Source organism: Pyrgilauda ruficollis, unplaced genomic scaffold (assembly GCF_017590135.1).
Source record: "Pyrgilauda ruficollis isolate IOZ18807 unplaced genomic scaffold, ASM1759013v1 scaffold64, whole genome shotgun sequence".
In the NCBI taxonomy this organism is placed as follows: Eukaryota; Metazoa; Chordata; class Aves; order Passeriformes; family Passeridae; genus Pyrgilauda; species Pyrgilauda ruficollis.
The window spans coordinates 3,648,060-3,720,148 of NW_024528155.1; the positions used below are offsets into that span (position 1 = coordinate 3,648,060).

General features: G+C 41.6%; 1 protein-coding gene across 1 annotated transcript; it reads right to left on the bottom strand.

Annotated features, from left to right (window-relative positions):
• Positions 1–2,100: 2,100 nt before the first annotated feature.
• YTHDC2 (YTH domain containing 2) lies at positions 2,101–31,744 on the bottom strand. Its single transcript, XM_041484147.1, has 30 exons — positions 31,448–31,744; positions 31,111–31,201; positions 29,372–29,568; positions 27,456–27,652; positions 26,635–26,801; positions 23,765–23,867; positions 22,452–22,608; positions 20,529–20,636; positions 19,284–19,429; positions 18,765–18,900; positions 18,248–18,374; positions 17,926–17,991; positions 16,811–16,989; positions 16,540–16,636; positions 16,372–16,459; positions 16,207–16,287; positions 15,214–15,296; positions 14,072–14,177; positions 13,818–13,937; positions 13,190–13,462; positions 12,620–12,746; positions 11,476–11,681; positions 10,854–11,049; positions 9,687–9,787; positions 8,105–8,394; positions 7,523–7,694; positions 6,405–6,608; positions 4,337–4,519; positions 3,045–3,148; positions 2,101–2,883 (listed from the first exon to the last, which is right to left on the bottom strand). The coding sequence occupies exons 1-29, from the start codon at positions 31,626–31,628 to the stop codon at positions 3,086–3,088; spliced, it is 4,245 nt and encodes a 1,414-aa protein (XP_041340081.1). The 5' UTR covers positions 31,629–31,744; the 3' UTR covers positions 2,101–2,883; positions 3,045–3,085.
• Positions 31,745–72,089: the final 40,345 nt, after the last annotated feature.

Below are 72,089 nucleotides of genomic sequence, written 5' to 3' on the forward strand. Positions count from 1 at the left end.
AGCCAGCAGTCAGCCACCACACAGGACCAGGCACACAGCATGCCTGCGGCAGCTCCCCTGGGCAAGCAGGACCCAGAAATGCCTTTGCCCAACATGGAGAACAGCAGCAGGACACCTCTGCCAGGCCCTGAGAAGAATGAGAGGGATTTGAGTGTCATCTCGCAGACAGAGCCTTCTCACGTGCGGAAGAGCAGCAGCCAGGTAAGGCCATTGTACATCCCAAGAGACCTACATCAAATATTGGAGCCCTACATCAAATATTGGAGCTCTATCACAGAAAATACCCCTCACAAGAAACTGCCAGGATCTAATTATTCTGACTACCTCCCAGACATTACTCCCCACTTGGAACTGGCACCCTTTTCTACACCTGACACAATCCTGATGAACTTTTAGCAGGCATTTTTTAAGCTTTCACCACACCTCTCTAAGGTCCGTTTGTTTTGCCTGACACAGTAGGCCATTTCACACATTACATTTCATTTAGGTCTTGGATCACCGCCAAATGGTAGACAGCTGATTTTTTCCTCTAATTTAAGACCTCCAGAAGCCGTGTATCAGCCAGATTCACCCCTTCTGTATTTGCTACTAATTACCTGTAATCCAGCCAAACAAAGTACAAAAGCCCAGCTGCAGCAGGATTCAGACTGCAAGCAAGTAAAGGAAAAGCAGAGACACCTATTGTAATGAACACAACAAGCAGGAACCATTGTGAAACTCAGCTTCTCTCCAGCTTGGATCTGGATCTTACCTCCATGCTGTACTTATCCTCACTTGAAATTAAAGCAAGGAGGTCCTTCTGATCTTCCAAATCCAGAGATACTATTTTGTTTTACCTCTGTTACTCAGCCAGCAGATGTGAATCAAACCCATACTTTAATGGTTCCCTTAAACAGTAAATAGATATATCCCAGTTGCCCCACAGGCCACTGGGAATAGTGCAAGAGACTGCAGAACAACTGCAGAGCCACTTCAGGCAAGATCAATACAAAAGCTTTTATCTATAGTTTCATTACACAATTCTTCATAGAGTTATTTGACAGCATGAAGACAACGAAAAAAAAAAAAGACAAAAAGCTGAAGGATAGAGAAAGGCACCAAGTCTACAAAATCCAGTTAATGCTGAGTACCTTGTTCAATGGGAACACCGAAAAGCCAAACATTTTAGTACAGATTTTCTCCCCGCCTCCCTTCCATCAGTTTCAGATCTAGCAAAAAAAAAGGCACATTCCAGCTTCTACTCTTACAAAGAAATAAGTTTACCTCTTAGGGTTCTTTTAACCAGAATTCCTCCAAATGCCATGTCAATGAACAGCAATGACCACTTTGATCATGTGGAGAGAAAGGGTAGCAGTCAGGGAGGACATGACAAGCATGTCCTACGCCTTTCTATGAGATTATTGCATCTTGATTGGCAGAGACAAGTAGCAACAGGCCAAAAACTTGACTAAGAGCAGTGTTCCTGTAGGTTATCTTCACTATTTTTATATATATTATATAGAGTGCTAAACAAGTAATAAATGTCTCTCAAGGAAAAAAAAAATGAGAGAGATGGATTTTAAAGGGCACTACTTGGTGCAAATGAGTCTTCAGTTCTGGATTCAAGATGAAAACATATTATACATATATTCTTTAAAATATTTGTTTGGTTTTTTTAATGCCTAAAGATCCATTTTCTTTTAAATCTTTGGATACGTTTTTAATCTCCTTCTCTTTCACAGCCATTCATATCCTTGGCAGCTTTTTTATTGACTGCACCAGGTCCTGCAGTAGCCTGTTTCAGGTCTAACTTAAATTTCTAATGATGCTGTGCCAGAGTTAATGAATACATGGGATAGTCTGAACTATGAGAACATCCTAAGAGGACATGAGAAACTCAGTAGAAGCTCAGAAGCAGAAAAAGCTCTCGGTTTAACCTAAGAATGAGCAACACTGCTGACAGTGAGCAGACTGAATTTGCAACAGCCTTATATTATAGTATGTTAATGACTAAGGAAAAGCCCAATAAACCAAAACAGTTGCACAGAAAAAAGAAATTAACTTGATAGACAAGGTATAAAAAGAAAAATTGAAGACTATATTGAAAGATGAAGCAAGTCGCACTGGTAATTATTTTTTATTTTTTATAAAAGAAGTAGAAATCTGATAACAATGCTCAAGTTAGTGAACTATTAGAATACCATTTGGACACAGGCCTCTGAAAGACTGTTTCAAAGTGTGAGTATTTTTACAGTCAAAAAACCTGAAACTAGAAATACCACTGGACCAATCCACATTCAAAAAAGTCTCATGCCTCTTTCCCTTTTGTATGCAATCTAGAATTCAAAAACTAGTGCTCTCCAGCTGTCTAGCTGTTTGTAATTGACGATATCCTTCTCTCTTGTACTGTGCATACAGAAGTTCACCAAACAATTATGCAATCTCCCAACAATCTATTCTCAATTTATTTACTTTAATCAAACTGCAAGAATGATTAATTAACATTAAACTGATTTCTTTCATACATTTACTGGATTGAGAATGCTTTAAATGTAAACTGTCTGCTGTACTATTTTAAACCCACAAACAACTTACATGTGGTGCACTGCTTTAAACTTAGTTTTGAACTTTACCACATTTTCAAATACCTGCACGCTACTGTAGGAAAAAAGTAATTCAGCCAAAAAAAGACTGGTGGATAACCTTATTGACATTTTTTACAACAAGGAAACACTGAAACAAATATAATTCCCTCTTTTTTTTTTTTTTTTTTTACTGCTAGCTAAGAGCTAGCGTGACTAAGAGCTTCAGGAGTTTATTTGTTGTGCCGCCTTCTTCCTTATCTTGGTATTGTAGGCATGCTGCTGGTTCTAGTGGTTAGAGCTGATGTTTCAACAATCTCAGCTAGAAAAAATCAAAGGAAGAAAACATTTAGTTCTCTGCATATCTGTTCTTCCACAACCTACAAATGACAGGACTGTAATGATATCGTGTAAGATATAGTGTATGTTGATACCTTTTCCTCTATCATAAAACCAGAATGCAATACATGAAATAATAACTACCTCTATTTCATTATCTGACATGCTTAATCAGTTGAGTTTTTTCATTCCAAAGGAATATGGTCCCAAAGCTGCACCAACTGCTCTCCAGCTTGTGGTTCCAGCTCCTAGAAGTGACCAAGAAATTAGAGAAGTTATTAGCACTGCTGCCATTGTGCATACAAAAACTATTTATTGCAAAAATAACCACCAGAGGTTGCTGGTGGTCTTTCTGAAAGAATTGTTACTTTTGCTATTGTAACTTACATTAGAACTATCCCTGCAACAAGGGGTCAACAGGAGATTAGAAACTGTCATAAGCAATCCTCGCCTACCAGTTGTTTGGGGTTTTTTGTTTCAGGCAAAATGTCACTTCTCAAAAAAAGAATTCATAATGAAGATACCATCACTAGAACAGATGCACCATACAATTTGTGCCTTCCACAGGTCACTTCCTTATTAACTAAAGATCATTATTCGCCACATTTTTAGGTTTAATTCCATTAAATGCAGTGGAGAATGTGGAAAGGCAGGTCACAAACAATGCAGTGGCTCTTGGTGGAATCACAGATATTAATATATATCATTTATTTTTGTTATCGTTCAGATTCTTTATGTCTTAAGAGCCACTTAAGAGGAGAAGCACTGTCAACTTCAACATATTCTATGTTCCTTTCCTTGTTCTTAGAGTATGTTCCTTTCCTTATTCTTACAACTGAAGAGGTTTTGGGGAAGCAGTGAGAAGACAATACAAAAAGTTTAGCTCCAGAATCTTGTATCAAGGAGATATTTTGGGAGGGGACTGAGGAGAATGCAAAAACTGCCATAGAGAATTCTTGTGCAAATTATTTTCTGGCTTTTTGTAGTTGCATTTCGCTTTAATAAATTGGAGAACAGTACTAAGCTTTATTTGGCTTCAAATATCAAGATTCTCTTGAGACTTTATGGAAAACGCAAACCTCTAATTATGAACAGTTATTTGGGTATGACAACTATTTTATCTCGGGGAACACATCTGACTCAAACAGGAAACAAACCTCCAGAAATTAAAATAAAACCACCAACAACACCTCATTCACTTTGGAAAAATCCAGCTTTAAATATTTTTTTTAACAACATTAAGCAAGAAACTGGGTGGATTTTAACAAATCCACTACTGCAACAGTAATCCTGCATTAGCAGAAGCTACAATGCACACCAAGGAACTGTGATTCAGATTAATATATACATGAGCACATTTGAGTTCAAGGCTGAACAAACTAATGAAGAAAACACAGATCCACCAAATTAAGAAGACTTTAGATGAGAATAACTACCTGGCCATCTCTGCTTATTTGTACTTTCTTATTGTCATTCCAAGGGTTGAGCAAATGATGTGCAAACTGAAAAGGAACGCTTTCTTTTCGGATCCACTCCACCTTAAATACACCTCCAAATCCAGCAGATCCCCAGTCCTGACTTTTCTCACACCCTATTGATGAACACATTCTACCAAAACCCTGGAAGAAAAATTTAAATGTGAAAGAACGGACATAATGAGAGCATGTCTATTTATGCTAGAATTAAATAAATGAGTGGACTTCATATGAAACTTTCAAATTAGTTTCAGTGATTGATTCAAACACTCACACACATGAAGCTAGATTTTCCAAAATGTTTACACCTAGAAGTATCATTTGTTTTTTCCACTTCAAATACACCTTCTAGAATTTTACCATAAAGGATGTCTTTCAACTCATCTCTCACAATAACCGTTCAAGGGGCTTTTTTAAGCTTTGTAACAGAGGCTGAAAAGCTGTTGTAAAAAGGTATCAGTGCAAGGTATCAGGATGAATGTTCTATCCCCATTAGCTATTCCTCACTAGTAAATTGTGAGGAATAGTTTGTACTAAATTCTTTCAAAAATTCCTTCCTTCCTTCCATCCTTCTTTCCCTTATTACCTCTTTGTTAACAAACATTCATATACAATTAAAAATGTGGAGACCTGTTCTCCAAATAAATAAGTCAAAGCTGCTTAAAGTTCCTTTTTCAATTAACCTGAAAGAAATTCCAACAAGATAAATATTCAGAAATTAAATGAAAGAAACCACAAATCCAAGACGGCATCTAACTTAGTGAAGCATACCCTTTAAACACATACACCAAACACACTAAAAATAAACCCGGGCCACGCATAATGTAAAACTGTTCAGGCAAATTTACTCCAGTTATGGCTTAGGAGTCCAAGAGAGGCAGTGCACTGCCTAAAGTTACCAGCACACACTGCTGCTGTAAGTCAGGCAGTCCTAGACAGCTCAAGCCTTAAATTAAAATCAATGAAAATTAATAAAAGGAACAGAGGAAAAATACAGGTGGAAAGCAGAGACACCTGAGGCAAGAAAATATTAGCAATGGTAATCTCACATTCCCATCAACATCCAGTGCATTGTCAAAACTGGAAGGGCAAGGCAACATAATCCACCTACATCCTCACCTCAGCGTGTCCTCCCATCCCAGCTTTCCTGTCAAAGAGCATCAATACAACAGCCCGTTTTCAGATTCAACTGGCATGCTGAAAATTACTTTCCAATATGGCATTTGGATTTACCAAATCACTGTACACATATGTACATTTCACCACAATTATTCAGTGGTATCATCAAGATCTCTATGTTTGGACTGATTAATCAGATTTCAAGTTTAGCTGACTACTATTAATAGTTTATAATACATAAAGAGGTAAATTGAACTTTCTTTACTTGGAGCAATTGAGTTTAGCAGGCTCTACAAAACAGTTAACACGCACCTTTGCACTAGCAGGTCAAGTCTTTACCTTTAAACTGGCCACAAATTTGTCAACAAATTGTTGACAAATACCTCACTAAATGTGAATTCAAGACAACTCTGGAAGAAACATGGCCAGCTTCCTAACTTTGGGAAACCACAGTTCCAGCAGAACAGTTTTTATTGAAGTTTGTATTAAAGACATATGAGTTTCCTGGCTTTAGAAAGCTGTGACATGATTGTATCTTCTTGTTCACTTACAACATTTATTTTGGCATGCAGAGAAAAAGGCAGCAATCCCCTGCTTTGTATGGATTTCTTTGTTTGTTCCCCTGCTGCTGTTTTAAAGCATTTATGTAGGGTAGAAACATTATTCTGACTCATTATGTTTGGAGGCAACTTAGTTTTATCCTTTGAGGGAAAAACTGAGTTCATTAAAAGGGACTATTTTGGAGAAGAATGAAGCACTCTTCATCAGCAACCAGAGACATTGGCACAATACTCTACTTACTATAAAGTCAGAAGTCAAAAGCAAAGCCCTCCATACTGTACACAGCCATTTGCTGCACTCTCCTAAACCACCAACCAGCACCAACAGCTGGTATCAGCTAAGGACTCACCTGGAAGTGTCCAGACCCCTGAACAGAAAATATTAAGTAAACCATGCTGCTTTCCCGAAAGGCTCCATTCAGTTTTCGTTCATTACTTGGCGTAGTGGACCATATACCCTTCTGCTGAGAAATCTCAATGTTCTGCAAGTTGCTACTTTTCATTATAAAGTACCGAATTGGCATATTTTGTCTTGGTGAAGGTGATTTGGAAGCCTGAAGAATGAAATTAAATTAATAAATACAGTAACATAAACCAAGCTTTAGCTCTGAAGTTCTACACACATGCAGATAGACCCTTCAAGGAGTTTTTCCTCTCCTCTCCAAGCTTATACAAGAAAAATACTACCTATCAGCTGTTCCTGTCAGAATTGACTTGAAAGCATACTTACACCTGTTTCACATTTTTAAGAATTTTTCAAAACTATAATTTACTCATGAGGGGCAGCAAACAATTATGGCAGAACAGGCCTACAGAATCTAGTGATTAATTACAATTTTTTGCAGTCTGAGACAACTTCAGATGACACGAAATTAATCACTCTACACTGTAGCCTGCAGCACACTTGCATTTCCAATTCCAGGAAACAAATTTTCTTCCTGTAACACTGGCTGAATTTAAAAAATACAGGGAGATTTATGAAAATAACCTCACTAAAAATGTATGCTTTATTAAATAATCATCAAACAAACTGCCAAGCAGTCATAATGACGCAGATAACACAAAACTTAAAGAGAATCAGTACCAATGTATGCTATGACAGAAATAGAGGAAGACAGAATCCACAGAGGTCAGAAATGCATGTACTGTACACACCGTCTCTGTTTATTATACCAAGTTTCAGGAAAAAAAAACACCTCAAAATTGGATTTTCTTTCTACTTTGAATAGCTTTACTTCAGAAGTCCGCAAAGAACAACATTTTTACTGTATTAAATTAGTATAACAAGGATATTTATTCTTGATTTTTGATTCCAAAAGAAATATTATGTGGCTGTTAACAATGAAAATATGAAAATCTAAGTTAGGTTCTTAATTTATCAATACAATACCTGATAGTTGCTGAAAGATATCAGCAAGAGATTCTACTAATTTTGAAGAGCAGGGTAATATGTTTATGAGAACTGTACCTTTCCAGACATTGGAGAAGATGGACTAGCACAGGGGCTAGGGAAGCTGTCTGCAGACTTCACTGATGATCGATCTGACCTGTCATCTGAAGCTCGTTTGGAGTGAAAAATATTTTTTCGTTTGTAATTCTTTGGCTGATGAAGTACGGGGCGTGTAGACCTCACAGGAACTCTAAAAAGTAAAGGTAGATACACAACAGACCATGAGTTTTGTAAGAGGTCACAGAACAATTTACATCTACGTATCAGCCTCCTGGATGACCATATATATTACAGTCATTCCAAAACATTTAAACACTAAATAAAAGAGGATGCATTCATTCTGAGTGTTATGGTTAAACCTCTTCTGCTACTTCCCAAGGAGCACAACTCAACTATTTCTGACTGCTCTCCCAAACAGCCAGCACATATATTAAATAGTTCTCAATGAAATCACAACCACAGCACAGCACAGGACAGTATCAAAGCTTTCTGCTGTATTTATATTGTTTCTTTCTTCTTACAACTAGCAGAAATTCAAGTGATGTTTTTACAGGTAAATAAATTACAAGCTACAGTCTCTGGAAGATCTCAACATCTTACTTTTCAGCATTAGAGGAGTCAGAGAACTCAGTTTCTGCTGTACTTCTCCTGGTGTCAGTTGACCTCCATGTAGATGATACAAGACAATCTTCGGAAACCACAGGTCTTGGTCTCTGACCAATTCCTGAAGGCTGCTGCAAACCTGCAGACTGTTCTTCAGCAGTTAAAACAGCTACAACTGCTCTTACAGTTGCTTCATCAACTTGAGACCACGATTTAGAAGGAGTTCGCATGCGACGCAGAAATAAGCTATGCCACTTCTGCCTGAGTTGCAACAGCAAACCAGCAGCCTGTAATGAATTTCAGTTCTGTTAAAGACTAATAAAAATATATCAGTTAGGCAAAGGGTATCTTATGTCTTTGCTATCATGCAGCAGCTGGCATTCTGGCAAACTGAAAGGCAAGACTAAGGTCTCAGGGAGGGAAAGAAAATCTCACATTTAAATTATGCTGTTATCTTTTCTTTCCTCAGGTCCAAGATAATTTCTAAACCATTTCTTGCTGCACTGCACAAAACTTAAAATTCTATTGTAAACACACAGGATTTTTCATTTTTCACTTTTAAAAATTTATCTTCTCTTTAAAAGCAGTCTTTTCATGTCTAATGTCCTTCCTGCCAGTTCAGTTTGTATTTATGGGCTCTTTACACATACTTGATGGAAAAGATCTCTGGTTACTCTAGGTTCTAACACAATCAGAGCTTTGCAATAACCAAAACTTTGTATCTTCAAAGGCTGGGGTTTTTTCTTCTTTTTATAAAATGTGACAGCAATTTTCTTTCAGCAGTTCCAGTTTCAGGTGCTTCATTTTAGTCAAGCAACTTTACTCATCCTCTCAGAAAAGGAAATACACAATATGCCATTTTTACTCTCAACTCCTGCTGAAACTTTGTCTAACCCAGCTAAAGAGAAGGTCTTGTGTGCTGGGAGCACCACACAGGCAATACAGGTGACCACAAACAGCAGAAGGGCCATTGTGCAGCCACTACTCCCTGCAGCCATTTTCTTTTGTCTGGCAGTTTGTTTAGAATCTCCTAACTTACGGAAATGGATCAAACTGCCAAGTTGGAAATCATAAAACATCAGCTTACCCAAACTGCTTTGCTGCAGACTGCTTCAAAGCAGATCCAACAGCAGCTGACTGCTGAGGCTTTTCTGCTTCTATGTGGGACAGCTGCACCATGACAGAGGAAGAAGAATGAACACTCTTGCAGTCAGCTAGGTAAGTAATTCTTTCTTCCTTTTTGCTCACAGGTGCAAGATTTAAGAGTTATGCATTGTTACAATCCATAGGAAGCCCTACAACTTGGATGTTGAATGTGTGAATTCACACGAATGACTAGCCTGGGCAAAAGACGATTGAGTCTGTGTTTGTATGTTTTTCATATTTTTTACAGAACTCATAAAATAAAGGTTAACTCATTTAGTATGTTTTCCTGTAAATTTGAGAGACCTGAAGGGATCACAACAGCCATTCTTACAGTAAATTTTTGGTTATCCAACTGTTTTAAGAATCTTTTTAGGATGGTATGGCATAAATATTCTCCTACACAAAACAAGCACGGAAGTGATAGATTACGTACTTCAGAGTCCAGTTTGAGGTGAAGCCATTCATCTACCTTCAGTAGTGATACATTAGAAGTTGTTCTGTCCTCCATCTCACTGTCACTGCTCTCACTGTCTCCTGAATTAAGTATAAAAGGTGCATTAACATTTCTGTATTATTTACATTTACATACAAAAGCTTGAACATTACTATATTACCAGCAATAAGCTAATTTTCCTTCAAAATTTTCACTTAAAATGTACAAATTTGTACACACACCTTTTCACTTCTGCATATACACCTCAGGGAAGGTCTTTGCTTCAGTTAGGAGAACACATTCCCAGACCTCTTAAGGGCCCTACTACATAAAAAGCTATACTGATGTGATCTGACTCCTTCATGTACTTTCATCAATAACAAGCCATTATGAAACTTTTGCCTGAAGTTGTTTGTAAAACCACACATTGCTCTATGCTTTATATCTTAGTATAACAATTAAGAAAAAAAAATTGTAAGTGCACATGGCTATTTAGGATTCCTTTTTCAAAGTGCAATTCAATCAGTATTAACATTATTTTAAGGGTAACATTTCGGAGCAATCAGGAAAGACTCTTACTTCAAACTAGTATTTCTACAGAACTGACAACAGTTTATTTTTGCTTCTATTCTTACAGCACGCCATTTAAATATGAAAAAAAAAAATTTAAAAATTCTCTACTACTTCTAGGTAATAATTGGGTTAATTGACATTAAATATTATAAGTAGAAAATAATCTTTAAGATGCATGTGTCAGCTGAAAGCAATATGATTATCTGCCATGTTAACTATAACTATATTATTCAGTTTGAATCATCTGGTTCAAAGTATCAAATAAACTAGGCAGTAGAAAAAATATACATACTACACTTCTCAGCATTAGTACTGTCTTTAAACATTTTGGTTGCATTTTTTATTTTTATAAAACTACTGAAATTTCTGAGACCCCAGAACCATAAACTTTATGAACTTACAAGGATTCACAAAACTCAAGACATTTGTTGCACAGCCTCTAAATTATTCCTCAACAGCTACAGAACTGTATATAGCTCTGCTATTTCAAGAATTAGCCAAATTATGTAGAAAATAGACTTGAAAAATAAGTTTTCCAAATCACGTACTAGTACAGTACCAATGCAAACGTTCCAAATCCAGACTCTGGCATACCTTGACGGGATGAAGATGCCTGTAAAGCATTACTTGGTAACCTAGCTGGTCCACAGAAGAGAGCCACAGTGATGGGTGTTACAACAGAACAGCACCTGATGTTTGCTATCCTGTGAGCTCTCGTCATTTCATCGTATATCAGCCAGTCTGTAGGGAGTGCCTGAACAGCTGCAGTTTGGCCATTCACTGGGGGAATCTGTGCAGGAGCAAATAAGACTAGGTTATTTTATCGTCTATGTGTCATTAAAATACATTTTAAACTTACTTCCTACTTTACATATGTAGAAATAAATACCTAAATATTTAAATACACAAGAATAAGAAAAGCACAAGTATATTCAACCTGACTTAAAAGTTATCCTATCACCTTGAAGGAAAATATTTTGCTTTAAAAGAGGATCTAAAGAAACACCAGTTTCAGAGAAGAACTTTTTCCTCATAACAATCAGCAGAGATTGTAACCTCATCCAAATACTGCTACAACTAGCTTTTTCTTTTTACTATTTTGCCTTGTTCCACTTAGCAGAACTAACTGAAATACTGGAAAAATACATCAACTCAAATTTTTCATTCTACCACCTGCCAGAAAAAGTATTTTCTAAAAAGTTTGAAGTGTCTTTACCTTTTTATACTGAGGTTGACTAAGAACAGAGGTTGGATGAAATCGCACTTTCTTCTCCTTTGGTGCAGTTAAAACCAGGCTCTCTCGGTCTACATGCACAAGATTGGGATACATCCCGGCCACTAAGGCAGCTTTAACTACAGCCCAGTTTTCAGAGTTAGCATTAACATCTCTAATATCAGCTCCTCCTCTGGCTCTAACAAAACCTGAAGAAAGAAGGAGGTCAAAAGTGTGTTATATTTGTTTGTATTTAAGATCTGCTTTTTTGCTTCTCAAAACGAATTTGAAAAAAAAAAAAAAAAAAGTTAAATAAACTACAAATTAGTTGCATTTTTCACAACTGCCAACATTAAGAGCACCAAGAAGAAACCCTTACACTGAAATCCTTCCTGGTAAGGGGTTTCATACTAATGTAGAATAGAATTACTTTCTACAATACTTCTTAACAGAATATTAGAAATTGTGTAGTTTAATTGCAACTTGCTTACAACTTAGCATGAGTGGACCCTGCTCAAAACCTTGAGTAGGTGAACTCTAAATATAGTGTAGGTGAACTGTTTGTTAGCATAAACAGCTAAACAGGGGAAGTAAAAGATATCTTTGGATAAAGGATGAGACCTTGGAGGGCACCAAGGCTGGCTCAAGCTGTCATATAAGAGCAGGTAATGGGCTGCCCACACTGCGTCAGTGGAAGACCCCATAAACTGCCACTGGATCAAGAGAAGCATGCAAGGAACAAGCAGGGCACATGAAGATCAGGCACACTGACAGTAAGGGATAAAGGGATTTCATTATTCAGGACACTCTCCAGGGACAACAAGCTTGAGCTGAAATTAACTGACTCTACCTCAGAACCTAGGGTTTGAACTATGGCAGTCTTAACAACTGCCTCAGCAAAAACTACAAGATAAAAACCCAAGGAAACATGTCTCACACTGCAGGATAGCAGGATGTTGAACAATCAGGGTGCTTTCAGCTGCTCTCCAGCCACATTTTCTCGCCCTAACACCTCCCCATGCCCAGCATTAATATGTACTGGTCTTTTTCAACTTACGAAGGAAAATGACAAGAGAATACTATCTTCCTTACAATTTGTAAACACCTAACTCCAAAATTATGTTAGAACTTTTTCTAACCTATTTACCTGAGGCTCTAAGCTGGCCAAGCAACTGTGTTCTCATTCCTACGATGATTTGCATTGTGGCTTGAGACAGGAAGTTCTTTTCACAGAAGGTTCTCTCCCAGCCATCACTGCGTGCCTTCTGCCACGCCTGTGAAGAATAATTTTTTAATGTTTGCCTACTAATTTAAATATCTAAAATTTAAAAATGCAGAGTTCTAAAAGCTACATTTATGTCAATAAAATTAACCAAAGCAAATGTATGAAAACCTGATTTATTTAACTACTAGATTTTTTATCTCCCATTCCCTAACCGAAACACAATGATAATTATGTTATTTTAAGTTCATTATGTTATCATAGAGATCACTATGTCAAGGTCACTATTTCAAGTTATCCATGTAACAGGATATAAAGTGGCATCTTGCTGGAACTTACAGAATGTAACCAGGTTTGAAAAGGTCAGACAAAATGTGTCCCTCAGAAATCTGTGAGTCCAAAATACAGAAAGGCCACAGTCTACCATTCTACACCCAGCTTGGCTGGTAGGTCAGTTACTCTGATGAGCGAACAGTCCTCATTCTGAAAGGATACCTGAAAAGCCCTGAGAAGCACCATGTGGTCGCTGAAGGTTCCTGCAGTAAAACGCTTCCTGCACAGCATGGCTGCCCGCTTTTGAGAGGCCAGCGTGGGCAGCACGAAGGGGTCTCGGTAGGCCAGAGCACAGGCAATGGTGAGAACAGGATCCAGGCACTTCAAAACAACGGCGCACAACACCATTTTACCGAGGTGGGGCTCCACTGGCAATTCAGTGAGATGATAACCAAGCTCAGTCAGATCTTCCCAAGGGTCCATGGCATCTATAGTCTGTTTGAAAAAAGAAAAAAGGTGGGGATGTAGGGAAAAGAAGAAGAAGAAGGGGTAAGGGGGCAGAATTAATTTACAATGAAACCAGAAAGGATATGAATATTGGACATTATCTACATTTTCTCCCAAACACTAAAGAAGCAAGTAAAACTAGTTTCAATTCAAGATTTTACAGCAGTCCCTCCCCTTAACATGGAAAAATACATACACACACAAAATGAAAACCAACAAAAATTCAAAGTATCCTTAAATAAGTGAACAAGACTTTCAGTACAATTAAAAGTCAGTAAGATATGTTACCACACCATAAATACTAATAAATACAACTCCCATCTACATGTATTCCTCTGCTGACCTTGAGCATTTGCAGAGCATTTTTCACAATTAAAGCTGGTGGAGGATCAGGAGCTTTCATAAGAAAGTCTACAACTGGACAATTAATTGGAGCCAGAAGTTTTGTGTGCAAACAAAGCTCCTGCAAATTAAAAAGAAGAAAAGTACTATTAAGGTTTGGGAAAGAGAAAATACTTACACACCTTTTTGGAGTTGTTAGTATGGTCTGGTGAAAATACATTTTGTAGAAGTTGTAACTTCTAAGTGAACACCCACCTGAAGTGGCATTCTTAGAAGTTCTGGAGTCTGAAATTCCAACATATTCTCAAATCGGAGCCTGCTGAAGAGGCGAAAACAGACTCCAGGCTGACAGCGTCCAGCCCTGGAAAATAAAATGGGACAAGCTGTGAAAATTAGAGTTTCTTTTTTATAAAAATACAACCCACACAAACTTAGAATGCAAATGCAGAAGGCCTAAGAGAATGGTAATTTTGGTGTTAAGAGAAAGTGCCTCATATGAATCAAAAGACTTTTCAAGTACATTAATTATTTTTGACAGTATGAAAATTTATATAATTTTATTATAAGAAAATACTTTCAATAGTTATTATAATTTTAAACCTACACTGAAAAATCTGGACAAAAAAGAAGTAAGACCTATCTAAATAAAGTGATATATTTTTTTTGCTAACTTGAGATCAAACCAAATCTCAGCCATCTTGTGCCATAGGGAACTTAAGTTGCCAACTTTGTTTCTTCTCCTCAAATACCCCAGTTAGAGGTCTAGATGTAAATGCTAGCGTGAAGACCCTAAAATGTGCGAATGAAGGAAAAGAGACAGCAAATGCTCACAATTCATGCTCAAAAACCTGGAGGATAATTACAACATTTTATCCCCAAACAGGCATTTGTTGCTATCTACACAGCAACACTCAGCCCTCACTCAGGGCGCTGGGAAGAGTATGATCCTGAGCATCCTGATGAATATGCAAAGTCATGAATACTTTGGAGATAGTCAATAAGGAATCACTTCTCAGTGTCACTTCTAAAGAAGGGATGCCAGGATACCAATTAAAAACTAGCAGTAGGCAGTCCTTTGCCCACAGACAAGTTACTGCGGCTGCTGGTGCTACATGGCAGAAAGAAGAATTAAGCTCATGGAGGAGCAACAACAACAACCTAGACCTAATGTAAGTTCTGGGACATTCCTGAGTGCTGCTTTTCTGTATCTTGGGAAATTAGTCCAAGAAAATATATGCTCTTAATTTACTGCAGAGAAGTATTAGCCATTGTTCAACATCACACTGGACTAGCCTAGAAACACTACCCAGTGTGGCTGCTATAGATTTGCACTTTACTCTTAATATATGGGATGGTGAACATCTGCAAAGTAAAAATCAGTACGAAGCATTTATTACCTGCCTTTTCTCTGGATAGCACTGGCTTTTGAAATCCACACCATCTTCAGCATTGTAACACAACTCAGTGCATCAAAAGACTTCTATAAAAGCAGAGCAAGGAACATAAAATCAGGATTAACCATGATACATGAAATGAAAAGTTATTAGTAAGCTTTTAACAGAAGTTCTTTGAAAAACAGAAAAAATAATTTGAACAAACACCAGCAGCTTCTGGCACAAAGGTATGCTCTGAAGTACCTCCTTTCGATTGAATATATAATACATGTTTTGCATTATCTTTGTGCCATAGTTTCCTAAATTGAAGTTTTATTTCTAGTCTCAGTAGGTAATTTTGAGTCAATAAAAGATATGGACTGTATTTTGAATTATCACAAATCAGGAAAGAAACATTTTGTTGTATTGATTAAAGTCTTCTCCTTTGTCTCACCGTAACTTTGATGCAAATTTACAGAAAAATTGTATTACCATAGGAACTTTAAAAATTTGGCATGTATCTCCCCCATGAAATCCAACTTCATTTTCAAAGACATAAGTCTTAAACTACCTCATCATACTATCTGTCCTTTCCTTCACATGCAATTTGGGAATGGGCATTCAACACATCATAAGCAATACTTAAAAACTTAATGGGTTTGATTTGGACTTGACACAATAGTAGGACAAAGGTAACTCCCAGTGCTCTCTTAAGTCTCAGGAAGATGGTGGTCTAAACAGATGGACTTGCTTCAAAACAACTAAGAGAAATTGTAAATTAAAAAAAAAAAAACATTAGCATTTCAATCTGCAATAGTTTTTACAAGGTTTATTAACACCTAATTATTTACAATATTTGTCATAAAACAAATGTCAAGACTTCTGTGATCTTTGTTTCTTGACATGCACTAGCTGTCAGCCTACTATAAGAAAACAGTACTCTAAAATTTACCTCTTATATATTATAGAATAACACTGGGAAGTTTACTTGTCACAGAAAGTTTTAACTAATCATACCTCTTTCACCTTGCCTGAGTCAATAACAAATACAACATCATTGACTGTTATGCTGGTTTCTGCTATATTTGTAGAAAGAATCTGCAAATAAAACAACCAAAACCATAGTTAAAAGCAAGACAACAGAGATTAATACAGTATCTGACAAAGTCCTCTAAAACTTACTATTTTGCGCACACCAGGAGGTGGACTTTTAAGCACTTTCTTCTGATCCAAAGTCTGCATATTTGAATGAAGCATGAAAACCTGGTATCTAATGCAAGACAAAGAGCACATCTAAGTATTTATAAAAGATGCAATGAAAACCTCAACCACAGGAACCAGAGGCTTTACCTGTGCACATTGTCCGCAAATCTCTTGTCATCAAAAAGAATACGATCCCTCAGGCTAACTATCTCATCATATCCAGGAAGAAATATTAAAATTGCTCCTGAAAAAGAAGCGGGTTTGCAGAGTTAAGCAGCAAATTCACTTAAAATACGCATCAGAACTGTACATAGTAGCATTTGGAAGGTTTCACCTATTTAGTGTTTCCAAAAGAAGGGCAGGATTTGTCAAAGGCTGAAAGTACAGTAATTTACCAGGAGTGTGTGTTTATACTTACCAGTCTCACAACTATGACAGATGTTATAAAGCAAGTGCATAATGAGGTCAAGATCCACTTTTTCATCATCAAAACTGTGATGATAAGCCGTCAAGAGTTCTCTGTCCTCTGCACTAAGGTCACTACCACTTGTTCGGACCAGGGAACTTTCATCCAGATTTCCAAATCCTGCTGAAGCACTGAAATAGAAAAACGCACAGACCAGAGTCAAGGCTGTTTGTTTCAGGTCTGCATTCAGCCACCAACTAAAATTAGATCAACACCAACAAGACTACTCCTTTCAAATTTTAATTTTAAAGAGTAGCAGAACAGCACCTCCAAAATACTATTACTATTCACCGATTTAAGTGTAATCCAACAAAGCATGAAATTTCAATTTTTAGCATAACTTTGATTTTCTTACTCTTTTTTAAAACACAGTCATAAGCAAAGTGTCGGAACTCAAAGTATAAAGACACTACTTGTTTACCTGTTAAATAAAAAGTATTTTAAATAAATGTTTTCCCAAATGTTTTCCTCACATGAAGAGGTACTACACAAATGGAAACTATACTAAAAAGTGTTCTAAAAATACTAATCTCTACAAAATGATAACTGAACTGTAACTGCAAGGTAATCAGAAACCAATTCTTGAATGACTTAGTGTAAATGTTACATTAAATTTCTTTGTTATAGCTACTATGTATAGACAACAAAGTATAGATAAAAACACAACACGTTTGTTTCCTAAATAAGCATCTGAAATTAAAACGGTACACGGTAGAGTCATTATTTCTATTTATCTAAGTCAGTATACTCGTATCCTGCCTAGACATATAATCACGATAGCAATGCCCAAATCAAAATGATAAAAATTAATAACATGAAAGAAGTCTACACCACTCTAACTATATTTATTCTAGGATTTGCACAAACATAATCAATGAAATACACTGAATATAAACACTTTTTTTAAAGAGCATGTTTTCGAAACATTCCTGGTCTCAAAGAAATCCTGCTATTTAGGTCAGATTTAAAGGCATAAAAAGCTAAAAATTGTTCTGATTAGAAGACGAAACGCAAATTTCCCTTCAACATTTCCCTTCAACTGTTTCTGCAAAGTAGTTATAGCTCACCCGTAGGACTCCAACAGGTCAACAACCTCTGTCTGTCCAAAGTGCTTAGCCCAGTCCACAGCCATCCTGAAAGAGTACACAGACATCTTTTTTAAACTTCTCACTTCAAAAGACACACAGCCTAAGACTCTGAATTAAGAAGTCAGTTTATAATTTCCAGAACACAATGTGATAAACAGAAGTTAGAAAATGCTTTGAATGTCAAAATTTACTATTGCTTACAGTAGTCTGTTAAGCTAGCAATTAGTTTAAATGTTAAAGAAATTTCTTTCTCATTTGTATACTGACAAATGAATTTATGTTTTGGTTTGTTTGTTTTTACCAGCCATTAGATGATTTGCAGTGGATATTTGCTCCCATACTGATCAGCTGCTCTACTTGACTCAAAAAGCCTCTCCCTGAAGCAATCATTAGTGCAGTCGCACTGGTTTCACTGTGCCTATAATCAACTGAGAATTACAAATAAATAAATAAAAAAACAAATAAAGCAGCAAACCAAATAAAAACATTCTTACTTTATCACCTAAACACAATATGAATGTGGCTTATATGACTTTTAAAATCTAGGCCAGAGAGAATTTGTTTTCTGACTTCATCCCACCACTCAGTTCATATGAATTTAACACTACTTTAGACACACTGTAATGTCTGTTAATACTTCAAAACAAGTACAAACAAAATCAACTAAACAATTCATTAATTCCGCTAATTCTATTCACTTTTCCAATAGGCACAAGAATTCAACCCAAACAACATTTGAAACTGGAGATAAAGCAGCCACAGAAATTCAAGTCATTTTGTTATTGTTTTTTAATTATGTTATAAGATGACAGACTTACCACTGACATTTTCAGTTAAAATGAGATGGAACACCTGAGCAAAGGCATCGATATCTTTATGCAACCAGATGTCAGAAAGACAAGAATCCATTTCTTTTATTAACCATAGTTCAAGGCAATTAGCATCTTTTTCAGTCTGAAGAGGAAAAACAGTATTGAAAGACAGATGTCTTCTAAGATTTATCTTTATTCTCATATATTACACATCAAAAAATTGAACAGCTTGTTTTCCAAGTAGCAATCAGAAATCCAGCATTCAGGTACCAGTTAAAGCATTTACTGCATCATGCAAATACTTTATGCAATGGCAGTTCAGCTATTTAAGCTGAAGAGACGTAGTGCACAAACCATTTTAAGTGAAAAGCATACTCTGACTATAGTAGTTCTTGATAATTTAAAAAAAAAGCATCTATAAAACATGTTAATGCCATTCAAGAAATTCTACAGGACTAGTATCTTTGGAAAACAGTTTTTAAAGTAGATTTTAAAACACATCTCCCAACAAAAGGAAAAACTTACCAGTTGATTAAATACTGTGTTACCGTCATCACCCAAAAGACTACACTCTTCAGCCCTTGGGACAAATCTTGGTCTCTCAGGTTCCAGCTTAGTATTATTTTCTCGAGCAGAACACCACTCAGTAAGAGTGCTTTGCTGTTTTTCTTCTACAATTCATAAAGAATTTCCATGAAAAGTTTTAATCATCCTAATTATCCATTAATTTAAGTTTAAAAAAACTGCAATATTTAATTACGAAGTTTAAACTGTTTGAGCTCTTATTTAATCTAGAACATTGTTACCAGTCCAATAAAAATTCCATTATTAAGGGCACCCAAAGTGCATCACTGCAAAAATCTGCTACAGAAACAAGGCAAGAAATATCACTTGGTTGCTTAACCCATTAAGCCTGCAACTTGCTGCATTAAACAAGATTCCCAAGTAACTTCTACACAATTCTCAATCCAGATCTTTCTCCAGAAGTGAAATGCCAAAGAGCAGTGATATAACTCTTGCATGTAACAACTACTTTTTGCGTACTGGTAAAAGAAACAGTAGAAGCCATCAGTGCCCCAGCTGAGCTTTTCCACCCACAGTGACCAGAGCTGAGCACCATGATAAATGTGTAGATAGCATTGTATGTTACAGCTTTGGGGTTGGCCTTTTTAAACATTTTTTTTAATACTCATGAGGAGAATTACTTTCAGCTATCAGGAAAACGTCTCAAATATTGTGATCAATATACCCAAATACTTAATGAATTGCAAAGAACCCCCTATATTTGGTTCAAGTGTGTTACTGCTCCTTGACCTAAATATGCTAAATGCACCCATGTCTGAAGAATACACTTAAAAAAATTAATAGTAGAAACCACTTCTGTGCAAGATGTACAAAATCCCGCCTCCTCTAATGGCTACATTTAAATTTGCACCTAAATGTCAGCATATTGTATCTTATGTTTCTGTAGTGTTCACGTGGGCAAAGCCACATGTGTATGTAATTCTACTTCATAACAATTAGGAAAAATATAACATTTATCAACTAAAAGAAGTAAGAATTAACCACTGAAAGTAAAAATACTTTTTTCAATCACAATTTACATCTACAATGTAAACACAGGGTTTTAAAGATACATGCTGTCATCTAATCATGTCTCATTTAACAATCTGATATCAGAATATTAACAAAGAATCATTTTACTTGTTGTTGAATCAATCAATCAATGAGACTCATTGTCAAGCCATAACAATTTACAAGTCCACCAACCTTGCTGCTTCTCTTTTTTGTACTTTACCATCTCTTTGTTTGTATACCCAGTACTTCGTAAAATGTCCTCCAAAAACATCTCTTTAACTTCAAAAGGTCTTCCTTGGACTAAAAGAAGAAATAATTCATGAAAGATTAGATATTCCCAAGCTTCGCTTTAAGAACATCAGTTCTTAAAAATAGTTTTTATAGACAGGAAAGTGAATTAAACATGATTAGGGTCTGATTTAATGAATTCTTATATTCATTGGAAAGTCTTCTAAGAGTATCTTCACTTGAGATTATCTTCTTTAAGCAACTAGGCCACAAGAAAAAATTGAAAAAGGAAATGCCAGGTGTGTACCATGTTTTTCATCAACCTCTTCAATTCTATTAAGTGCTAATAGCAAGAGATGTAAGATTGACAGTTATTTACTGCAATTTTACCAAATGAGAAGAAAATAAGTCATTTTGTTTAGGAGTACAAAAAAGAATTCACTGTGTTAGCCATCTGAATTACTAAATATAAGATCACTTAAGACAGTTTTAGCATAAGATCCCACAAGCAGACTGCCATGTCTGTATTCAACTACCTCCTTTCATGAGAAGTATATGAGGAGATGGACTTCTCCCAATGTCCTCAATTACTGCAGTCAATTTTGGCTTTCTTTGGTGACTTCTTCCCATGGTCTTTCTCTCATAAGAACTTACTCTGATTTCTCTTTTAACATCACTGGTTTCTAGACCTTATTTATGGATATTAAATTATGTTTCTACACAGGAAGAATTCGTATCTATGTTAGGTTCCTTAGCAGATACTTACCACAACTAAGTTCAGATCACCTAGGACTTATCTCTCCTACAGAAAGAATAAGCTACAGCTCACATATTTTTAGAAGCTGTCATAGAGGAAGACTTCTAACACTAATCACAAACTCTGTGTTCTAAGAAACCCACAAAGAAAAAATGTTACTGTGGTGAGGATTGTGTCAACTACACTGCTGAAGAATAAAACCTTTTTCATGATATTAATAGACAAAGTATCTAAACTCTCTTAATTCTTTAATTAGCAAAATTGGAAAAAGCATCTTTTCAATTGTGATTATCCTGTGAAGTCCAGTATGTGATAACAGTATAACCAATGCAGTAAACCGAAGAAAGGGACAGTAGCCAGAATTTCCAAAATAAATCTATTGATCTAACAGGATGAGAAGCTGCAAAAAAAGTAAACTGGAAAGCCATACAAAAATTACAATGAGGTTTTTCTGCCCCCCCAAAAAATTGCCAAATATTAAAATCATGTGTAACTTCCAGATTCATGCCTCCAACAAGCTGCAAGCCTTATTTTCCTAGGCAACAATTTAAACCCGAAAACCAGAAATGAACACTTTTACGCATAAATAAGAAAAAATAACTCTTTCTCATTAACATCCCATAAAATTAACCAATGAATTGTGTAGAAAATTCTAAACGAAGCAAAGAATCATGTGATTAAAACATATACCCCAATTTGCCTAGGACAGCATTTCTGAAATGAACAGATAAGAGTTATCTGAGTTTTTTCCTCTAACTAGAAGCAATCTCTGATGCCAGAAGTAGAATCTACTGGAATATACTAAAAGATATCACACTCTTGCAAACCCCAGTGTCTGTATCGCTATGCAGACCAGCATTTTAAGAACCTTTTCCTCCCTGAATTGAACATGGAGGGGATCAGGACATCCCTACATTTACAGAATACCCATTGATAAAAACAATTCCCTCTGAGGTAGATGCAAATAGTTAAGAAATAACAAACATAAGTAAACAAGGAACAAGCACTGCTGGTAACTCTAAGTGTATTTATCACATGCCTTTACTCAAAATGGTTTGGTACAATTCAGTTAACATCTAGGAGTCCCAGTGCAGGTATACTGAGATTTAAGAGTTTACTTAAGTACTTACTGTGTATTACTGGGCAACATCCAAAATACCTAATAAAGAGGTCTGCATCTAGAGCAGCACTAGAAACAATTAGTTTTAAATTAGCTTGGCTTTGCAACACATCTCTCAGTTTTATTAGCAAGAAGTCACTAAACCTATCCCTCTCATGTACTTCATCCTGTACGAAAGGAAACAAAAAAAAAAAAAAAAGGAACATGTAAACATCACAGATCCAAGATCATAACTTTTCACAAATATTATTTTTCTAAAACTAAAACATGTAATTTGGTGGTGCACTGCAGAGGTATTAAAATGCTTAAGTTTAACTTAAGAAGAATATTTTTAAAATCTATCCGAAAGTAAAAAACAATACTTCAAAGACTGCACTGTAATGCACAACCCATCATGGACCTTCATTTCAGAGATCAAAAAGAGCATCTGAAACTTCTCTAACTCTTGCACTTGAATCGCATTTTCAAGATAAAGCCACAAACTGCAAATCCTGAAATCTTATTTCAATAAAATTACTGTTTACAACTGCTGAGAATTAAAAAAAAAAAAACTGTATGATACCACATAACAATAAAAATCAGATAGATTTCTTAGATCAAATAAATTATGCACAAAGCTTACCATTAAGGCACATACCTGACTAATCATCTTTGCCTATCTTCTGTTTAGTTATATATTCTGAATGTACGAATCAAGAACAAGACTTGCAGGCTGAAGTCAAGAATGCACAAACCATTCTTATGCTTTTTTCCTCCTTGGTAAACAGACAGCCACCTAAACTTACCATGGTTTTTTCTTTTTCAGCAGTGGAGAACTTGCAGCAAACATTCTGGTTCCACTGACTTATCAAACTCCACAACAGGAAGTTTACATAATCATACATGAACACAAATAATTTGCTAGAAATTAGACTACATTTTATGTTGAAAACATTGGGCAAATAAAGGGACTGCACACTTGGTACTGCAAAATCAAGTACATGATAACAGAAATTCTGACACACTTGTATTGAACCTTCCTAAGGCTTTTCTACTGACAGAGGAAATTCAGAAAAATTCAAACCTCCACAATCACATCACAATTCCAAAATTAACTGCTGACAAAATCCTAATATAAGATGCTTTTAGAAGAAAAAAATAAAACCCCAGAAAAATATGCATATTACAATAAAAAAATCAGTAACTCTTTAAAGTTAATTCAGGTTCTAACTTAACAAAAACAGCTTTCATGTCCATCAAATTAATACAGAAAACTAGGGGCTCATCTTCCAATTAAGAAACAATAGATACTGCTCCATCTCACAGGAAATATGAGATCCTTACCACAATAACATGTGTCACGGTTGATAGGGTGCTGTCTCCTGCCATCAATGTGCGAAGCAGTATGCCATTAGTGCAAAAGGTTACCAGTGTCTTTGGAGAAACCCTAGTGAACAGTGAACAAAGATGCTTCTGCTTTTTTCACCATTTAAATGCTGCTAGCTTTCCACTATTTACTGAAAATTAAAGACTGAAGGGCTCCTCACCAGAAGTGGAAGCATTGTTCTGTCACCAAAGAGTTCATGCATACTTATTTGTTTATAAACTACACCTGTTCCCTAAGAGTTCCTAAGGGTTCTTAGTACTAATGCTCAAAAACTTCAGACAAGCGATTAATAAACAAGGAGAGATTAATTTTTTTCTAAATTAATAAGCAAGTGAAACAGAATCTAGAGAACCTTGGCATGTTGTATTAATTTACTGGAAAATTCAATGTGGACTGTCAGGTCACAATTCTTACAAATACCCTCAGATATAATCTTTGTCTACATGTGGCAGGTTGACCTTGGCTGAATGCCAGGCACCCACCCAGGCTGCCCTATCCCCCTCCCCTCAGCTGGACAGGGGAGAAGGAATTCAACAAAAGGCTCAAGGGTCAAAGTAAGGACCGGGAGAGATCACTGGGCATCTCTCCATCATGGGCAAAACAGACTTGACTTGCAAAACTTGATTTAGTGTATTAGCAATTAAATCCAAGTAGGATAATGAGAAATAGAATCAAAACAACAACTCCCCCCACCCCACCCTTCTTCTCAGGTTTAGCTTCCATTTTTCTCTAATTCCTACCCCTCAGCACACAGGGGGACGTGGAATGGAGGCTGTGGTCAATTCACCACATCTTGTCTCTACTGCTCCTTCCTCCTCACACCAGGGATTTCTCATTCTTCACAAATTGCTCCAGTGTAGGTCCCTCCCATGTGATACAGTCCCTCAGGAACAGACTGCTCCAACATGGGTTTCCCATGGGTTCACAAGTCCCACCAGCAAAAAGTGAAAACTCCACTCTCTGTGGGGCCACATGTTCTGTCAGGAACCTGCTCCAGCACAGGCTTCCCACAGGGTCATAACCTCCTTTGGGCAACCACCTGCTCTAGTATTAGGCTCCTCCACAGGCTGCAGATGGACTGCCCCACTGGGGATTTCCATAGGTTGCATGGGAACATCCTCCCCACCACAGTCTTCACCATGGGTTGCAGGGGAATCTCTGCTTTGGCACCTGGAGCATCTCCTGCCACTCCTTTGGCACTGACCTTGGTGTCTGCAGTACTATTCCTCTCAAATATTTGCAATCCCCTCTTTGTAGTGCTGTGCAGATTTTCTTCTCAAACAAGCTGCTCCGGAGCCAACGCTCACTGCTGCCGATGGGCTTGGCCTTGGCTAGGGGCAGGTCTCTTACAGCCAGCTGACAGAGGCTTCATCAGACACGTGGGAAGCTTCTTCTCACAAAAAAACACTCCCCTCATTACCAAAACTTTGCCATACAAACCCAAAACACCATATTGGACTAAATCTCAAGAAATAAGCTGAACCTTTTCAAATGCTTTGATTTTTCAAGACTCTAAAATTCTTAAAAGTACCTACTACCTGTGGCAATGCTAGCTGTGCAAGTAAAACCAGCAATTACTTCCTCCAACACTGACACTTTAAGTACTGAAAACTTCCACAAAAAACTGTAGAGTACTAAACAAAGGAACACACATATATATGTCTCTATTTCAACTTTGGAATTCTTTTTTCACTTCAAAAATACTCTTACATGCTGAATTAATGGAACACATACCAGATGGAAATGCTTTACTTTTTTAATCTTGTCACTCCTTTTCATTAGCCTTCTAGAAATCACCCCTACTGTTTAAGACACTAAGACATAAAAAACCGCATTTCTGTGTTACTGCAAACACTTCCATCCAACACTTTTTGCCAAGACGGAAACAGTGTCATCTCTCCCTTTTGCTCTTTCTCAAGTGAACTCTTTGGTTCCTCTGCACTGCTTCCAGTAATTCTTCCATCTGACCTATACTTTGTTTTTCTTCATTCAGCATAATTCTTCCATACAATAACCATCCATCTTACTTGCAATTCATCTTAACTTGCTTCTCTAATCTTCTGATGCTCTTCTTCTAGCCTGGTGACCTTCAGTATGCATAGCAAAATTCTTCAACTTGGCTTTGCTGTTCAGGTGCATTCATTTTCATTAGAAATGTATTATCTTCATCCATATAAGCAACATAACCAGGCATACCTTTTGCCATCTTCCTCTCACCTGTATCCCAGTTGCTGCCCATTCCTGAAAATCCCACTATTTACACAATTCAAAGACTTTAGAAACCACACACAATCTTCAGACTTTCATCCATCCCTGCTCTGTTTTAGGAGCAAATTCCTCAGGTCATCTAGAATTTCTGCTTTTGCTTTAAGCATAAAAGATTAAACAGAGTAAATTTAACCCAGAGTAGATTGTTAATGCTCAACATCATTGTTCACTTTCCAATTTTGTTGTTTCCCCTTTTCTGTGCCCGACAAACTCTCCCCACCTAGCTTTTGTCACAGCATGCCAGTCTTCCTAGCTATTTTCAAATCTTGCAGAACTTTTGGATCTATCAATGTTAAAAGTAGAGAGGACAAGGAAGAAATCAAGAGAAAGCATTTACAGTTCAGTTCTATAGAACAACTCACTGCATGATACTGCATAAGACAGGAGAAAAACCACCCTTTCCAACTCTTAAACATTCATTACCCAAAATAACACATCCTACTTATACTTTACACAGTGAGATTTTACTGGGCTGCATCCCAAATACACTGTAGTTGAGATAACCAAGACACAAAACACCCATACCAGACCAACTGACTTTAAGAAATGTCATCAGTACCTGCTTTCTAACCGGATCTGATAACCAACTGTCTGGCCAACCTTTTCTCTTCTTTCTGCTGCCACTCTTTCAGCCACAGCAAGTGCTGCCAAACGTCTTGGCTGAGTGCAAAATATACGGCAGGGAGTTCCATTTTTGTGACAGTCATCAAGAATAAACTGGGGGATCTGTAACAAAGTGGTTTAAAATTTACTTTTTACTTTGACAGACTCATAACTTTTTTATCACAATGAAACAATTTACATACACCCCAGTATCACATACATTGCAAAATTACTCACAATAGGATTATCACTGCAAATGTTCCTGAAGTGGCAAAAAAGGTGACAAAAATTAATTTAATCTATTAAGTTTCATCTCTTTCAAACAAAACACAACAACGAAAATAACAACAACAAAAAATCCCAACCAACCAACCAAGAGTTGAAGCTTCTCTCTCCTGCTTCAGGGAAATCTATGTAAAAAACCCTGTAGACATTCTTTCATTGTAATACAATAGTACTCCACATACCAGGAACTAGCTTTAGAAGGAAAAGGGTATACAAAACTGTAGCTACTTTCCCTTCAATATGCTATGATTATTTTAAAGAAAAACTGATATCCGTCAGATAATGGTGCAGAATAATTTATGCTTTAAATATGTGTCTGCTGGCTTAGCATTGCAAAAACAAAAAAGTCAACTGGAATACTAGACCTTGAACCACATGAGACAACGAAAGCTTTAAAACTAGAATTTAAAAAATCCTTATTACAGAAATATTACAGATTTGGTATCAGTTTGGTATAAATACTGTTATGTTTTTTATTTCATTAAAACTTACTTGAGTAGTTTTTCCAGATCCAGTCTCTCCTACAATCAAAACAACTTTATGGTCCTTTATTATTTTAATAATTTCTTCCTGTTTTTCAAAAACTGGTAGTGATTGCCTGAAGGAATCAAGCTCGGATTCCCCTCTTTTAACAGGAACCTGGGGGATACCATCACTAAGTCGTCCACTTGTCTTCACTTCTTTGTTTTCTGTGAAAAGAAGTCAATAAATTATAAAGGAAGCTCACTAAAACACTGGTTAAAATTGTACTTAAAAATGAACACTTCTGATTTTATTAGCATCCCTGACATATTTAAAAGTGATTTTCATGGTAACACATCCTGTTATGGTGCTTGAAATAAATATAGTTCAAATAATTTTTTACTTTCATAGAAATTTTAAACACAACTGAATTATCACAGTACATTGCTTAAGTTAAAAAAGGCACAAAAAGCATAAAGAGAAACAGAAACTAAATCAGAGAAAAAAAGCCTTGGCCTTTGTATCTGTTTACACATTCCCATCTCAAGAGTTTGCCTATAAAAGATACACCAGAGAATTAAACATTTAAGTTATTCCATACTGACAAGTGTGCTTTCCAACAAAAAGACAACTTTACTGTGATTCACATGCCTTCTTTCACATCATTACTTGTCTTTCAAGACCTCCTTTCAGTCAGTCTTACATCAGCTAAGCCTAGTCCATAAGACTTGTCTTAACAGGTACCATGATGAAACATGATGCACTGAAAACCCTGGAGCCACACAGCAGTGTGATGAATCAGAAAGCAAGCAGTCTTCTGAGGAGGCTACTTCAACATCAGTATGTTAAATGCTACTCTATAATTCTTTAGTAATTATTTTCCAAAAGAATGAGCAGCTCACTGTCAATGCAATTTTAATGCAATTTTACAGGCACAATGCAATTATTTAATGCAATTAACAGATTCACGTATTAAATTACAAACACTGTTTTACCAAGACAAACACAGACTAACATTTTAAAAGAGCCAAAGACCATTCTGGAGAAGTAAAGAAAGATAAATTTTACACTATTCATTAATTTATACCCTACATCCCTAAGAAACTGCTTTTTGATACTTTTATTATAGTTCCCTCTGTTCACTAAACAATCCTATTAAACAATGAATGAACTGAGAAAGAAAATAGCAAAGGAAGCACTTAAAGAACAAACACAATGAATCAGAAATATCCATTTAAACAAGGTATACTGCTGTTCTCTGTTCACCACACCCAGCTTTGTACACAGAAACACAACATAACTTTTACAAACATAACTTTAAGGCAACAACCATGTTAAAATCATTATTTTAAAAATACGTCTTATATCAGAAGATATTGTCTTCCAGAGGACTTTATATACTCTAGAAATCAAGAAGTTTACATAATAGCCCAAGTTTACTTAACAGCTCTTACAGACCAAATCTATTTTAGATGACAAAACAAAACATGAATTCCTTATTTTATCAAGGACATTAATTCCTACAGGCACAAGAGACAGTCTCATTTTCTCTTAAGGGTATTCTTACAAGGAGTGATGGCTAACACCTGTCTCTTTAATCTTACCCCATGCAACTTGCAGAAATCTGTGCTTCACAACTGTACTTCAAAAAAAAAAATCTGGCTGAAATTGTCTCAAAGAATCAAAATTAACCTTATACAGGGGAGACACTGCAATGTGGGTGACAGGACTGCCTGAGCATCTTATGACACAGGTTTTAAAAAGACCCTATATTTATTAACAATTACAAGACAAGAAAATTATGAGGTTTGTTTAGAAAGAAGAGTGTCAGTTAGGACAGAAGAAGAGACAGAAAATAGGGAGGTTTGTTTTGGGGTTGGATTGTGGGTTGTTTTTTCAAGCAGTGTTGATTCACAAGTCCATATCACAAGACACACTGAACATACCAGATTCAACAGCATATGCATTTCCTTGTTCTGTCTTTGGCAGAAGTTCTGTTCGTTCTTTATTTGTGACAGGAAAATTTTGAATTAAAGTACAAACAGCGTGTTTTGTACCAGGAGTTAAGGCACAAGTCATTACTGCACGTTTTAGTTCTGATCCATCCTTTTTTCTTACAGTTAGGTATCGATTTGCTCCTTTTCTGGGAGAAAGGAAAAAAGGCATTTCAGGAATGCAAACTAGTTACCTCCATGTAATGATCTTTGGCAATAATTTTTTCAAGGTGACTGTCAACTTATTTTCAACTATAATGTTGGAACAAGAATCCTCCAAATAATGTCCTAAGTAGCATAATGCAACATTCACAACAGTCATCATCAAAAACAGCTTCTATTCATGCGAGGTAGTGCAGATCAGACACTGCAGACATCAGATGTCTCCCAAACTACAGCATTTGTCTCCCAAAATACAGCCAGCTCTACCAATCATTTTATCAACCAACACTGAGAGTTAGGACATCAAATTGACTTTCAGACTAACTTGAAAGATTTAGACGTTAAAAATCAACAAATAAGCAGAATAGACAAAAAAAAACCCTCCCTGCTAGTGGGATTACAATCCTTAACAAAATCCAAAAAAACATACATATCAGATCTCAGGATGTTCATTATCAAAGATTTACTATGTAGAAATGGAGCCAGAGCACTTAATCATAACACTGACCTACTTCTCAGACTGAACTCTTGACATCAAAATGCAAAGAATTGTTGTAAATGTGTTTCAAACTGAACTAACTTGTGCCTGGGCCACAACTGACATATGAACACTTTCTCAGCACCTGGCCTTATAAGTGACCAGTTTGCCTACCTGGGCATGGAACTGAAAATTAACACTTTCAAAACAACTTCTCAGGGTAAGAACAGAAGGTCACACTAAGAGCCCAGCGACCCGTCCCTGGCAAGGGTGGAAGACTGGTGCAGGTATGCACGTGCTGGCAAGGGCAGCCTCTGCAAGGAGAGGCACAGCCACCTCCAGCAGCCCTGGTGAAAATGACTCTGTCCTCTTCACATCCTCGTTTCAAGTACTTACATACACTGCTGAGAACCCCCAGAGCCTTGTCTTCTGCAGGCTGAAAAGTCCTAGCACTCTGACCCCTTCTGCATAGAGGAGATGCTCCATGCCCTTCATCAGGTTGTTGGTCCTTCACTGAACTCTCACCAGTCTAGATCTCTGTCCTCCTGGTGATCCCAGCTCTGGACAGACACAACACTCCTAGTGTAGCCTAATCAGTGCTGAGTGAAGGTGAACCATGACCTCCCTCTGCCTGCTAGCAACACTTGAACCCTCTACTATGCTTCCCAACAGAAGCACTCTTTTGGACATGCCATTCTAAGGTGCACTTTACCTGTCAACGCCAGAGATTCTATGCAAAACACATTAGCGCAGGGAAAAAAAACCAGGAAGTATCTTTATGAGAAATCTTTCTTATCACATGAAGTCCTCAAAACTGCATTTCAAACTAGTATGTTATGCGTTTTTTTACTCAGACATCAAGCAAAGCACAGAGAACATAAGGAAACACATTTATTTTTATATTTACTTCTTAAAGTTTCTTCTCTAGTACCATTTCCCACGACACTACAGGACAAGTTAAAAACACAGGTAGTTTTAACAGGGACAGCGAAATCCCACAAATTTGCACCTGAAAAAGAAAATAATACATAAAAATAAGAGTCAAGTTTACCCTTTACTCTTCGATATCAGTCCAAGAGAATGACAGAGCCGGTGAACAAATGCTCTTTCGGTTCTAGTGAAAGAAGACGGGAATTCCATTTCTGGAAAGAGAATTAAAAAAATAAAAACCCGAGCACAAAAACTCAAGAGGCAGCAGTATCCCTGACGTACGACCTGGGCACCAGGAGTTTATCAGTCCCCAAGCCCCCCATGCTTCCCTTGCACAGCGGGACCGGAGCCAGCGCTCTCCCCCGCGGGGCTCGGCCCGGGGCAGCGCGGCCGCCCGAGCTGCTCCTGCCGGGGAGAGCCGGCCCGCCCGCCCCGCTCCGCGCGGCTCCCCCACGCACCCGTGTCCTCGCCATAGCGGAACCGCTCCAGAGCGAGCTTCACCGCGATCTCCACCTCCTCGTCCACGCGGATATCCCTCAGACCTTTGCCGCCTCGGCCGCGGCCCGGCGCGGCGGGAGCGCCCGAGCCCGCGGTGCCCGCGCCGTGCTGCCGCGGCGGGACGTTCCTGGGCCGCGACATGGCTCCGGCAGCGAGCGGCGGCTCCGCCACACGCGGGGAGCGCAGGCGCTGCCCGCGGTGCAGCAGCGGGGCCGGGCGGCGCGGCGCCGTGACGCGTGCCCAGCGCCGGGCGGCAGCGGCAGGGATCGCGCAGCGGCGGGAGGCGGAGCCGCCCTGCGCACGGAAGGAAGCGGCTGGGGTGGCTCTGAGCCCGGCAGAGCCGTGCGGGTGTGCCGTGGAGCCGCTGTTGCGCGATAGTGTCACGGGCGGCCGTGACTGGAGAAGCGGCGCTGATACCTGTCAGGTGTCATGCGACTTCATGGAATGACGTTCAGTATCGCAGCCCCCAGCCTTGTTGTTTTGAATGTTTTATGGAGTCATCCAGATTTTCCTTCTCTTTCTTTTTTCCCGTCTTTATTTCTCTCCTTTCTTGTTACGTCTTGGCAAAGTATGTCTAACATATTCTCCCCCTTGGTCTGTACCAAAGTCTGTAGTGAGGACTTTGGTACAGACCGCAGGTGAGGTTGTTAGTTGTAGAAGTTGAGAGCTTGTTAGCCAACACTTCTGCAGCTGTATAGAAGTACTGGAAGGGCTAGTTGCTGGATTTTAGGTGACTGTATAGTAAAAGGATAAAAGTCCCTGACTTGTGGACTGGTGTCTTTGTTCAAGAGAGCAAAGGATTTACAGCGAACATCACATTCCCAACCAAATGGGTCATGATATGTTCAGATAGGGAAGTTTTCTCAACAGTTTGGCAATCCAAATGGGACCTCAGGCCACCACCGTCACAGTCCCCCTTATTCAAACATCCAACTGCTGTGGAGTTCATGGGGAACTGTGTGAGTTCAACTGAGATCTTTGGGATACAAAGGATGAATGCTAAAATTCCCCAAGTATATTCAACATAAACTACAAGGCTCTCAAATTATTTTTAATAAATTTCTCTAATCATTTCAGACTTTTCCTTCCTGCAGCTTTATGTACATAGTTGGTGAAATTAGGTTAGTGCGTTGAGTATGGGTGCACAGCTGATAAGCAAAAGGCACACTTAAAGGGGTTTTTAGGGTCTCTCCCAAGCTGCACAGGGGACTGAAGTCACCTGTAAGGTGTGATTGAGGAGTGTGCACAGGGGAGATTGAGGTCTCTCCTAAGGCATGTGGGAGCTGTGGTCCCCTGTAAATCATGCAGGGGCTGGGGTCCCTCAAAAGGCCTGCAAGGGGGTGGAGGTTTAGGATCAGCTGTTAAACTGGGGTCAGTCAGTCCTAAACAATAGGCAAAAGCTGTTCAGAGCAGATTTGTGAACAGCAGAACAGGTTTGTGATCCCTGCTGCTCTTCACCAGCTGGAGTGGGGAGATGAATTCAGATGCCCAAATTCAGAGTGGCACAGATGGGTGTCACAAGGCACCCAGTGAGCTGATGTAACACATCCCAGAGAAGCCATCAGGAGATCCAGGGAGAGTTCTGACAGTGCCCGGTGAGTTTCAACAGCCTGTGACCATCCAGGGGAAGGGAAAGTCCATGTCAGACTGTACCCATATCCACAGCAGGTCTGCAAGGGGAACTGCCCATATTCCAGCATTGTTCTGTGAACATGGACGGATGAACTAAATTGGGTATAGCAAGAAAAGATTGGTAGGAGAGTTGTTCAAGCATTTTAAAGGATTAAGTAGGAAACTATTTAAAATCTTGTGCTATATCATGTGCAAGCAACAGTGCTTTAGTGTGTAGTGATTCCTTGAACACATTTCAAGAGTTTATTTTGCAACTAACAAACAGGCAATTGGTGCACAGATGGACCACATCTCTGGAAAGCACACACACTGAAGGAGTTGTTCACTCTAGATTGCTATGTGCACACAGTCTCTTCAAACAGGGGGGACCCACAAAGGTCTGATGTAGAGGTATACTCATCTTCAAACCATGTTTGTGACTATTTGAAGTGATTGTTGTGGTGTAAATTTAAAATGCCATGCCAAAAGGAGGTTCTTCAGAAGTTATGCTGAAATGCTGCTTTATTTTTTGTATGTGCACGACTAGTAACTGCTTGTAATGGTGGTAATTCTGCATATATGTCCAAAAAATAATTATAAACCCACATTTTTTCACATGTGCATTTGTTTTGAGGATGGTAAACATGCAAATAATATTTGAAGACTTCCTCCAGAATATGGAGGACTGTTGCAGTTGTTTGGTAAAATTTGCTTTTCATAAACAAAGGGCATTTTCAGTGGCCTGGTTTACCAGCAAGGTTACAGGAGCAGGAAATCTTTTTAGTATTCAAAATAAGGTTATATCTATTAACTTGGGGAATTCCATTTCTTTTTCTTACAGGAGGATAATATGCAAAGAGTACTGCCTGAGCAAGAAACTGTCTCTGTTGCTAGTGTTTTGTATTGCCCCTTTGATGAAAAACAAAAGGAAAAGCTGCTGTTTTTAAAAAAAAAAAAGGTGAATGAGAAAGTGTTTTTACCCTTAGGAGGTATGTTAGGCCCCTTGAATCTGCAGGGACTTCAGCACTTACTGCACTACAATAAGACAGAAAATTACTGGAATCAGCTCTTGTTGTACAGTTCATGAAAATAACTTGTCATAAGAAAATTGTGATAAGAAAGAATGATTGTACTACTAGATTGTGTTGCCCTAGGAGAAGGGGAACAGAATGCATCTCCATCCATGTTTCAGCTGTGTCAAAAGGAAATGTAAGTATTTAGGCTGTATTTTGGGGAAGGGGCAATAAATTACAACAAAGAGAGGCCATAATTAAGATCCCACGTCTGATCACAAAAAGTAGGCTTGAGGTTTTCTTAAGAGCTGCGGCATCTGACATCCACAGATTCCTAGATTAGGGGAATTTACTAAGTCTTTGGCTGAGACAACTGAGAGAACTTCTAGAACAGCTAGTGGAGAGGTAATGCAGAAATTAGGACCTCATGAGGGATTGATTGCAACTACATACAGTTGCAGCAGGAGCACCAGTCTGTATTAACTCAGTGGCAGCAGCAGGAGAAACCCAAAGTTCTAACACCACAACAGACACATAGATATCACGTCTCAACACCTTTAATCCAAAAACCTAATAGCAGTGCCTAATGATGGAGAAAAACATTACCAGTGTGAGCAAGTGATACACATTTCAAGTAAAGCAGAATACCAAATCTGACAAAGAATATTTAGTCAGTCTGGCTAGATGGTTTCATGATAAATCCTAAAGAGGGATGCAGGCAATATTTATCCAAGTACAAAAAATATGTCCAGGAGTAGCAACCACAGGAATTTAGCTCGAGGAATTTATGCCACCACAAAAAAGAATCACAAATAGCTGCCCGACTGGACGTGAGTTTTTACGTAGCAGACTGAGCTCACAGTTAGGAAGGTGACCATGGACTGATTTCCATTCTCAGGAACTGCAAAGAGACCCTGCAGCCATGCCACCTGTGGCAGGGTGGTAGTAGACCAGCTGTCAGGCTGGGCAGAAGCCTTTTTTTCCAACAAAAAAGACTTATTCAGGAGGAATAACAGAAGCCTTCTTAAAGAAATAAGTGCTCATTTTGTAGCAAATATGATACCACAATTTTCCAGATAGAAACTTTCTACAAGAGCTTTGACTATTAGAAAGCAGGCATTCTTTACTGAAGTATGCTGGTCACTCGGAGGACTCTTCCTCTAATTAACTGCCTTGAGGGTTGGGTAAACAGAGGTTTTATCATACACACTGATTTACAACATTGTTTGCTATCCCCACTTACTTGATGTGTATGTTTTACTTTATTTTACATTGTCACACCCCCTATCAGAAGTCCTTATATGGTTCTTTGGGGGTCTTCTTCTGTGGTCTTCAATATCTTTTGTCCTTCTTAGGTGGCTGCTCCTCGACCCCCACTTTTGAGTAAGCGTAATATTGTTTAATAACTCCTGCTTTGTCAGCCTTGCAAAGCTTAGCTGGCATCCTGCTTGTCTTGCAGGACTTCTGTTTGATTAAGTTACATCCTATTTTTATTTCTCCAAGGCTATACTGTTCTGTTCTGCTGTCTTTATCAAATACAATCAATTAGCTTGCTAATAATACCAAGGCCATGTACACGTTCAATCCCCGTATGAAGCATTTATTTAAAGAGTTGGCCTCAATGATCCCTTCCAATTCAGAGTATTCTTTCTGTGAAGTTACGTCCCAGTTAAGGCCTGTTAGATGGTGACGGATGCTTGACTCAGTATGTTAACAAGTAGAGAAGGATCAGTCTCTTGATCAGTAACTGACTGTCTTAGTTTGGAAAGACAGGTGCCTGCTAAGGAATGCAGAAGCCTCCCCTGAAATGGAAAATGTAAAAACCACCCCCCTGCCTCCGAATTGCTATAAATTTTAAATTAAGGGGCTCTCAGGCAAAAAAATATGGGAGCAGGAATAACAGTTCTTTACTAGGGAAGAAAATAAAAAGATAAAATAAACAATGCAGTAAACTAAAACAACACTGACAGAGTCATAACACAACCTGACACCCTTTTGGTCACGGTGTTGGTAGCAGTCCAATTGGAAATGTGGCTGCAGTCCTCCTGGAGTGTCAGGTGTGGTTCTGGTGGAGCAGGGATCCTGTAGAAAAGGCTGTAGTCTTCCTCTGAAAATCAGTGGAAGAAGAAGCAGCAGCTTCTCTGTTCCTCTGGGAAATCCAGTGGAGAAAGCCATGCTGGTGTCCAGAATCTCAAGATTGTATCTGGGTAGGAATGCTTGGCTCCTCCCTCTGGGCTGAGCATCTCAAGCATCTCACAATGGGATGCTGTAGTTCTTCAGTCATGCAGTGACATTCCATAGCCTATTATCAGCAGATGTCTCCTCCACCCCCCCCCCCCACCCCAAGAAAGGATTGGGTGTGGAAGAGATAAAGAAAACTGCCCATTTAACAGAAGACACAGAAGACAACTGCCATACAGATGGCAAATAGAATACAATTTGCTTGACAATCGAGGACACTGATGTTTGAGGGTCTCTGTGTTTTGTTATGCTGTATGCCGATTCGGTTTGTTCCTTACACCCCTCTCTCTCTCCTTGATCGCCTCGTCTGTCAAATCTCTCCTCCCTGTTACCCCTAGCAACTATTGTATCCATTCCCTCAGTCCCTCCCTGGTTCCCTGTCTGTCACTCGGTGCCCCAGCCCTTCTGTCTAGAATCTTCCATCCTGGGGAGGATCCTTTGTGGTTTCATATCAATAAATATTTTTGTCCTGTGACATTCTTGTTAGCCTTCATACTGTTAAGTTTGTTACTTGTTGTAATGCTGTATGTAAGAGCAGTGCTTAAATGCATTGAAATGTTTTTGTTTTCCTCTTAGTATATTAGCAGGTATGCCCAATTAAAACACTGGTGGGAGTGTTAAGATATATAGTCAATTCAGATAGCTCAGTGTGCAGCTGCAGTGATAGCTGCAGAGATAGCTGCAGATTGGGCTCTGACTGGCAGGAACCCAAGGAAAGAGATTGTGAACAAGTGCCTTTTTATTTTGCATTTTAATAGTTTCCTTAAAAGGGGTGAAGAAAAGTGATCTAAGAGGAAAGCTGTCCTGTGCATTGGGAGAGGCCAGAAGCCACTAAATATTTCAATTTAGACAGCCCTGAGAGGTCTTGGGATCAGCAGAGCGGGGACTTCTTGCTTTGTAACCCAGCATTGTACCAGGGAGAAGACCATTTTCCAAGAGAGAAGCTCGCCTCCTCCATGCCTCACGGAGATGGTTTTGCAGCAGCCTGAATCTGGAGTAAAGATTTCTCTCTCCAGTTCTTAGAAAGTGCCGGGTTTGAGTTATGAGGTTACAGATGGAGGGGCTAAAGTTATTTGTCATGCCTTGACGGGCTGGAACAGAGAGGAATAGAGAAAATTCACAGAATTCACAGAATGACTGGGTTGGAAGAGACCTTCAAGATCATCAAGCCAAACCCATGCCCTGACACCTCAACTAAACCATGGCATCAAGTGCCATATCCAGTCTTTTTTAAACACATTCCAGGATGGTGACTCCACCATCTCCCCAGGCAGGCCCTTCCAGTACTTCATCAGTCTTTCTGTGAAAAACTTTTTCCTAATATCCAACCTATATTTCCCTTGATGCAGCTTGAGACTGTGTCCTCTGGTTCTGTCAGTTGCTGCCTGGTAAAAGAGACCAGCCCCCACCTGACTACAACCACCTCTCAGGAAGTTGTAGAGAGTGATAAGGTCACCGCTGAGTTTCCTTTTCTCCAGGCTAAACAACCCCAGCTCCCTCAGTCGTTCCTCACAGGGCTTGTGTTCCAAGCCCCTCACCAGCTTTGTTGCTCTCCTCTGGATGCCCTCAAGTGTCTCGCTGTCCTTCCCCACCACTCCCACCTTCACTCTGATTCGCTGAAGACCACCTTGCCTCTCTGTACCCACCCCTCTTTAAAAACCCAGGTCGGAGCCCAGTTGAGGGTCTTCAGCTGGTAGCTCCCCTGGACATTAAATGCAGACTGTACTACCGCTGGAGTCCGTCTCTTTAATCCTCGTGTGGGTTAGCAGCCCTCTCTCTCAGCCGCGGATCCTCGTCCCTTAAGGCGAAAGCCTTAGGCGCTCCCCTGACCGAGCCCCGGATCGGGAGAGTGCCCCCGTGCTGCCGGCGGTGCTGGCCGCAGCTAGCCGGGACGTACCTTAAGGTCAGCCGCCGCCGCTGCGAGGATCCTTTGTGGTTTCATATCAATAAATATTTTTGTCCTGTGACATTCTTGTTAGCCTTCATACTGTTAAGTTTGTTACTTGTTGTAATGCTGTATGTAAGAGCAGTGCTTAAATGCATTGAAATGTTTTTGTTTTCCTCTTAGTATATTAGCAGGTATGCCCAATTAAAACACTGGTGGGAGTGTTAAGATATATAGTCAATTCAGATAGCTCAGTGTGCAGCTGCAGTGATAGCTGCAGAGATAGCTGCAGATTGGGCTCTGACTGGCAGGAACCCAAGGAAAGAGATTGTGAACAAGTGCCTTTTTATTTTGCATTTTAATAGTTTCCTTAAAAGGGGTGAAGAAAAGTGATCTAAGAGGAAAGCTGTCCTGTGCATTGGGAAGATAGCTGCAGATTGGGCTCTGACTGGCAGGAACCCAAGGAAAGAGATTGTGAACAAGTGCCTTTTTATTTTGCATTTTAATAGTTTCCTTAAAAGGGGTGAAGAAAAGTGATCTAAGAGGAAAGCTGTCCTGTGCATTGGGAGAGGCCAGAAGCCACTAAATATTTCAATTTAGACAGCCCTGAGAGGTCTTGGGATCAGCAGAGCGGGGACTTCTTGCTTTGTAACCCAGCATTGTACCAGGGAGAAGACCATTTTCCAAGAGAGAAGCTCGCCTCCTCCATGCCTCACGGAGATGGTTTTGCAGCAGCCTGAATCTGGAGTAAAGATTTCTCTCTCCAGTTCTTAGAAAGTGCCGGGTTTGAGTTATGAGGTTACAGATGGAGGGGCTAAAGTTATTTGTCATGCCTTGACGGGCTGGAACAGAGAGGAATAGAGAAAATTCACAGAATTCACAGAATGACTGGGTTGGAAGAGACCTTCAAGATCATCAAGCCAAACCCATGCCCTGACACCTCAACTAAACCATGGCATCAAGTGCCATATCCAGTCTTTTTTAAACACATTCCAGGATGGTGACTCCACCATCTCCCCAGGCAGGCCCTTCCAGTACTTCATCAGTCTTTCTGTGAAAAACTTTTTCCTAATATCCAACCTATATTTCCCTTGATGCAGCTTGAGACTGTGTCCTCTGGTTCTGTCAGTTGCTGCCTGGTAAAAGAGACCAGCCCCCACCTGACTACAACCACCTCTCAGGAAGTTGTAGAGAGTGATAAGGTCACCGCTGAGTTTCCTTTTCTCCAGGCTAAACAACCCCAGCTCCCTCAGTCGTTCCTCACAGGGCTTGTGTTCCAAGCCCCTCATGTAAGAGCAGTGCTTAAATGCATTGAAATGTTTTTGTTTTCCTCTTAGTATATTAGCAGGTATGCCCAATTAAAACACTGGTGGGAGTGTTAAGATATATAGTCAATTCAGATAGCTCAGTGTGCAGCTGCAGTGATAGCTGCAGAGATAGCTGCAGATTGGGGTCTGACTGGCAGGAACCCAAGGAAAGAGATTGTGAACAAGTGCCTTTTTATTTTGCATTTTAATAGTTTCCTTAAAAGGGGTGAAGAAAAGTGATCTAAGAGGAAAGCTGTCCTGTGCATTGGGAGAGGCCAGAAGCCACTAAATATTTCAATTTAGACAGCCCTGAGAGGTCTTGGGATCAGCAGAGCGGGGACTTCTTGCTTTGTAACCCAGCATTGTACCAGGGAGAAGACCATTTTCCAAGAGAGAAGCTCGCCTCCTCCATGCCTCACGGAGATGGTTTTGCAGCAGCCTGAATCTGGAGTAAAGATTTCTCTCTCCAGTTCTTAGAAAGTGCCGGGTTTGAGTTATGAGGTTACAGATGGAGGGGCTAAAGTTATTTGTCATGCCTTGACGGGCTGGAACAGAGAGGAATAGAGAAAATTCACAGAATTCACAGAATGACTGGGTTGGAAGAGACCTTCAAGATCATCAAGCCAAACCCATGCCCTGACACCTCAACTAAACCATGGCATCAAGTGCCATATCCAGTCTTTTTTAAACACATTCCAGGATGGTGACTCCACCATCTCCCCAGGCAGGCCCTTCCAGTACTTCATCAGTCTTTCTGTGAAAAACTTTTTCCTAATATCCAACCTATATTTCCCTTGATGCAGCTTGAGACTGTGTCCTCTGGTTCTGTCAGTTGCTGCCTGGTAAAAGAGACCAGCCCCCACCTGACTACAACCACCTCTCAGGAAGTTGTAGAGAGTGATAAGGTCACCGCTGAGTTTCCTTTTCTCCAGGCTAAACAACCCCAGCTCCCTCAGTCGTTCCTCACAGGGCTTGTGTTCCAAGCCCCTCACCAGCTTTGTTGCTCTCCTCTGGATGCCCTCAAGTGTCTCGCTGTCCTTCCCAAACTGAGGGGCCCAGAACTGGACACAGCACTCAAGGTGCAGCCTCACCAGTGCCAACTGCAGGGGAAGGATGACCTCCCTGCTCCTGCTGGCCACACTATTCCTGATCCAGGCCAGGATGCCATTGGCCTTCTTGGCCACCAGGGCACACTGCTGGCTCATGTTCAGCCGGCTGTCAACCAGCACCCCCAGGTCCTTGGCACTGTCCAGCCACACTGTCCCCAGCCTGTAACGCTGCAGGGGGTTGTTGTGGCCAAAATGCAGGTCTCGGCACTTGGACTTACTAAACTTCATCCTACTGGACTTTGCCCATCCATTCAACCATTCCAAGTCTCTCTGCAGAACCCTCCTACCTTCCAGCAGGATGACACACACTCCCAGCTTAGTGTCATCAGCAAATTTACTCAATACTCTCATCCATGTCACCGATAAAAATATTGAACAGAACTGGCCCCAGCACAGACCCCTGAGGGACACCTCTGGTGACTGGCTGCCAGCTGGACCATTCACTAAGGTCACATGGTCAGAGCCCAGACCTCTGGGGACCCCAGGAATCTCTCTAGTCACAGCAGCCCCACTCTGTCCCACCCCACCCAATCCCAGATCCTCCCATGCCCAGAAGGCAACTAGAAGTAAGAGCATAAGTGCAAGTAAGGCGCTTGCCATGGATACCTCATGTGTCCCTTAAATCTCTGGCTGCTCTGCCTATGGTTGTCTGTGACACTCTGCCCACACCACCCCCTTGTAGACAGAGCAGAGCCCTGCCCAGGATCTTTCATGCATTCACACTTGTCCCTTCTGACATCCCACTGCTCCCATTGATCCTCACAGGTGACCTGGAGCAATTCCTGCTGCCTGCTCAAGTGGCAGCTGCTGAGCACTAGGGACACCAAGCTTGTCATCACCCTAGTGGCACAGCTCCCCAACACCAGTGCTGCCAGTCTGGCCACATGTCCTCCTCCCCTTGGCAGGGCTAAGCCATGTATAAATGACAAGGGCAAGGGTGGCAGAGGGTGACAGGGAGTCAGTCCTAAGGCATAGTCAGGGTATCACAGCCACTAGGCTGAGTCCTGCTGCTGGGGCTGGGGCCAAGCTACAGCAGTGCAGCGAGGGACCCGGCGGGTTTTGGCTCACCAGTGAGCCTGACGGCTGCCTCTCGCATGGACTTCTGTGGGCTCTGCAGGTACATCACAGACTGGCGCAGGTACCCATCTGCTCTGTCTCTGTCCTCTTCCAGCTGAAGAGAGCACAAGGGGACAGAGAGAAGGGTTGGCATTGACTCTTCCCCTTGGACAGGCAGCCCCTGCATCCACGACTGGCATCCCTGCATGGACACTCCTGATGGCCAGCCAACAGCTGGGTTCAAGGCAGCATAGAGATGGTTACTCCACAGGGAGCCTCAGTGCTGTCCTGCACAGCTGGGCTTGGGCTCTCTTGGCAGCCTGGCTCAGGGAAGCACAGGAGCCTGGAGAAGAGCCTTCTGGGCCACACGCCAGAGTGGAGTAGTGTGTGGGGAGCAGGCTGTTGGTGATGGGTGCAGCAGCAGGCAGGGGCCACAGCTGCCAGCCCCTCACAGTGGGTACTGAGGGCAGAGGGCTTGTTCAGACACAGTCTGGGGCTCTGAGGCCACCCTTACCAGGGACTCGCCAAACCTCCACAGCTCTTCTGTCTCCAGGAGCTGCACAAGATTCCACTTCTTCAGGAATATTGTTGCTTGAATCAGGGTTTCCCAGGAGGCCTGCAGAGCAGCAGGGACTGAGACATGGCACAGCATGCCAGGGCGTAGGCCCAGCCAAAGGCCAGAAGGAGGCTGAAGTGCTGCGGTCTTTGAGGCATTATAGCAGAAGGCAGCTGAACCCACTCACAGGGGAAATTAGTAGCTCAGGGTCCTCACCTCTGCCACAAGCTGGTTCTCATCATACATGTGGTAGAAGAGCGGGAGCAGGCTCTGGCGCACGCAGTCCTGCAGGGGCCATTCTCTTTCTTCCCCCACCAACTCCATCACTGCTTGAAAGAGGTGAATGGAGAGCAGCTGCACATGGCTGTCATCCTAGTGAAGAGAGCAAGAACTCAGCACTGCCAGGCCTACCTGGGCATGGAACTGAAAATCCACAAGGGAAAACTTCCTGGCAGCATCTCGGGGGAGGAGGGGCTGGAAGGGGGAAGGGGGATGGGTTTGAGTGGGGCAGAGGAAAAGAGGCGGGCACAGACCTTTACATTGTCAAAGAGTGGCCTGAGTGCCTCAGCCAGCTGCAGACCCAGGGAACTGGCAATTGGCACATCTCTGTTCAGAAGCATCTCACTTAGCACAGAGAGAGTCATCCACACCACCTCCCTGTCTTCATTCTTCAGCACTTCTGTGAGGCTTTCACTCAGATTTTGCATGCTTTCAGCCTGTGTGGAACACAATGCAATGTTGTGAAGCCATGAAAGGCTGCACTGCCACAACCACTCCAGCAGTTTAATCCCATGCTGATGCCTCAGAGCCCAGAAGTCAAAGGCTTTGGCCAGGCAAATGGGGAGTCAGGAGAGCTGGACGAAGCTGCTCATCTTCTGAAGCCCATCCAAATGCAAGCTAGTATGTTACTCAGCACCACACCGACTGCACAGATTCAGCTGGGCAGCCTGCTTCTCACCATAGCGGGTCTCTTGCAGAGTAACATAAGGCATCTGAGCACCAGGAGACGCATCGCTCTGCACTCCTTGAATACGTAGATTTGGACAAGTTGTAGGATGCGTTCATCCCAGTTCTCTAGCTTAAGGCAAGGTAGAACCTGAAACACATAGCAGTGAGAGTGTCATACGTAATACCTGTCACATGATGGGGCACACCGCAGGAGGGTCACCACCACATCAAGTGGCTGTGCAAGGGTCATTTCCTGCAGGGTCTTATCTAGTCTGTGCTCAGCAGACACATCCGTGATGAATGCGAGCCATTGGTAAATGTCCCTCACAATGGTTGGCACCTGGAGGAGACATGTAGGGAATTGGAGTGCCACTAGAGAGAGCCATTTCCCCAGCTTACCCCAAGAAGTGTTTTCCTTTGCAATATACCATGCTGGACTTAAAAAGCATTGACAAGGCTTTCTGGGCTTTGAGTCCATTCTTACCAGGCACTTTTCACCTCTCCATTTCATTTCCAACAGATCCTCGAACTTCCTTTCTTGCAGGAATGTGTTAACTTGGTGTAGAGTTTCCCAGGAGGCCTACAGAGCAGTAGATACCAGGAGATTTTACACTCTGACGCTACAGAACCTGTATCCTTGCACATGAGCAAGGCTCAAGGCCTTTCCTGGCCCTTAGTCAGAAGATGCAGCAGCTGGGAAATCAAATTCATGAGTCTGGACAGAGTGATGGGTCATCCCCCACTCCAGGCACTAGTACTGCAGAAAAGAAGCAAAAGAAGTATCCCAGAGCTGCTGCTCTGTAGCTAAGAGGAGGAGGATGAAGTGGCCATTGGCTCCACCAGGCATCTGCACAGGAGGCAGCCAAGTCATATCCAAATTGCACACCAGCATTTAAGAAGTTCTAACCTCTGCCACAAAGTGGTTCTTGTTATGCAAGCGGCAGAACAGTGGGAACAGGCTCTGGCGTACAATTCCCTCTAGGGGCTTTTTTCCCTCTTCGTCTACCAACTTCATCACTGCTTGAAAGAGGCGAATGGAGAGCAGCTGCACACGGCCCATATCCTAGTGAAGAGAGCAAGAACCTCAGAACTGACTGCTCCAGGCCCACCTGGGCATGTGACTGATAATCTACAAAGGAACTTTGTTTCCTGCCAGTTTCCTGGCAGCGCACAGCACCTGTGGGGGGAGCACAGAGCCTTACTTTGTCAATGAGTGGCTGGAGTGCCTCAACCAGCTGCAGAGCGAGGGAACTGGCAATTGGCACATCTCTGTTCAGAAGCATCTCACTTAGCACAGAGAGAGTCATCCCCTTCACCTCCCTGTCTTCATCCTTCAGCACCTCTGTGAGGCTTCCAATCAGGGCCCACATTGTGTTGGCCTGTGTGGAACACAATGCAATGTTGTGAAGCCATGAAAGGCTGCACTGCCACAACCACTCCAGCAGTTTAATCCCATGCTGATGCCTCAGAGCCCAGAAGCCAAAGGCCTGTTCAGAAGGAGTCTGGTAGATGAATGGCAAGGAGAGCTAGAAGAAGCTGCCCATCTTCTGAAGCCCATCCAAGTGCAAGCTACTGGACTACTCAGCCCCACACTGGCTGGCCGCTGCCTGCTTCTTACCATAGAGGGTCTCTTGCAGAGTACCATGAGGCACCTGAGCACCAGGAGACGCATCACTCTGCAGTCCCTCCATAGGTAGACTGGGAAAAGCTGTAGCATGCGTTCACCCCATTGCTTTATGTTAAGGCAAGGCAGGATCTGAAACACAAATCAGTGACAGGGACGCACAGCTGATACAACCCTATCACTGCACAGGGCTACGTATGGGCAGCAGTAAGGGCATATGCAAGATCAAAGGCAGCAGAGCCCAAAGGTAGTAGAAGCTGCAGAGCACCCCTGTGCTTCCACTGCCCTGCACAGGCTGCTCACTTGCTCCACTCTCTCCATCACCTCTTGGCAGCCCCCAATATCTTGGCCTTGAGAAGGCGTGATGGAAGAGGAGGAGCTGTCACTAGAATAGCACAAACCATATATGCTCATACCTGTCACATGATGGGGCACACCGCAGGAGGGTCACCACCACATCATGTGGCTCTGTGAGGGTCATTTCCTGCAGGGTCTTATCTGGACTGTAGTCAATAGATACATCCGTGATGAACGAGAGCCTTTGGTAAATGTCCCTCACAATGGTTGGCACCTGGAGGAGACATGTCAGGAGTTGGAGTGCCACTAGAGAGAGTCATTTCCCCAGCTTACCCCCAAGTAGTGCTTCCTTTTCTAGCACACTGCGCTTGCCTAAAAGTCTGTTGGATTCCCAGCAGACCCAGACTGAGAATGTACACATTTGCTTGTTGACCAAGTCCTTGCCATAGACAACTTACTGTCTTCAGTCTGGAGGTGCCACTTCTCATGATCATATCCAGCATGGCAGAGTCCTCTGTTTTATAGGAATCAGCATTTGCCATGTCCTCAGAGGCTATGCTGGTATTGTCTTCAGGATCAGTAAGCTCATGTAAGTCCAAAAACATCTTAAGGCAGGGAAAAGAGGGATGTCACATCTAGTGTGCTGCAGCAGTTCTTGGCTGAGCTGAAGCAGCAGGTCCAGCCCAGGCTGGGAAGTCTGCAAGTACCTGTGCATCTCTCTGGAAGTGGTAATGGGTGTGCTTCTTCTTTTCTGGCAGTTTCTCAACTGGATTTGACAAAAAGCAAGCACAGTCAGAGCTGAAGGACTCCAGGAGAGGCTGGAGAACACAGCTGAGCCTGGCACTCCCCAGGAAGGGCCAGCTCTCAGACTACAGCTTGTGGGGACACCAATCCCTGTCTGCAGCCTGAGGCTGAGGGTGCCCAGTAGATGGAGCAGGACTACTAGGGGAATCAGCTCCATTCCCCTTTGCCCTTCTTCCCTGGGGATGCCCACAATGCATGGGATGGCCCAGCTCATCCACTTACCTGCCTGCAGCAGCTGGACTCCCTCCACTTCTTCAGGCTGCTGTGCTGGAACAGCCCCAGGGCTTTTATCATCATGCTCATCCTCCTCCCCCTCCTCCCCTTCCCTCCCCATCACCGAGGTCAATCTGAGCATGCTTGGGGTTCTCTCCACTGGGAGTTCTCCACGTTCAATTCTGCTGGAGCTTGGACTTTGAGGGCTTTAGCCACAGGGATGAGAGATGTCCTGGAAAAGAAGACGGGGTCAGCAAGACATGAGGTGGCTATGCAGGGCCTCGTTGCAGCCCCGCTCTGTTCCCTCCTGTCTTCTTGTGTCCTCCAGGGTTATGTGGGGGGATGCTTTGATGCCAGAGACGGGTCACAAAGTGCCCATATGGTGGTATGTCACAAAGGGCCTATGACACGTGACATCCAATTGGCAGTGTCTGCGTCACAGTGGGTTCATGGCATGGGCCATCCAATTGTCAGCGCCCATATCACAGTGGGTGGTTGCCATGAATATATGTTTATTGATGAAGAGATCATGTTCATACAGCAGAAGTCAGAATATGGGCACGTGTTGTGTTGAGGATGTCTCCGCCAATGCTCTTTACCTGGATTTTCTGTCTGATCCTTTCTCCAGCCACTATGGCTTCATCCTCTAGGGTTCTCATGTTTGTCCCAGTGGGTCAGACTGCAGCCTCTCAGCCTTTCATCCTACAGTCCAAAGACAGAGGGAAACAAAACACACCACATCAAAGTCACCTCATTTGTAAGCAATAAAAGGACAATACAAGCACAATCCAGAAGACCTTTACATCAGCAAGGCATCAGCACTGGTGACAATGCCAAGAGTGTGGATAGTGGGTGCCTCTGCCACACTCTACCCCAGAACTGCAGTCATGATCTGTTGCATCCCAAGACACAGAGGAGGATGCTGAGGCAGGGCTGCCTTGGGAAGAAACATCCCTTTAAGCTAGGGTGATGAAAGAGTTGCTCTGCCACAGTTGCTTGCTGTTGTATGTTGTTAACCCAAGTTATCCCTTGTCATGCCTTTCTTTCTCCTCAGTTCTAGAATGTTCCCCACTCCTGCCTTCCCTATTGGTCCCCATTCCTTACAGTGTCTCCCCTGAATCCCAGTTGGTTGTTATACTATAACCCCACCTCTGTACTGCCCCTATTCTCTTTACCCATTGGTCCTCAGACATGATGCTCTGCCTCCCATGTCCCATATTTAATCCTGGACCCTTCTTTGTTCTTCACTCTTTTTCCCTGTTCCCCTTCAGTATGCTGATGAAAAGGCCACTGGAATGCCAGACAAAGAGTCCCTCCTGTGCTTCTTCACTGACTCTCAGATAACAACGTGTGGTGTGAGCGTCTGGTGCGCACTGAGCTATGCCCTTCTCGTAGAGGATGCTCTCAGGAAGGCGGTGGCTTCAGCAGCTCCTGCCATGCCACTGCAATGATCTGACCAGTGTCTTTGGAGTGGTGGTGCCTCCAAAGTTCATAGCAGATGCGATGTTACCGAGTTGCAGTGCCTACTGTAGATGACCATTCTTCAAGCACCATTAGCAATGAACAATCAATCGACAATAAGAACAATAAACATGCAGTAATAACCAACATCACAGGAACAATTAACAGTAGCATTGGTCCCCGTCACAGACCCCATCCCTTCCCCTTCTGCTCTGAGCTCCTCCCCCAATGGTCCCTCCACTTCCAGTTCCCACAACACTGGGACCGGGAAGATGTAATGACAGCGACCGGAAGGAGGCAATATTGGCCTCCACTGCCACCAACCAGCGGGCAGATTCCAGTCCCCCAAAAAAGGCCTGCACAATCATCAAGCGCGCTCGACCCTCTTCGGAAGATGAGAACAGCAACACCTCAGATCCCGAGTCTGAGCATCGCTGGGCCCAGACACAGAGGGAAGCCATTCGGGAGGGTGACTCAGAGCTGGTCAAAAAGATCCTGGCCTTCCCCGTAATTTGCAAACGCAGCAGGAGGGCAACTGCCACCAATACCTGGGAGCCAGTCCCCTACAGGGAGTTAAAGGAACTTTGTAAGGTGGCAAAAGAGCATGGTCAGGGATCCCACTTTTTCAAAAACCTACTGGAGGCCACCTGCTTTGCACATGTTGTAGTTCCCCATGACATCAAATATATTATGAACTGCCTTCTCTACCCTGCTGAATACATGTTACAGGAGAGGCAGTGGAAAAAACATCTAAAATCATTATCTGACAAATATGCCAAAGATGCCAACAAGCAGAATTTATCAGTGAAACAGATTGCCACAGAAGGTGGCTTCCAAAAATCCCTAGACCAAGAAAAGTACCTTCCTGAAGATGCTCTTGCTGACAGCAAAGCAGCAAAGACCTCTCTGTTCTTCAAGCCTGACGATAATGCTCCCACCCAAAGTTTTCCCTGTATGAAACAAGGGGCAACAGAAACCTTTGTAAAGTTTACTGACCGATTGAAGACCACACTCAAAAACAGATTGAGAGCCCAAAGGCTGGGAAAGAAATTTTAGTAAAAATGGCTATGGCCAACACAAACCATGATTTTGCAGGTCCATTTTGAGAGTTCTCCCCACGGACACACAACCAACCATTGACCCAATGGTTGAGGAGTGCACCAGAAAACACGGTTGCCCAAGAAGTGGCAAAAAGAATTGCAGAGGGAGTCTCTGGAGCTTTTGCTGTTGTATCATCCAGGGAAGACTGCAGATGTTTTAGTTGTGGAGAGCTTGGACATTTTTTTATAGACAGCCCTGAAAAGCCCTCTCTCCAGGACAATCAACCAGACCATCGGTGGCCTCAAAGACAGCCTAGGTTCCAGCCGGATTTGGGAAACTCCCAGAAGAGTGTGGGACGGCCCCATGGTCTGACACCAAATCAAATGCTGTATCGCTCTGTCCCATCTGCGAGGTCCACCACCGAACATCAGGAGCAGGGAAATGGACCACAAGTGACACCATCACCATGGGGTGTTCCCAAACACATCGCCAAGATCCAACACATGCAGTGATGCAAGTGGGAACCCAGTGCCAGTTGGTAACCTCCCTATCCATTGACTTCACCAATCAATGCATACATCGTATTCCTACTGGGAAGTTTGGGCCATCCGATGGTCCTTCCAGCATTCTAATTATCAGAGACACCTATCATGGGCCTGAACAAATTACGTTAATCCCGAAATTACGAATTACAGATTACGAAGTCCAGACTGTTGGCACAGGAAAAGAGATTGTTGTACAGATTTGGTGTATTGATCCTCCTTTTTATCTCTCGAAAGAGACACCAATTGCGCAGGTTTTCCTCCTGCCAAAAAACAACCCAGAACAAGTTCCCCCCAACCCGACCATCATGTGGATGCAGATTGTGGGCACCCAAACCCATCATTGAGTGTGGGCTGTTTTGTAAAGGAGAGAAGGTCCACTGCCCAGGGATGCTGGACACCAGAGTAGATGTCACCATCATTGCTCGATCCCAGTGGCCAGCAAACTGGGAATTACAACCAGAGGCAGGGATGATCTTGGGCATCGGAGGTGTGGCTATGTCAATGTGCAGCAAGAGAAACATCATAGTTGAAGGTCCCAATGGCAAAATTGCCACTATCTGCCCATTTGTGGTGAGGGTGTCTTATTACACCCTCACCCTGACAATAGGGGAGGGAACTATTGTCCTAATGGGGAGCCTCTCTGTCTCACCAAGGGATTTTTAATTAGGGCCACTGTAGAGCATGCACCCATCATCCCTCAGCTCATGGAAACAACACCATCCAGTGTGGGTTGACCAGTGGCCCCTTTCTGACACAAAACTGCACCTGCTAGAGGCCCTCAAGGAGCAGCAGCTTGCCAAGGGCTACATCACAAAGACCACCAGCCCCTGGAACTCCCCTGCCTTTGTCCTCAAAAAATCAGGCAAGGACAGGTGGAGGTTCCTCTGTGGCCTACGCAAAAACAACAAAGTCATTGAGAACGTGTTCCCTGCAACCTGGCCTGCCCTCACCATTGATCTCACCCCAGGACTGGAAGCTGGCTGTTATCGACATCAAAGACTGCTTCTTCAATATCCCGCTCCATCCTCGAGACACCCTGAGATTTGCCTTCTCTGTGCCCTCCCGCAACGGGCAAGCCCCACGCAAGCGGTACCACTGGCTTTGCCCCAAGGAATGAAGGACTCGCCATCAATCTGCCAGTGGTACATGGCCCACATTCTGTCCCCAGCGAGGAACGAGTTCCTGCATTCTGCCATTCTCCATTACATGGATGATATCCTCATCTGTGCTGAGATGCAGATTTATCTAGACTTGACACTAACAAAACCATCCAGACCATTGAAAGCAGTGGGCTTTGAAATCCACGAAGACAAGACGCACCTGCCCCTGGACCTGTCTGGGACTCTGGATTCGTGAGGGCACTGTCGTGCCCCAGCAACTGACCATCCGGGGACAACCCAAAGACCTTGCGAGATTTACACCAACTCTGCGGGTCCATCAGCTGCATACATCCCCTGCTGGGGATAACGACAGACGTCCTTGTGCTGCTCTTCAACCTGCTCTGCAGCAGCGAGGACCTAGATTCACCGTGCACTCTCACACCAGATGCCAGGGATCCATTACAAAGGTTCAAGAAGCCTTGTCTTCACAGCAAGCCCACCACTTTGAACCCAGCCTGCCTTTCCAGCTTGCCATCCTGGATAAGGCACTGTGCTTTTACTCACTGATTTTCCAATGGGACAAGACGCTGAGAGACCCATTCCTCATCACTGAGTGGATCTTCTCACACAATCAACCTTCCAAGACTATTACAACACTGCAGGAACTAATGGCTGAATTAATAAAAAAGGCTAGGGCTCACCTCTGCTCTCTTGCAGAGTGTGAGTTCACATGCATCTACCTTCCATTGAAAACTGGGGATTTGGAGCATTTGCTCCAAACCAACAAGAGCCTCCAGTTCGCCCCACACAGATATATGGGCAAAATTTCAATTCATTTATCAGGACATGAAATATTTAAATCAGAATTTAATCTAGTCCCCAAATTACTCCAAAGCAAAACACCTCTCAGGGCCCTGACAGTTTTTACTGATGGCTCAGGGAAATCCCACAAGTCAGTGATGACTTGGAGGGATCCCAGGATGCAGGAGTGGGAATCTGATGTCCAGGTGGTCGAAGATCACCATAAATTGCAGAATTAGTGGCCATTATTAGAGCCTTTGAGAAGTATCAAGAACCTTTCAATCTGGTCACCAATTTGGCATATGTCACTGGTGTAGCTATGAGAGCTGAACATTCTTTTCTAAAAAAGGTCTCCAACCCAAATTTGTGTAAGTTGCTTTCTAAAATAATATACCTCATTTCCCACAGAAAGCAGCCATATCATGTGATGCATGTGAGGTCACACATTGACCTCCCAAGGTGCCATTGCAGAAGGTAACCAGAGAGTAGACGCGTTAGCCATGCCAGCTGGGACCGCCAACATCCCCAATATTTTCACACAAGAGAAGTTATCACATTCCTTCTTTTATCAGAATGTACCAGCTCTCATGTGGATGTTCAAGTTACCAAGGGATCACGCGAGAGCAATTGTGCCCCAGTTGCCAATCATATCAAATACCTGCCAATAGGATCCAGCGTTAATCCCTGGGGACTAAGTACATGCCAAATATGGCAGACTGATGCGACTCACATCTTGTCCTTTGGAAGGACAAAATACATTCACGTCTGTAGACACATTTTCAGGAGTGGTGTTTGCATTAACCCATGTGGGAGAAACTGCCAAGGACACCATCTGGCATTTCTCCTTGTGTTTGCTATGCTGGGAGTCCCTGCGCTGATAAAAACTGATAATGGGCATGCCTACACCTCCGAAAAGTTGAGATTTCTTTAATCAGTGGGTAGTAAGGCACACTAAGGTATAACTCACTCTTCTACAGGTCAGTCAATCGTTGAAAGGACCCATCAGACTCTTAAGAGAGTCCTTGATCAGCAGTGGGGAAGAACTATGCCACCCACTGAGAGGCTCTGTATGTTATTAATTTCCTAAATTGTACAGCCTCAGAGCCAAACTCCCCCCCGCCACTGTTCATCAAGGACCCAGAAACACAACAAATATCAGGGCCTTTCCCTTCGACTACCTGGGGGAGGGTCTATGCCTGTTTGTCCACACCATCTGGCCCCAAATGGCTCCCAGCAGGAAACATAAAACCATACCTTGCCTCTGCAAGCACTGCTCCTGCAGCACATGAGACACCTGAGAATCAGAGAATGACCATCTGGAAATGGAGACAACATCAAACACCCACGCACCAAAGACCAAGCCATCCCTTCACCAGGTCACAGACCGGACAAGTCCCCGAACAACCCCCTGCATTGTTGGTTTAGTCTGAGTTGCACCCTCCCACCTAGTTGTCAGTCTTACCTTAAGGCTTGCCCCTTGTTGTACTATGTCCCCTGCCCCTCCTCCTACTTGGTTCTCTACCTCCCCTTGCACCTGCCCCCTGTACCTGGCTCTGGAAATCTCCTTGAAAATCCCCTAATATTCAAAGCCCTATTGGTTTGATTAAACTGTTCCCCTCCCGCTGTGTTACCCCATTGGTTTGAGCGATATAAACCCCACCTCCTGTCACTCCTCCCCAATTCTTTCTCTGTTGGCTGGAAATTTGTACCCTCCTTTGAGACCTCCCCTGTACAAGAATCCCTGCACACTTGTGTTGGGTATCTTTTGTCCCTAGACACTCCGTAGAATAAACCTCTTTGGATGCTATACAAAAGATCTCTCCCTATTCTTGCCCTTGCCTTCGACACTGAACCATCGATGCTGTAGAGATTAAGCCCTATAGCTGTATCCTAGACTGTGCTACTTTCTGGGAACAACCCACTCTTGGCCCAGTGCCAGGAGCTGGCTGGGGAAAATCTGGCACCACATCAACAGCTGCTACACAAAGTTCTTTCTCTGACTCCCTTCTCCTCACGTCTCCCCACCCCTGCAACCCTCAATATTTACTTACCTGCACACCCTGATTCCTACCCTGAAAACTCTCACTTACCTGTATTCCCCACTGTGTTGGAGACACAAACAGGACGGGACTTCTGGGGTATGTTCCTTGATCTTTTATTGCAGTATCAGCTTCATTACATGGTTGAGACAATAGGAAGATGGCAAAAGCTTGCGTACAGTAAGCAGCAGCCAAAGATTTCTTTGTTACAGGACGTTTCAAAAACTTTCTTGCCAATAGTATATTGCTGAAGCTTACAGACACATGTTCTAGCCAATTACTAAAAGTTCATGTACACCCGTTTCACACAATGCTTGCTTGTCTTCTCTTAAGAATACACACCATTATTAACCTTAAGAATTTCTACTATCTTGCTAAGTATATTTTCTTATTGCTGTCTTAGGGTCTATCTTAGCTCAAGCTATTGTTTAATGGCCTTGCTTCCTATGCCATTGTAACTTTTTCTGCCTTAAGACTTTGCAGCTGCAGCTAGTTCTGAGTTTTCTGTTTCTAAGGCTTGCTTTCCCAGCTTTCTAAAAATTTTCTTACCTTTACCATTTCCCACAGCCCCTACAGCGTTCCCAAACTTCCCATGTTCTGCCTCAATGCTGCTTCTGCCAGTGACCAACCGAGCATCCCCGCTATGCAGAATGGTTCTGCTGGCAACATCGACCTCAATAACATTCCCCCAAACTCCTTTCTCCGTCCACTTTTCACAGTTATTTTTAAAAAGGGAAATAAAGAGGGAGGAGGAAGGGAAAAGGAGAGTTTTAAAAGGGAATGACTTCCCTAAAACTAATAACCTTCCATTTAAAACCCCCAACACAAACACCCCAAACATCACCCTACCACCAAGATGGCCATACCCATGCCGGTGAGGTCCTGCACTTCCTTTGCTGACAGGGTCCGATCAGCCAGGCTGAGGGCAGGCTCAGCTCATGTTACAAAGCGCTGCTGTCCAAAAGAAAAAAACTATATGATGAATGAAAGCGTAAGGAAAGAAATTTAATTGGTGGATCTCAAAAGTGAGGCGAAGAAGAGTGGCCCCCAGACAGGATAATTGAAACATATGGCCCCACTACCCGGGCTCAAGATGGGTCATGGGGATATAGAACCCCTATGTATATGTAAAATAGAATTATTAGATTACAAGCTGTAATTAATTACTGTAATTACTTATAACTTAGAAATTATAAGTAATGAAACAACCTTAATTCTAGATTTACTTTCTGCCCAAAACTGCCAAATGAGAACTGCAATTTATCAAAACCAATTGGTTCTAGATTACTTACTGGTGGAAGAAGGTGGGGTCTGTGGTAAATATAATTCATCAGAGTGTTGTATTGAAATTGATGACCATGGAGATCTTATTAAAAATATCACTACCAAAATTAGGAAACTGGCACATGTACCTGTTCAAAGTTGGACCCCTCTAATAAAATCCGATTGTTGGGACAGCCTTTTAGGAGGAGAGTGGTGGAAGAAAATTTTGCTTATTGCAGGAGGAGTATTGATAAGTATTATTTTACTCCCCTCTGTTATACCCTGTTTGATTCAGTTAATAACTGACATTGTTCAGAATTCCATAGAAAGATTAAGTGATGAAAAGATTAAGAAGATCATGATGGTACAAGAGGAAAAAGGAGAGAAAGACTCAGAAACTGCCAAGAAAACCTATGACAAATACCAGAAACTATGAAAACTCCACCAAGCCTATGAAAGTTCTGTTTAAATAAAGTCTGATGCGGGCTGAAGCGTGATCAATGATTTAGAGCGGGGAGTTTTTATAAATAAAGTTAGCTTTCATAGGCAGGTTTTTGAATTGTTAATAATGTAATTCTATTCAGAACTGTTAATTGATGTAATAGATTGTTATACCTAATTTATGTAGTAAGTTATGAAATAATGAGGTATGGAGTTAAATGTACTGTAATATGAGTGTGTGCCCATTAGAATGGGGGGGCAGTGAAGACTGGGTGAGAGAATTTTCTAGAAGGCTATCTCATGCGATGATAACATCAGTATGGACTGTGTTTGGAAGGCTTGCTAGCCAGTGAGGCCTCGGAATTCTGAAATGGTTGGCCAAGAAGGCTCCATCTTATGGACCAACCAGCAACCAGAAAAAGGGCCAGTCAACAAGTGGATTGAAAATGCACCAATCCTGCACCTTTAAGAGACTTTAAAACCCCTGGTGCTGAGCACCTGGGGGGTCTTTCTATGGTACTTTATTAGGGAGAAACACCTCCTTGCACAAAACTGTTAGTGTTACTTCTGACTTGTTGCGCAGGCCTTAAGTTTATCTTGGGGCCTTGTCCTCTGTTGTTCTTGGATTTAATAAACAGACACGTTTTAAGATCATCAGCCTCCTTTAATTTCTTTTCACCTGTTTAGTGCAGTTTCCAGCTGCAGGTTGGGAAGCAGCATGGCTGCTGCAGCCCCTGGTGCCACAGCCTGGTCTGTGACATAAAGGGAAAAAAACCCAGTATCAATGGTAATTCTCTTTCAGACACACCAGCTGGCATGAACTGGGTCCCCTTGAGCCTGCTCAGTGGACTTGCATTGATTGCTGGACCTAGCATCCAGGAATAATGTATGACTAACTGAATTTTTATTGCAAATAAATCTCTTAATTCACAGTGCTGGGAGAGAATGCTACCAAAAAAACAAAACACTTTGCCCTTCTCTGAAAAGAGAAGGGCCAAGGATATGGCAAATATGTATTACTGTAAAAACCCATTTGCTGCATGACATTCACTTCCAAAGTTTGAAAGAAACCATTAGGAAGATGGTGGTGACACAAAGGAAATTTTCCATCAGCACAGTTTACTGTAACCTAAACATGCAGTTTAAGTTCTGTCACTTTCTATGAACATTAAAGGAAAGAGACTTGAAAAAGATACTTAAAAAATAAATTAACAGTAGTGAATGCAGGCACTAAAATAAAGAAGAGATTTTCATGTTGCTAGGAATTAAAGATGTAATAAGGGAAACTGACATTCCAAGGTAATGAAAACACTTACTTTGCTCTGTGCTACTCTAGTTTAAAAAGAGTTATAAAACTATCTGACATTACAGCTACAGTAAAATTCCCTTTTCTTCTAAATAATTAATATATACAACTTTTTTGGACCTTCCAATAGTCCTATACCAGGGCACAGTCATACAAGTACAAGTCAGAGAGAAAACTTGAGATTAATTTCTATCTTGGCGCGGGGAGGAATCACGCTCGTCTCTTAGTTTTTTTGTTGAATGTTCCCCTGAGGCCTTTGCTTCTTCTTGAAGTCTATGAACTCCTGCCTCAGGGGACACTCCGGCATCCAGTGGCCGGTCCTCCCGCACAGGTGGCAAGGGTCGGTGATCCTGCGCGGCGCCCTTGGGGTGGTGGAAAGGTGGCTAGGGGTCGAAGGGGTTGAAACGGCAGCGATCTCCTCCGTGTCCACTAACGCAACTCTCCGAGATGTTGTTCGGTGCCTGGAGTCGAGCTCCTCCGCTGGAATAGAAACTCTTCTGGTGCAGACCTCCAACATTTGCTGTAACGTTGGAGGTGGGTCCAGAGGCAGGCTGAGAATGGCGGCTTTACAGGCAGGGTTGGCGTTTGCAGCCGCCACCTCAGTAAGGATGTCTGACCGGGCCTGTTCGCTCTGGACCTGCAACTCTATAGCCTGGCGGAGGCGCTCGACGAAGACAACAAATGGCTTGTTAGTGGACTGGGATATCTTAGAATAGGTGATGAGAGGGATAGAAGGGGATCGCAAACTAAAAAACGCTCTTTCGGCCGCCTTAGCACTCTCCTTCAGCACCTCCTCGGGGATGTACCACGCCTGGGAATGCCCATCCCCCCAACCTCCCGTCCCACACAGGTGGTCAGTAGCTATTATTCCCCCCTGCAGATCTGTGGCGGTGCGCGGGTTATCCCATAAAGAGGGCAGCAACTTAACAACTTCTTTCCTCCACGCACTTTCCCACATGATATATTCTGTGGGATTCAAAAGACATGAAAAAAGCCACTGCAGATCCGCAGGGGTGACCACCGAGTCAGAGAGTGTGGCCCTCAGGATCCCCCGGAAGTACTCTCTCTCCCGGGAGTAATCCTTTTGGGCCTTACACAGCTCCTTGATGGTTTGGGGTGGGAACGGGGTCCAAAATATGCTTTAAAAATACCATGGAATTTCTAACCACAGATTGTTATTTATTATATCATTTATCGAAAACCTGAGATTATTATCAAGAAATCTTGAGATTATTATTAAATTTAAAATATGCTTTAAAAATACCATGGAATTTCTAACCACAGATTGTTATTTATTATATCATTTATTGACAGAGTTTACCAACCAGAGTTTACACCATTCATCATGCAGAGTTTAAACTGTTATATTTATATTTCATGAACTTCTCATGAACATTCTTACTGAATACCCTCATTCTAGCTGACTTTAGTCTGTTAAAGTAGAATCTTCTTTTAGCACACATAAATCACCTCAACACTTCCAAAAAATGGGAGAACCTGGATTGCTGAAGACCAAATGGAAATATATACAGGAAACCTCCTTCTACAAATCAAAAGTTAATTCTAGTGGAAGAAGAGTATTTCTAAATAAATCTGACTTCCAGTTCAGTAACTTCTACAAAAACAAGTTTTCTGGAAAATTGTGTTAAAAGTAAATCACTTGTATGCTTGATTTCCAAAAGAAAACAAAAAAATACATAGGATGGAGAATCTCTTTTGAGTAAGAGAGCTTCCAAATCAAACATATTTACATACTGAGGTGCACATGATTGCTGTGCATACAGGGAAAACCAATGAGGGTAGAGTATGGGTGGAGCCCTGGCCCCTGATCCAATCACTCGATGCCCAGGGTGGAAGATTCTAGACAGAAGGGCTGGGGCACCGAGTGACAGACAGGGAACCAGGGAGGGACTGAGGGAATTGATACAATAGTTGCTATGGGTAACGGGGAGGAGAGAGGTGACAGACAGGGCGATCAAGGAGAGAGAGAGCCAGGGCAGAACCATTACAACTTAAAGGGGTACAAGGAACAAACCAAATTGGCATATAACATAACCAAACACAATACAACAAATACATAGGAAGGAGAATCTCTTTTGAGTAAGAGAGCTTCCAAATCAAACATATTTACATACTGAGGTGCACATGATTGCTGTTGCAGTCTGTGGGCTTTTTCAGCATCTTTCTGCATATCACTGAAAGTCTTTTTGAATTCTGCAAGCTGCAGGTGCAGTTAACAGGACTCTTAACTGCTGTATGAAGATAATTCATGATAATTCAAATACTCTGTTTGCTGCAAGATTGCTATGATTTTCTGTCAGCAGACAAATACAAGTTGCTGGGCTATAGCATCTGCTATTTGAGCAATAAAATAAATCCTATTTAAAGCCCAAGAAAAGTAAGACAAAACTATAATTTTTCATACTTCCATGCTGAGCTGCACTTGATTGCTGTTGCAGTCTGTTACTGAAAGAAAGGATGGGAAATGTGAGAAAATAGAAAACTGTAATAGAAAGCAGTTTTAACATTTACATGAAGCAAAAAGCAAATTTGTTCTTTTACGCTAATACAGTTCTGATAGGACTTGAAAAGAAAACCTTTTACTTGGATACACTAAACCTCCTCCAAAAATACTTTGTCAATAAAAGAAAAGACCCATTCACACCCTAATTTGTGACAAATCAATTTCTAAGTTGTCAATATTGTGGTACTTCATTGTCATGGACTCATCACCAGCCTGAAACAAAATAAATGGTGCTATCAAGAGGGGTTCACTGTTAATGTAAACCTTCTGTTCCCATGAAGGAGGACCGTACATCTGCTTACTGTGCTGGGCAGTCTGTAATACTATCCAGCTTCCAGGGCCTGGGCATTTACTTGGCAAAGTCCACGAGCCAGCCTCTGTATCAGGGAGTCCCTCTCCAGACAAGTTCTGCACCCACAAGGGTTCCCTTGAACTGTCTCTATCAGTATGCTCAGATTGTCCATCAGTTTTGCAAAGGAGCTCCTGGCAGCACCGATAAGTGAGTGTCCAGAAAGCCAGGAGTTGGGATCTTTAAGAAACCACAACAAAAAGGAAACATTAAGCAGGTTATTACTTCTGGTTTCTTGCAATATCCAATTTTTCATTTACACAGGATTCTGAAACACAGAACACTGAATATGAAACATGGCTCAAATTTTGCTTTTGAAGGATATTAATTAATTCCATCTATTGAATACTACATGATCAAAGAAGAAAGTGCCTGAAACTGAATCTAAACATGTTTGACTCAATGGCAACTTTTATACCAATTTACTGTTTAGCTTTCTGGAAAATGCATCACCTTGTCTTTGTCCTGCTACTTCCCTTTATTCATATAAATTATCCCTCTTATAATATGTTTTTTTTTCTGTGACAGAAATGTGGGAGACTCTAAAACTACAGATTAATGACGAATCAGGGATGGCAGGAATACAGATGAACCAAGGAAGCCTGTATCAATTCTCATTGCAAATAAGCTCCAGAAACACCCTCCAGCCTTCTGCTTCCATGGCTCTATATACTGGAAGGACAAAAAAATCCTATCAGCCATTAAAGAAAATTAATTTGTTCCAACAGTATAGAGATGTGATCATTCACAGAATGTAGAAGAGGGCTATTATTTTACCCTGCCATAAAGTTACTCCTTCAATAAAACAGCCACACTAAAATTTGTATTGACTAGCTCAGGATATAACTTCTAGTCAAAGGTGTCTATAATATTCAGAAATATCTCTTCAGAGTTACAAGCCAGAATAGTTTAGATAAAGTCACAAAAATTAAAATTATGTGACCACCCTGACATACTTACCTTTAAATATATATTTCTGCTACAACATTGTATTGCTAAAATGACCTGGTTTGCTAAGAACATTCTGCAGTTCAGAGATGGAAGTGATTATTGCACTATAGAGGTTAGAGCTAGTCTGGGTTTTAGTAGGAAATAAATATTAAAAATTATTTTAAAAAAGAAGAGGAAATACCTTCTCAAAAAAAAAAAATAAAGTTGATGGCTAATTGTTGGGGGTTGGGTTTTTTTTTTTTTTTTCTTTCCTTGCTACTTGTGGAATTTCTTCCTGTTGAGTTGCTAAGAAGCACTGACGACTAGGTGCTTGAGATGGCGGGGGAGGGAGAACTCCTCTGTTTTTTGGGCGTTTCTCTCGCCGGGAGCGGGGAACAGAGATATAGCGAGAACGGGGTGCAGTTAAAAAGACGGGGTTGGGGGGGCAGCTGCTCCTTCTCGCTCTTTGGCCATCAGAGGAGGATGGCCAGGTTGTCGCTTACTGCGGAGACAGCTCCCCGGCATCGCTGGAGCTCTGCCCCGAGGGACTGATCACCGTCTCTTCTTGAGCCATCTGTCCAGAGGAAAAGAGAACGAGAATACTGGGCCAGAGCTCTAAGCCTGTACGTGGCCAGAACTGCAGTCACAGCTCTTTGAAACGCATAAACCAGGTGTTTGGCTTTTCTCTGCCCCAGCTTTGCTTCATCTTGATTTTTTTCCACGTTATAGGGAGAGCATAAAGGAGGCTCCTGATCTTCTGGTTCACTAATTTGTGGATGTTCATCTTGTTCTGGAGAAGTCTCTTTGGGAAGACATAGCGTACACTCAGCCTTAAAGAGGACGCAGGGCATTAATTCTGTGTACACCATTAAATATTGTTTCAATTACCACAAATCTTCATCATGAATGGAATTTTTTTCCAGAATTCTTGTCAGGTATATTTTACTGGGGAATACAGATTAAAAAAAAAAAAAAAAAAAAAAACCAAAAAAAAACCCAAAAAACCTCTTACTACAGCAACAGCTAGCAAGCACTTAAGTTTTCTAGTAGAATATTTTCAGCTTGTAATTCTGTTTTGTAGTTATAAATAGCAATCATTACTGTCTGTAGTTAAGTCAGACAGCTGCTTTTCTCTCTTTGTATTCCTTTTGTGCCTGATGAAATTACTTTTTCACCTAACTACCAAATGTCTTTCAGCACAATAATGCTTGCATGGAAGAAGCTGTTACTGTCCCAGAAAGAAAAAAAGAAGATTCTGATTTTATTTTTCTTCTATTTATGACAGATCTTCCTGGGTAGCATGTTTTCTATGACTGCATTTTTTTTCCTAAAGATAAACAGATAAATGAATAAATAAATACTTCAAGAGGTACTTTTTCTAAGATAAAGTATTGCAGTAGAGAGTTCAACAGAGGAGTGGAGATGGCATCAGAAGATTTTAGAATTTTAAAATTTAAAGTGCCAGCACATGTCAACAAGTGTTTACCCACCAGTAGACATGCTTTTAATTCACCACCAAGAAATCAGTGTTGGCCCAAAAATCGTTGTGAACATGACCTTCTGTGCTAACACTAAAATCAGAGACAGATCTTCACAGGAAATCTTTCCATAAAAGAGTACAGCTCTTCTAATCTTTTCTGTCTCCCAGCTCAGTGGCAATGATAGAAACAGGGTGCATTTGGTGAAATGATGCATGGAGACAAAAGTTCATTTTTTTTCTGATTTTAATTGCTAAAACTCCAAATCAAATGTTTCTAGAAACAGTTGCTCCCACAGACGAAATAATTTTAATTTTTGCTGTTCTGAAAAGGATTTTCTTCTATCTAGAAACTGAATTACTTAAAATACTTAGGAACAAGCTGGTCCCCACTTCAATTTCTGCATACAGAAATTGAACTAAGCTACAGGTTGGGAAAATTACTGACATTTCTGGACTCTGCAGCTCTGTGAAGTCACTGCTACAAAATCCCCATAGTCCATATGAATTTGGACTAAATTTAAGCTAATCCTCTGGTTTTGCATGTCCAGCAAGACAGGTTTCTTCCCTCCAGAATACAAAATAAATAAATAAATAAAACAAAAATAACCATTTCTATAGAAATATGTACCTGGAAAGATACAGAAATATTTGTTCAGGTTTATCTTCCAGATATTAATAAAAGTGAAATGGGAAATGTGAAATAAGTAACAGATAGCTTGCTGTAAAATACTACCAAAAATTTAAACACCTTTTTACGGGAAATGTAATTAACATCAGCAAACTAAAATTGTCATGAATATATCAAGCTCATTAAACAAGTCACCATGAGCTGCAGGATTTCAGAGTTTTGAAGAATTTCTGAACTTTTCGGAGGTGGTGGACCTGTAGCCACCTGCAAATATTTGTTCATTAAAAACATGTCTGGTCTTTTTCTTCGGTTTGTTTTTTTTTTTTTTAACTGCGTGTAAACAACAAAATTTCACAAGTATTCTAAGGAAAAAAATGTGAAGGGTCATGCTGCTGCCATTCCTATCAAACTCCAACACCTCTTATCCCTGGCCAGGGCACACCCAACAGAGCTCACCACGAACCTGTCACAAAGCAGAGAGGGTGGCTTTTCCTGCGTGTCCCAGAGACACATTTCAATGCTCGATGACTTCACTCCCATGCCCACCTCAGCATTTTCACATCCAAGTTCAGAATTACTGCTTGTGAAGTGCAGTTTTTCTAGCCAGGATTTGCCTTTGTGCTCAGAATCCTGCTTCTCTACACATATTAAGAGCACAATTAAATCTCCTTAACTTTCACCATATAAATCAGAATAACTAAAGGAGACTTAAACCAGGCCTGTAAATATACAACACAAAAGACTGCAACACATTCAAAGTCATAATTTATAAACCCAGATATTTCTGATGTTTCTCTGACAGTTCAAATGAATCAGGCTTTCAAACAACAACTAATGCAGTCAAGTCCAGATTTAACATTTTTTATTTCCTGGAATTTTATAACTATACATAACGTAGGTGTAGGATGATGGGCAGGGGAACAGCTACAAAAGTGAAGTGGGAAAAGTGAACATTTTTACTACTGAAGGCAGGTTAGGGTGTGGCACCTAGTAGGGAATCACATTTTCCTTTCAGAGAGTTTTGAAAGTTCTGAATGACTTCTGAGTTCAGAGATGTCAAGATCCTTAAATCCTACATTTCACACTGACCTGCTTAATGAGCTCCATGTATTCATGGCAATCTTAGTTAATTAATGTTAATTACATTTCCTACAATTTTGTAGCTTTAATACATTTACCAACAAAACCCCTTCCTCAACAACCACCGGCAGACAGACGCTGACAGGGAGCTGACGTAGAGCACAATGTCCCAAGCTATCCACTGCTCCTTTTGTCCTTTTTTGAGGACAAACATTACTTGACAAAGCATAGCATACTTTTTCAACAATGATCTTTTGATGCAATGTTAAACACTCTGAAGGTAGCTTCTCCAAAACACTGTACACAACAGAAAGCAATACCCTTCCAAGAGCCTCCTCAAACTAACTCAGCCACTTACTCTTAGGCAGAACTCAGAGCTTACCCTGCTGTAGCTGGCAACTTTAGAAAGAAAACTCTATCTAAAAGTAGGCTTCTTCACAGCCTATATCCTACCCTACCTTCCTAAGAACCAGCTTTGAATGAAAACTGACTTGTGTTTCTGCTTGTTTTGAGAAGGACCTTAGGTCCTGTCCACAATCTCCTTTGTTTTTCATGACCACTGTGTACTGGTAACTTGGGTTAGGTGTTTACCATGACAAACAGCCACAACACATTCCATCAAAGACCCAAACCAGCGTTACATAAAGTGTAACTTTATAAAGCTGTAATCTTCAGAACTCATTTGCAGTATTCAGCTATTGGGGGATTTTTTTTTTTTTCCCTTAAACCAAAAAAACCCCAACCCACCACATACTTTGTGCCAGAAAAACTTTCAGCCAGCCTAACAGGAAACTTTCCATCTATTAATATATCATACCTGAAAAGTCCTTTCTGCTTAAATTAATTCTTTATTCTAATACAGAATTTCATTTCAGCAATCTGTACTCTGCAGATGTTATACTTCTCCACTGTAAATCTCTGTTGTTCCTCTTCCCACTGCCATGGAGCACTTAGAACCATTTTCTCAGTTTCTGCTGCTTTCTCTTGATGTTTGTCATTGAGTACTGTTGTTTACCAAAAAAAGAAAAAAAAAGAAAGAGAGAGAGAGAGAAAGAAAGAAAGAGAGAGAGAGAGAGAAAGAAAAGAAAGAAAAGAAAGAAAAGAAAGAAAAGAAAGAAAAGAAAGAAAAGAAAGAAAAGAAAGAAAAGAAAGAAAAGAAAGAAAAGAAAGAAAAGAAAGAAAAGAAAGAAAAGAAAGAAAAGAAAGAAAAGAAAGAAAAGAAAGAAAAGAAAGAAAAGAAAGAAAAGAAAGAAAAGAAAGAAAAGAAAGAAAAGAAAGAAAAGAAAGAAAAGAAAGAAAAGAAAGAAAAGAAAGAAAAGAAAGAAAAGAAAGAAAAGAAAGAAAAGAAAGAAAAGAAAGAAAAGAAAGAAAAGAAAGAAAAGAAAGAAAAGAAAGAAAAGAAAGAAAAGAAAGAAAAGAAAGAAAAGAAAGAAAAGAAAGAAAAGAAAAGAAAGAAAGAAAAGAAAGAAAAGAAAGAAAAGAAAGAAAAGAAAGAAAAGAAAGAAAAGAAAGAAAAGAAAGAAAAGAAAGAAAAGAAAGAAAAGAAAGAAAAGAAAGAAAAGAAAGAAAAGAAAGAAAAGAAAGAAAAGAAAGAAAAGAAAGAAAGAAAAAGATAAACAGCACTGCAAATAAGTATGTTCAGAAAAAAAAAGGTATAATGAGCAGAAGTTCTTCTGTGTATTGTGGCATCCTGTGAAACACTGGAACATTAACACTTCCAGTTTCACTACAGAGACACAATCACATTTTGTGTTCCTGTAATATCTTTTACACAAGAACACAGAAATGTTTTGGAAATTTTTTCAAATGATAGCTCTTCTCCACTTCACCCATGAGAGTCTCTAAAACTGTTGGAGGGTGCAGCCACTGCCATGCTGCTGGCAGAGTCTCTCTACTCCCCCGGGCAGGGGAGGAGGTTGCACCGGCTGAGCTGAAGGCACAGCAGTTGACAGCTGGGAGGCACTTCCCAGATGCGCCGGGGGGCGTCCGGGGAGCGCCTCAGCAAGAGGCAGCAGTGAGCAGCAGGAAGGCGAAGTAAATAGCAAGAAAAGAGGGACTCTTCTTGCAGGTAAGGTCCAGAGGTTTATTGTCTCCAGGGGAGCCAGCCGAGAAAAGAACCCGAGTCAGGCAATGCAGCAATATATGAAGGGGGTGGAACCATGGGGTGGGGACAACACAACAACCAATAAGGGGAAACTTAGGGAGGAGCATACTTGGGAGGGACACGCTGGCTAGCAAATAGGGAAGGTGGTAGGGAGGGACTCTTGTTCCTGATCCAATCACCCACTGCAGAGATGAGAACTTTCTGGAAGAAGGGACGGGGTCAGTGGGTGATGGGCAGGAACTCGGGGAGGGATTATCAGAGGGTATCCAGGGAAACAGTGTAGGAGACAACAAATTGACAGCTCTCGAAGGGAGGGGTTACCAGGAGAGGAGGGGGAATCCCAGGACCGAACCATTCAAACAGGCGGGGGTAACAGAACAAACCAATTGAACCATGCACCACAACAAGCCTCCTTTTTATCCTAAGTTCCTTGCCGCATCTCCCTCTTCCTTTTCCCCATTGGCCCAGGTATTTGGAAGGTACAGGCTTCCCGAATCACCTACTCTATGTCCCCCTCTAATATGCACCCCCCCCGTTTTGCTATATAGAAGGAAAAAACCACTCTTCATTATTCTGTTAGATCTTTGTTATTTTTCTCTAGGTTCAGGAATTTAACATGGCCTTGGCTGAGCAACAGTCCGTCTTGATTAGTCACATTTTGTAGAACTACAAGTTTCTTCTGTTTCTTCCCTATCTTTAAATTGCTGGCCCTATCTACAAGCAGATTCACACGGTTTGTAGAGACATTCATCTTATTCCTTTCAGTTACAATTTCAGTTGCAAACCCCTCTTGCACCCAACTCTTGTCAGTGGAGACTCACAAAGTAGATCTAGCAATGGAAAGACAGTCCTTAAAGTTGATGTCAGGAGGTGGAGGTGGAAGGTTTGTCCTTTGGTCATGTTAGGAATGAACAAATGTTTTGATACAATTTTATGAGAACAAAGTCTTCGAAGCAAAAGCAAACTCTTTAGTAGTTACCAGTCAGCTGAGTTGTATATGTCTCTACCTCCCCGAGAGTCCAGCACACACGCAGCCTCCAACAAAAAGGCTATATTTTATGGCCTGTCATGGTCGGTGTGGTCCCTGTCCTCTTTCTCATGGGCTGGGTATTGGGGAACTTACATTCTCTCCTGGCCACCTACTTTTCTGTCCACTCCCCTGCTATCCCACCTCCCTCTCAGTCAAGTCTTCAACCCTGCCCCTCTCCCAGCTCACTGCAACACCCAGCAAACACACTGGAGCAAGTCCAAACCAAAACCAACAACTCACAGAACCAACATCTTTCATTATTTAACTTAATAACCTCTTGGCTTCAGCAAAATATCACCCATCTCTCACAGTCACTTGAAGTCTTTGGGAGCTGCTTGTGCTCTGGGGATGGACATAAATGATGCGTATCCAAGCCTTGCAGGTTCATTCATGAGCTTCCTGACAGACCAAGGAGACTGAGGGGTTGTTGTGTCAGGGGAGACATTCCCATCTGGGAACATTTTTTAATGGTTTTGTTTTTGTTGTTGTTGTTGTGGGGTTTTTTTCCCCCCACAGAAATATTGTCATAATCTTTGTCTTCTAGAGAATCTTTTTGCTCTTTTTGGGGAACTTCCCCCTGCTGCCATCCCAAATCAGGCCATTTCCCAGGATTCATTTCCAAACTGAGGAGTAGCCCATGGCCTCCATCCTCCAACTGGAACTTGAGGAAGCACAGAGTTTGTTGTTGTGGGAGAAGAGCTTCTCTCTTCTCTCTGCCATCCCTTTGGGACAGGTTTGTGTGCATTTATATGATAAAGAGACGATTGAACACTGAAGGAGTTCTGTTTCAGACTGCTCCATCCTCAAGGTCTTCTGTGGATATCCCTGGACAAAAGACCTCTTAGTGTGAACTCCTAGTGGGCAGGTTAAGGACAGAGGTTGATATTTCAGGGTTGTCACTGCTCAATACTGCTGGTTTCTGGAGGAACCCAGAGCTAGCAGTGGATACTTTTCTCACCTGCCTGCAGAAAAGGAATGTGGATCATGGCAATTTGGTTCAAGGAGGTGGTGATCAGGAGTGTTCCCCAAGAGTGTTCTCTGGGCTGGCAGGGAGAGAGGTTTCAGGCAGCAGCAGCAGCCCCTCCCTGGGTCATGCTCCAGGGGAGCTCAGGAGGGAGAGGTGTGAGAAAGGTTTCTTTTTCTGCAGATCAGTGTTTTTCTCCTCTTTCTAAATAGATAATAGACAAGCTCTAGAGTCTTGTGCTAAACTGGCTGTGTGTTGTTTTGATGGTGGGTGGAGCCAGAGACATGGATACAGATACCAGCTGAAGTAATAGTGTAATTTACTATCATGCTAGAGTGCAGAAAATCACAGAAAAGGATAAGCTAAGCAATGTACCTCATCTTTACTACATAAGCTTGCCTCTAGTGATTAAGAAAGATACATTACCAGATATCCTAATACTTTGCCCTTCTTCCGGATCCATGCATCAGCTGGAGGAAGCTGTCCCAGCAAAGCCCTGGAGAGCCACGGCCAGGACCTGGGAAATCCTGTGGTACCTCCACCTTTGCCAGCCACAAGGCTTGCAACTGCACTGTTCGTAATGCTGAATGACCAATCTCACAGAACTTCCAGTGCAGGGACATCTTACTTCATTCTCCTCTTGGTTTTCTCTCAAAGGCTGCCCAGGGCTCAAGGAGAAACCAAGGGAGTTGGATCCTTCACCCCTAAACAAGTCCATGTGTGGCCTCGTCCAGGTTCTAAATGCCGAAAGACAGGCTTCACCAATGAGTAGATACATAAATCGTAACGCTAATAGTACTTATTTAATGAGCAGAGACATAGGTGGGAAGGTTTCTCTAGAGGTCAGTTTTGGTTCAGGGCTTGTTGTTGAGGCCTCAGTCAGGGCCTGTTGCTCAGGCTTTAAGCCTTCAGTGTTTTGTGGTGCAAATTAGTGCCCAGCTGGAGAGCTGGAAATAAACTAGTGTCTCTTTAGCACATTTTGGACAGGGCACAGAATTAGCCCTGCAAGGCCAGGCTAAGGCCAAGAGCAGAAGCCAGCACACTATATTTGCCCACAGGCAGCCGTCCAGAAAAAGAAGGCCACTCCTGCCCAGGGGCTGAGGTGCCCAAAGCTGCCTCCCTGCTGTGCAGCTCTGGAGAGCCCAGGGTGCACAGGGCACTTGGCAGCCAGGGCAGCCCACCGACCTTGGAGCGCAAGCAGTGTCCCAGAGAAGTTGTGGTCCTTTCTTTGTAATGATTTCTCAGAGTCTTGTCATTAATCCATACTGTCTGAAATATTTTTCTTTCCTCTTGCAAATCCTAGCACAGCTTTTTGAGAAAAGTGACTGATGTAGCTTTTGCTGGTGATGGTGCTTTTGTCTGCAGGTCAGGGCAGGTGATTTTAACCCAGGGTGGAGTCTGCAGTTAGCACTCCAGTTTCACCAAGTCAATAGAACCATTTGCAATCGGGCTACTGATGCTGAGCAGCTTTCATACTTTTTAGAAAGTTATGACCTAAAAAACACAGCGGATTTTCTTCTGTGAGGATAACGGCACTAGCATGATGCCAATTCTTTGCACCTGTTTTCTGTATCTTTGGTTCTTTTGTAATTTTTCAGTTCCCAGCAGGAATGAAAGCACATGTGATAATGTAATTGCTTTGAGAGCTCTGTTGTGCCTTGCCACATCAGTGTTCATGACAAGCTGGACACCCCATTCGTAGGTCTGTCAAGTTAAATTCATCCTAATTCTCTGTGAACAGTAGCCCAGAGATGCCAAGAAGAGCAAGGACAGTGGGTGGATATGCACGCACACACCCATGGGCGGACTGCTGCGTGGGCAGAAGGTTTTGGACAGCAGCAATCTTTACTCTCCCAAGTTGGAAGAATATTTACATGGTTTCTAAGTCATTGCCTGTGGGGTTTAGGGGCCATCTCCTCCTGTTCCACCCAGCAAGGAGGGTGTAGCAGGGTAAGATAGCAACACTTAACAATGGCAAACAAAGGCAAATTCCAGAACTCTAACATTCAATATTCAACAACAGACCAACACTTTAAATTAAGACCCTATCAACTTCATCAACATCAGCTAGCAATTATCACTCTGAAAAAGAGCTCCTGTCTCCAGGATTTCATTTCTCACAATATCCCCCCTCTTTCTTTTTGATCGGGTTTAAACCCACATCAATTTGTAATTTCTGTTTCTTGGAAATAAAACTTTCATAACTTCTGACACTGGTCATAAACTCAGCTGTTTTGTGTTCTCTTTCTTGACTTTCAACCATCATTATTTTGGTTTGGGCTTGAGTAGTTGTTTCTGAAATGTGTGTACCAGCCTGAATTGTGGATGATATAATCTTAACTAGACATGGGAGTAGGCAAGGTAAAAATATGAAACTTGTTAATGCTGCCGCTGCCATAAAAATTACTTTCTTCCACCATTTCCCTTTAAAGGACTAAAAATCATCCCACCAGCTGGTGTCCATTAGGGGAGTCCACTCTTGATTTCCCACATATGCTATTTTTCATATTTCTGTCAAGATGTTTCTTATTACCTCACTCCTATCATCGATTTCCAGGCAGCACTCTGATGAATTAAATTTTCCACATATCCCTCCCTCATCGGCTAATAAATAATTGACTGCAAGTCAAATTTGATAGATGACAGTTTTAGTTTGGGCCAGTTGGTAACTAATATGGTCAAGGGCAAGTGATGTTCTGTTGGAGACTATTTCTAGTACTGTCTGGAGTCGAATAATCCTATTGAGCATGTAAATTGGGGTATGATATCCCCAGGATCCATCCTGGGCCCAAGTTGCAGGTCCATATGTGTTAATTATTTCTTCTGGAGTCCAGATTTTTCCCTTCCAGTTTTATTCCCCCCCATGTCAATTATATTTTTCCTTTTCCGATTAGTCTTTCTCAAGTTGTCATACAGTGGAACTCCTAAGCCTGACTCTGATTCCTTTAGCAATAAGAAGAAAGTGGGTTTGATGACACAGTGCAGCTTCCCGTCCAGTCTCCTGGAAGAGTAGTATAGGCTGTATTGCCACAAATCCAAAATAGATGACTGGGGGCTTTCCAAAAGATGTCTCGAACTTCCCAAGGGTATTCCCAGTATTTGGATATTTGTCTTATTCCCCAAAAGGGGTTTACCCCTTTTTCTGCACATTTGTGCAGCCTATACCCTTCATGGTCAAGGGCAAGTGATGTTCTGTTGGAGACTATTTCTAGTACTGTCTGGAGTCGAATAATCCTATTGAGCATGTAAATTGGGGTATGATATCCCCAGGATCCATCCTGGGCCCAAGTTGCAGGTCCATATGTGTTAATTATTTCTTCTGGAGTCCAGATTTTTCCCTTCCAGTTTTATTCCCCCCCATGTCAATTATATTTTTCCTTTTCCGATTAGTCTTTCTCAAGTTGTCATACAGTGGAACTCCTAAGCCTGACTCTGATTCCTTTAGCAATAAGAAGAAAGTGGGTTTGATGACACAGTGCAGCTTCCCGTCCAGTCTCCTGGAAGAGTAGTATAGGCTGTGTCGGCACAAATCCAAAATAGATGATTGGGGGCTTTCCAAAAGATGTCTCAGACTTCCCAAGGGTATTCCCAGTATTTAGATATTTGTCTTATTCCCCAAAAGGGGTTTACCCCTTTTTCTGCACATTTGTGCAGCCTATACCCTTCATGATAAATATACCCCTTTTCCTTTTTCCCAATGGACCAGTATTGATTTGGTTTTTGGGGAATCCATCTAGCATTTAAGACTTCAATTTTTAGATACCTCTTGCATGCCATCTTTCCTGCTGGGGTGTTATATCTCTTCCCTGTCCTTATTATGCATTCTTCCCCAATTACTTTAGATTTTAAGTCCCATTGTTTCATTCTTTGTCCTAGAATTTGAGGTTTCTGTCCTGATTGTTCCCACCTTAGAATTTCTAATGGTCCTAAACTAATTCTCTCCCATGACCAAATTTCTGCCATTTTAGTACTCCCACAGACCCAGCAGTTGGTTAAATTTAGTTCCTTACTAATCCTTTCAACTAGGTCTAGGAATAGGTTTTTCCCTAAGGGCATTTCTAATTCATCCCCTTTGGTGGTTACTGTCAGTTGTCTTTCCTTTATTAAATCTTTCAGTCCTTCCTAATTACTTCATGCTCAAAACAAAACCAAGTTTCTCCTATAGGCCATTCTCCAAGTAAGCTTTGCTGAAATGAGGCAGTGCTTCTAGCAATCCAATAGATTTTCCCGTCCTCTTGACAGGTAGATAACTGGGAGTAGTTAAAACAATTAGGGTTTACATTGATGTGAACCCTTATCAACGACCCAAGGTTCTCCCCATCGTATAAGGGGTGATAGCACTTAGTACATGCATTTTCCTTACTCCCTATACTTTTCATAAACAGGACTAACACCAGTCCTCCCAAGAGTCCGGTATGAGCCATCACCATGATCTCACCCAACCTTGCCTCTTAGGATTGGGGAACTTTCTCCCTTATGATGGGCAGCAGGGTCTTCTCTTTCCTCCCACTTCCAATCAATTTGTTAGCCCCTGAGGAATGTTCTATAGGAGAGTAGGTTTGAAACCCTGGAGGTTTTCTTTGGAGAAAAATAGATTATTAGAACTCTATTGGTGGTATAACCTTTTAGTGACTTTTAACTATAATACTAACAGTTAACTCTTATAACTCTTCAACTTGTACCCTTAAACAATTTAAAATAGATGGAGGAACCCATTCTCTATGTTCAAAATAATATAGGAAATCTTTACACTAAACAATTAACAAAATGTTCAATCCAATCTCTAATCTAATAACATCATAATATACTCCAAAACAAATGAAGGCTCCAACACAAACTGAAAAATTCCACA

Coding starts and splice junctions, on each gene's coding strand:
- YTHDC2 (XM_041484147.1), bottom strand. CDS start 31,628: ATGTCGCGGCCCAGGAACGTCCCGCCGCGGCAGCACGGCGCGGGCACC. Junction 27,653..29,371: donor TGCATATGCTGTTGAATCTG/GTATGTTCAGTG, acceptor TTCTTTTCACAG/AAAACAAAGAAGTGAAGACA. Junction 16,288..16,371: donor CTCCTGGTGTGCGCAAAATA/GTAAGTTTTAGA, acceptor TTTTATTTGCAG/ATTCTTTCTACAAATATAGC.